Source organism: Gigantopelta aegis, chromosome 11 (assembly GCF_016097555.1).
Source record: "Gigantopelta aegis isolate Gae_Host chromosome 11, Gae_host_genome, whole genome shotgun sequence".
NCBI lineage: Eukaryota > Metazoa > Mollusca > Gastropoda > Neomphalida > Peltospiridae > Gigantopelta > Gigantopelta aegis.
The window spans coordinates 34,455,015-34,527,103 of record NC_054709.1 but is presented as its reverse complement, the minus strand read 5'-3'; the positions used below and the strand labels follow the sequence as shown (position 1 = coordinate 34,527,103).

Sequence of the window (72,089 nt, the reverse complement as noted above, 5' to 3'; positions counted from 1 at the left end):
TACAAGATCCAGAGGTCCACGAACAGGCCATCCATACAAAAGCTCAAATGGTGCAAACCCGGTCTCCTGATGTGGTACCTCTCTGTACGCAAATAATGTATATGGCAACAGAACATCCCAGTCATCACTACCACTCATGGATAACTTTTTCAGCATTGCTTTTAAAGTTCCATTAAAACGTTCAACAACACCATTCGCCTTGGGATTATACGGCGATGTTGTCACACCCTTGACTCCAAGAATCTCATATAACTGCTTCATCAATGTATTTGTGAAGTTCGAGCCTTGTCCGTCAAGATTACCTCAGGTACACCTGTCCTGCTAAACATTTCAATCAGTTAATCAGCAATCACCTCTGCTTCAATTGACTTCAGAGCAAATGCCTCTGGATAACGTGTAGGCTTCATCTACAATGGTTAAAATAAACTTGTTACCTTTCTTTGTTCTGACCAGTGGACCGACAATATCTGAAAGGTTCAGTGACTTTTGGTACTGTCCGCATTGGTGCGATTTCGCCTGGTTTCTTTTTGGCAAACTTCTGGCAGACGTCGCACGTTTTACAATGTTCAGCAACCTCTTTGAGTACTCCAGGCCAATAGAACCTTGCCATGATTCTCTGTTTGGTTTTTTCAACACTAGGATGTCCAGCTAGTGGTCTGTCATGAGCCAGTTCTAATATCTTCTTTCTCATAGACTGTGGAACAACTAATTGCTTTCCTTCTTTGGAATTATCTTTGGTTCTCCAGTGACGATAAAGAATTGAGTCTTCCCAGAAGAAAGCACTGGATTCAGATCTTGCTTCTTCTTCTGTGTTCAGAGCAGTTTCTCGATCCAGTCGGTGCACCACACATATTGAGAGAGGAAACCCGCTGTCGCCACTTCACGGGCTACTCTTTTCGATTAGCAGCAAGCGATCTTTTATATGCACCATCCCACAGACAGGGTGGTACATACCACGGCCTTTGATATACCAGTCGTGGTGCACTGACTGGATCGAGAAATAGCCCAATGGGCCCACCGACGGGGATCGATCCCACACCGAGCGCACGCGGTACCACTGGGTTACGTCTCGCCCCCACGTGTGTATATAAAAAAAAAAAAAAATAATATAAAAATGTTGTTTAACGAAACCACTAGAGCACATCGACTTTTCAATCATCGGCTACTGGAAGGAAGGAAATGTTTTATTAAACGACGCACTCAACACATTTTATTCCAAAAATAACAACCACCATACTTGTTTTAACATTTGCTTATCAAAAAAGGATAGAATGCTTGATGCTAAGCATGTATCAACCTGTGGATGTCTTTTACGTGTAAAAACGCGAACCACACGTTCAAATAAAAAAATAAGAAAGAAAGGCATTTAATACTCTACTTATTTTGTTTCGGCACGTTCTCGGAAACATTATTTATTTATTTTTTATTTATTTATTTATTTATTTATTTCTTATTATTTTAATATGAGGTGTAATATGTGAACAGTTATTACCCCGGAGATGTAGTTTAGAGCAGTATGATATTAAAATATAACAATCACGAGCTAAATGGTAAAATTAATGAGATAATCGTACATACGCGTGTGCACGATCGTGGGTTTTGGCGGTCGACCCCCCCCCCCCCCCCCCCCCCCCCACACACACACACACCCAGCTCTTGAAAACTGACTTAATAAAAATAGACTGTTATTTGCAGCCCACTGTTTGGAGCCCAGTTGTAAACACATTTGAATCTACATTACAAGTTTCTAAAGAGAGCCGGTTTATCCTAGCAGCACGTGTAGCACGTGCTACGGGTCCCTAGCTTCAGGGGCCCCGCGGTCATGTATACATTTATTCCCCCCAGCTCTTTTTTCCCCCTCTTCTTGAGGGTGTTGTAAAATATATATCCTGGGAAGGGGGTTCAGCTGTTATTTGTGCTATAGGCCCCGCGGATCCTTAAACCGGCTCTGCCAACCGGCGGGGACTATACATCTTGGTCGGTCTGTCTGTATTTCCGTCCGTCTGTCCCACATGTTTTTTTTTTTTTTTGGGGGGGGGGGGGGGGGGGAGGTGTCACAATGCTTCGAGATATTCAGCTGAAATTGTATGTATGTGACGTCATTAGAGATTGAGTCTGGACTAAAATGTTTTATAAGCACGGGCCCGTGGCAACGCCATTCAAATAGCATTACGTTAAAGTCTGGACTTTATTAAAAGTCTAGACTTTAAGTTTTATAAGAACGGACCCTGGTGTCATTACCTGCCAGTATTTAACATTTGCACGTGTCTACATACAGCAAAATAGCCTTTCAGCGTGTTTATTTGCTGCAAATGTCATTTTTGAAAGAATAGGCAGGCTCAAAATTGCTGTCAGTGGGTCGTTTTATCCATGGCAATTCTTTTAAAACTTGCCTTGGGAGACAAATTCTTAAGTTCGAGCCCTGGCCCCGTGCTTATAAACCTTAAAGTCTAGACTTTAATAAAGTCCTTCAAATAGCATTACGTTAAAGTCTGGAATTTATTAAAGTCTAGACTTTAAGTTTTATAAGCACGGGCCCTGATACTGTATTATCGATTACTTTAGGTGACACTGCATACCTTGGTTGTTCCAGTAGTTCGTCTTCACCCCCTATTAGAGTATTACAAATGAGCTTTGTTCTATACAGTTTAATGGTAATTTGTAAAGAGACTTATTTAATTCAATAAATGTTTCTTTTAAAAAATATTCTGAGAGTTGGTATGAGTTTAAAGAATAAACATTTGTTTTTATATGAAGAAGACGTTTGTTTTATTTAACGACATCACTAGAGCACATTGATGTATTAATCATAGGCTATTGGATGTCAAACATACCACTGTCTTCGATATACCAGTCGTGGTGCACTGACTGGAACGAAAAATAACCCAATGGGCCCACCGATGAGCGTCGATCAAGCGACCACCTTACCACTGCGCTACATCCCGCTCTGTTTTTGTTTGTTTGGGGTTTTTTTAATGAGTTTTAGCATTATCATGTAAGTTATATGTTTTCATCGGTTCCCTATTGCCGAAAACGGACTATAGGTGTATTTACAAATATGCATGAATGAGTTTCTACTTTTATTTCAGACTTTTTCAAAGACCATCGAACTTGAAAAAGGTGGGCTTCAGACTCACACTGAGTAGTGATGAGAGTGTTGCCACAGTGCGCATTCCAGGGCTGTTTGTTGAAAAACTTTGATAGAGACGGTAATTAAAGGTTTATTTTCGTGACAGCAGGCCTGGTGCTTATAAACTGTTTTAGAGTCTGGACTCGAGAATCTGAGTCTGGTGGCGGGGCGTAGCACAGTGGTAAAGCGGTCGGTCTAGGATCAATCCCCGTCGGTGAACCCATTGGGCTATTTCTCATTCCAGCCAATGCTCCACAACTGGTGTAACAAAGGCCATGGTATGTACGACCCTGTCTGCGGGAAGTTGCATATAAAAGAGCCCTTGCTGCTAATCGAAAAGAGTAGCCCATGAAGTGGCGACAGCGGGTTTCCTCTCTCAGTATCTGTGTGGTTATTAACCATATGTCTGACGCCATATAATGATTTCAGTTAATCAAAAATGGTGAAAAATATGCTATAGTGTCTGTAATTTTAGTTTCTTTTGTTTAACGACACCACTAGAGCACACTGTTTTATTAATCATCGTCTATTGGATGTCAAACGTTCGTTAATTCTCATATAGTCTTAGAGAGGAAACCCGCTACATTTGTTTTTCATTAATAGCAAGAGTTCTTTATATGCACCATCCCTCACGACATAATAGCACATACCACGACCTTTGATATACCAATCCTGGTGCACTGGCTAGAAGAAAACTATAGTCCAATAGGCTCAGCGACAGGAATCGACCCTTGACCGCCCGCCCATCAAGCGAGCGCTTTAGGCCCTACCACTCGTTCTTAACGTTAATTAAATCCATGAAAGAAGGATTGATCATAGATTTAAGAAAGTGTATTTATGACGTTAAATTAAAAACCGATTTGTAAAAAGTAAAAGAAGGTATGTAATAGATACAGAACCTCACATACTTCGTTTTCGCTTCCTATTTATTGCCAGTCGGCGCATTGTTACAATTCAGCAAGTCACTGAGCAATCACAATCCTCACAGCCTTTTATGTTAAACAAAAAAGTTTGTTTTGTTTAACGACACCACTGGAGCACATTGATTAATTAATCATCGGCTATTGGATGTTAAACGTTTGGTAATTCTGACTCGTAGTCAACAGAGGAAACCCGCTACATTTTTTTTAATAATGCAGCAAGGGATCTTTTATATGCACTTCCCACAGACAGGATAGCACATACCACGGCCTTTAATATACCAGTCGTGGTGCACTGGCTGGAACGAAAAATAGCCCAATGGGCCCGGCTACGGGGATAGATCCCAAACCGACCGCGTAGCAAGCGAACGCTTTACCACTGGGCTACGTCTCGCCCCTGTTAAACAAAAGTGCACGTGGAAGATCTTTACATACAAATTTAAGGGACATACCCAAGTTTTTAAACACTAAGGCATATTTTTGACTAATAAGAGCCGTTTTTGATAACCGAATATCCATTTCCGTACATTCGAAGTGGTTGCGGCCGTTCTAATATTACGTAACGCTATTTTTGTCAAAATTAGACACCTCCCACCCCCTTGTAACTACGATGACGTCATTAAAGTGACGTATTGCTGTACGATGGGGGAAAAAACGCGGGTTTTCACTTGCGAGTGCGAGTGCGAATATTTTTTACATGCTCATATACCACTAGAGTTTTGAGTATGTCCGTCCCGGGGCCTGTCTCTGGATAGCCATTTTAATTGATCACCATCATGGTTGACAAAGAAAAAATTTGGGTTTACATTTACCTCTAAAAACCTACATTATATATTGTTGTCATGGCATGGCACGTTTAAGAGAAAACAAAATTGTGTTATGTAACGCTGTTCAATACACCCCCACCTCTTGTAACACCACATAAGGCTTGGACTTACAACCCCCCCCCCCCATCCCCCTAAGCGTTGCGTAATATTTAAATGGACCCTTTTTGGTCATCCTGGTGTTTTTAATGTCACAAAATGCATTTCTCATATTTTTAAAAACGCACGTGCGTCTCAGAAGTTATAGAGTCGAGTTTTAGTTTATTTTTAGAGGGTATTTCACCATTTCAAAGTCACAGACGCATGTTTCACTCAATTATAACTTTATTCAAATGTCTTACAGGTTTGTAGATTAACTAAACTTAGTGTGCATTTGCATGGGTTGAAACTAGGGTCTGTTTATTTAAGATACCCGTGAAAACCCATTCCTACACCCTTTTGCATTCGAGTGCGAAGGAAGCAAACAATTGCTGAATTGAGACATCACATGTTAGTGATCGATAATGATTTGGCAATACTGTGTATACATTTTAATTAAATATCTTAAGTATCATAACTTTTAAATGTTAAAAATATTTCAGTATCCCCTACCTTTTGTGAGCAGTATATATACTGCTCACAAAAGGTATATATATATATATATATATATATATATATATATATATATAATATATATATATATATATATATACACACACACACACACACACACACACAGTAAAACCCCACCTAACGACCACCCTAGTTCTAAGACCACTCCGCTATAAAGACCAATATTTTAAAGACCGGAATATTTACGTCTTGTATTACAGTAAAACTACCCCGGTATTAAGACTACCCAGCCTTTATGAATTACGACCAGTAAAGTCAGACCAAATGGTAGTTTTCAGTGCATTTTGACTCCATAAATGCGACCATAGCATTTAGCTGGCATGACATATAACTTACACAACGTGGTAAAATAATTGCCTCGTTGTGCACGCCATGGCGTTAAAGTTAATTACATGACGTACATACGTTGCTCAATCGAGTAATTAAAATAGTCTGATGTTTATTTAGTTGGAATGACAAAGCAAACAATTGATCTACAAATGAGAAAAAAGTTAAAGTTTGTTTTTGTTTAACGATACTTCTAGAGCACATTAATTTATTAATCATCGGCTATTGGATGTAAAACATATGGTCATTTTGACACCGTTATAGAGAGGAAAGATTATATGTCAAAATTACCTAATGTGTGACATCCAATAGCCGATGATTAATAAATCAATGTGCTCTAGTAGTGTCGTTAAACAAAACGAACTTTAACTAACATATCAATATCAACTTTCTCTGTCTTGAATTATGTTGTGTTTTGCAGGTAATCCAGATGCCAAGAAGCTGATGGATATCGTTACTTATATGGGATATTTCGCATTTTTCAAACATCTCGACAAATCCGGCCATTCATTCTGCGATTTCTCAAAACTGTTGCGAGGTTCACTCTCATTCGTGGTGTCGTCGAGATAGAGAGAGCCATGTACGACGAAACGGTACCAAAAATGCCCCTCGAGGGTAAGCTCCAACTTGGTTATGTTGGGAAATCCTCTATAAATACCATCGGGACACTAATCGTGCCCTCTACCGGGCAGAAACTTTTACAAGCCATCATTCAGTTTGTTTGCGTCAACACTACCAGCAGACGACCTGTCCCACATCCCGATTGGTGCAGAGGAAAATACGCTAATGTCGCCGTTGGAAACGAATCACTGAAAGTTCAAAGAACTCCCAGACCAGCTGATACCCATGTGTTTAAGGTGTCTGTTTGTTGGTCAGATACGGATAACTATAATCACATCAACTGGACGACGTATGTTAGTTATTGTGTTAATTATGCTATACACGATGGCATAAGGAAGGCTTTCTTTAAGAACGTCAATAAAGATGTCGTGAAAAGAGGTTTACGGAAAATCAGTGTAGGGATTGGTGGAGAAAATCGTGAAGGGAATAAGTTGACAGTTCACAGCTGGGAGAGCGCAGAAGACAACACAACGGTTTGCTGCGAAATAGAAAATGCCGCTGGAAATGTTGTATCGGTGGCCAAGTTGCGTTATCCAAGTCCTCTAGCAAAAGATTAAAACACAGAGCGGTTATGGCCAGGCCTGGTGCTTCTAAAACCGCTAGCTCGACTCGAGACTCTTAATAGAGTCTGAGACACTAATGACATGACAACGCCATACAAATTGTATGTGTGTGACGTCATTAGAGACTGAGTCTGGACTCTAAACGTTTTATAAGCACGGGCACTGGGCCCTAGTAACATAACCTCGTGTACCTAGGTGTCCGATACGTGTGTGGTACGTGGACACAAATATCGTTTTTACTCCACGTGACCAGAAAAATGCGTAGAGCACACTGTGCACATGCGTAAAATGTTGACTTGTGTAATGGATAAAAACTTGTAAATATCACATCTAAAACAATTGCATTTATAGATATTCATTTGTTTGGGGGGTTTTGGGTTTGTTTTTTGTTTTTTTGTTTGTTTTTTTGTTTTTTAATTCGTTGTAGCGTGTTCATTTTTAGCAGTAATTCTTTGCTTTTTAGTTTGAAGATTTTGATGGTTTTCATTGTCGTCATCATAGTTGGCATGCATCATGCCATTCATTATAGTCCTTCGTGCTGGGGTGTCATTAAACATTCATTCATTCATTCATTCATTCAATCAATCATTCATAATATTCATGTTTAGAATTGGCATGTGACTCTATATAATAAATGGCCTTAAAATTCATATCAAAGCACATTGTTACGTTTTAAACGCATACCAACTCTCAAAACACTTTAGTAAGAAGAAAAAAAAATCTCTGTGTAAATTAAAGTTTCTTTACCAATTAGCATCAAATTGCAAAGACTAAATCTTCTTTTTTAATACATGGATAAAGTAACCGATTAAGGGACATTATCAAAATTGATAACATTTTTGGGGAAAACCCCCAGACCCCGAAACAAAAGAAAACTCCTTATATTTAGGCCTAATGTTTTGTTACAGTTACATACCAGTACTGGAGTGACAGAATCTAATAATTTGCAAGTTCGTGTTATGTTAAATTAAAAAAACTAAAAAAAAATATTACTTTCAATTTCTGTGGTGGTGCATTTAACAACTATGCTCAGGGCCGTAGCCAGGATTTTGAGAGGAGGGGGGTCTTTTACGCTTATGGTGTGGTCTCATCCGAGTTGCTTAGGCCTGGGCGTCCGGGGGCATATTGAAAAAAGTCACCGGTAGGGGAGGGTCGACCGACCCCGACCCCCCATTGGCTACGGGCCTGATGCTAATAGTAACTGTTTGAAGTTCATACCGTTATCATTTCAATTTTAAATATATTTTTGCAATATTGTACATAAGAGGCTTTCTGACATAATAAAAACACAACGGATCATAAGTGTTCCTACTAGGTTGTTACGGGTTTGAATTATTTTTAAATTGGACACTGCATTTTATATACTTTGACAAAATTTAAACAGCATTTCTCTTACTATAATCTTTCTAAATAAAATTATCCATTAATTTCCAAGACTTTAGAGTACGTAATTTGTAATACCCAAATTCAATAACAGTATGGACAGTCAAAACATGTATGCAAAAAAAAAATAATCTTACTTCTTATAAGATCTGCAGAGGCGGATCGGGGGGGGGGGCTAAATTTTGCGATAGTTATAATTTTATTATATATTAATTTTCAGTTTTTTACGATCCCCCTCCAAACCTCCCCCAAAGTTCCCTTGGCATTCCACCTCATGTCACTGCCCCCCCCCCATCACTGGGCCCCCCTAAATGGATTTTCTCGATCCGCCACTGATTTGTGTGATGTGGGCCAACGCATTGATATAATGCTTTATTCAAATGATAGAAACGGAAGTTGACAATCCCCTGTAGGAAGCACAACGATAGCAGGTTTAAGGAGAATCAATTATGAAAAGTTTAATATGCTGGTAACAGTATGGACACATAAGTAAGGGGCACACATATTTAATTCAAACTTCCTAAAATATAATTATAAAAAATATAGTTTAATAACATAGTGCGAGTACTTAACGTCTCGTGAATGCATTTCCACAGACGGGAGTTGAAGAATAACAGATTTTAAAACAAACATCGGGATATGAGATTTTGGCATAATTGTAAACATAAAATACTGGTTTTTGTTTAATATATTTTAAATATGTGTATTTTTCATGCATTTATTATTTTCTATACTTTTTGGGAGAAGAATTTTATATATATTAATGTGTATTGAATAATTGAGAAGTTTGTTTGTTTGTTGTTGTTGTTTGTTTTGTTTTTTGGTTGAGTTCATTTTTGTGTGTGTTTTAATTTTATTAAATTAGATTTGTTATGCGCATATGTGAAAATAAAAAAATGGGTCTTTTGGGTGAAACCAGGTTTGAAAATTAAGTGCTTCAAATCAGGCATGCTGTTATAAATGTGACCCCGAAAAATGCAGCAATGATTAAGATTGATGACTGTATCAAAATAAAATGTGTATTGAATATGTATCTGAGTGGGGTTTTTTTTTTACGTTGTTGTTGTTTGTTTTTTGTTTTTTGTTTTTTTGTGTTTTGTTGTGTTGTTTTTGTTGTGTTTTTTTTTGTATATGTGTTTTTATTAAATTAGATTTATGTGCATATGTAAAAATAGAAATGGGCCTTTTGTGTGAAACCAGGGTTGAAAATTAAAAGTGGTTTAAATAGCACATCAGGCATATATATAATAACTAATGACTAATCTCGGCGAGTTTGTGACTGCATGCATAGATATCATACAGTACTATTAGCTGAAAGTTTATTTATTATTATCATTATTCATATTGATGACTGTATCAAAATAAAATATGTATTGAATAACATCTGAGTGGTTTGTGCGTTGTTTATTATTATTATTATTATTATTATTATTATTATTATTATTATTATTATTTAATTCAATTAGATTTATGTGAATATATACTCTTCAAAAAAGTAGAGGAACTCTAATAAGAATTTACAATTGCCAAAATTGTAAGGTATATTAGCTGTGGGAAATGGTTATATGATAATAGTGAATTAATTGGGCAAACATAACAACCGGTAGTTCAGTATTACAGCAGGTTTTATGACCACCAAAGATCTTGAAGGACGATTGGGGTCACAACTGAAATTTGAAAGTTGACGAGTTTGTTTTATCAGTAATTCGCAAATTCAAACAATAAAAATGACTAAAAACAAAACAATAACAACTGTATGATCAACAGAATGAAAAAGATTGACAGAAATAATGTTCCACAGTGAGTAATGAACCTTCCTGGAAATTGTCAAAATCGAGAATGACACACCACGCACGTGTACGGACCAACTGCGTGATGCAACTGCAAACTATGGAATGTGAACGTTCTTTACTAGGATGTCTGTGGTCTAAACGTATGTTTAGTCTTATAGTTGATATTAACATTAATATTTTTTGAAGAGTATATATACTGCATCAAAAAGGTTAGAATATTACAGTATACACAAGTACACTCAAACTAAAAATCTCACTATATATTGAATTTAATGTTTATATTTTAATGATATGTAGAGGATATTTCATGTTTTTTGTCAAATGTGATTTATATCTCATCGAGTGAAGTTTGCAATCATATCTTGCGATGTTTGTTTGTTTGTGCGTACAGGTTGTAGGTCTATTTGGAGGGGTGGGGTGAGGAAAGGAAGGAAGAAAGGAAATGTTTTATTTAACGATGTACTCAACACATTTTTATTTATGGTTATATGGCGTCAGACATATTGTCAAGGACCACACAGATATTGAGAGAGGAAACCCGCTGTCGCCACTTCATGGGCTAATCTTTTCAATTAGCAGCAAGGGATCTTTTATATGCACCATCCCATAGACAGGATAGCACATACCACGGCCTTTGATGTACCAGTCTTTGTGCACTGGTTGGAGCGAGAAATAGCCCAATGCCCACCAATAAACACATACCGCTACATGGCAACGCACATTTAATTTACTAGCCCGAGTACTCTGACTGTAAGAGAGCTAGACGGACATTTGGACATAAACACGCTCTCAATACAGTCAAAGACCAAGCTATGTATTTTTTTGGCAATTGCCGACAACCAAAAGGTGGTCAAAGATTTCCGCTCTAATACCACAACAATCCTATGTTTGATGTCAAATACATTTATATCGACCATTTTCGAGTTACTTGATTTAAAAAAAATTCAGATATTAATCATTAATACACACACTACAGAAAGAAACCCGACAGCACCCACATTCAGTCCAAATGTCCGTCTAGCTCTCTATGGAAACGTGTGAGTACGAACGCTTTCAGGTTATAAGGGGAATATCGCTAAATGGGTCACTCGGTCACCTTATATAATATGGTGTCTGGTCACATGTTGAATATCATCTATAGGTTGTACTATACCAACTAAACTCCCATAAGCGACGATGTTAACCGGCCTTGGTGGTGTCATGGTTAAAATAGTCTGTTTGTTTTGTTTAACGACACCACTAGTGTACATTGATTAATTAATCATCGGCTATTGGATGTTAAACATTTGGTAATTCTGACTCTTAGTTATCAGTGGAAACCCGCTACATTTTTTCATTAGGGATCTTATTATTTCTGCTCTGTTGTATAACCTTGATGTGATTGATGTGACTTTAAATATTTTAATACTGTATTATACCAATATTCTTTAGACAGTGTCTTCGGTCATCTGACGAAGTAAATCGTAGTCTTACTGTTCTATATTTATACGAGTATTTGGTAATATAAAGCTTAGCCAGTCATCCTAGAGGACCTAGGTAAACTGTAGGTTATTGTCTTTATTGTGATAGGTACCAGTATTAATTCTGTATTACAAGGTTACTGAATGAGTAGTTAGGGTTAATTAAAAATTAACCAGTTAGGAATAGTGTTGTAATTCCTTTATTAATTAAGTTCCCCTGGAAGCGTTTCTCCATTATCGCACGTGTGTGTGTTAGCGTTTCTCAATTATCACACGTGTGGGTGTTGTGTCACGGTGAAGTGATTAGCATATTGTGTAAACTAGACACCTAGAGATTAACTAATTAAGTGATCAGTTCTGGGTTGTTATTATTGTTGTTATTAATTAACTACTGCGGCAGTACATTTGTCAGCGTAGGTTAATACAGATTCCAAAGTGTATTGTGTTTTTGTTGTGTTTTCTAGTGAACTAAACGTGCTATATAATATATACTTTATATAAGATCTTATCTCTGATCATACCTAGACGAGCCAAAGCGGGTATATACCGCCTGTTACAGAGAGATCTAATAGATATACAGTTAGGAGAGATATTTGGATAATCGTGTTTTATTCAGTTACGGGTATTATAGAATCCCCGTGACATACCTTGTATGACGTTATACAGCAAATGCCTTGCTAGGTTGACGATACTCTATTTGGGTACACAAAAATGGAATATATAATGATTTTCCTACTATTCCCGTAGGATTGCAGGATAAAATAAATAACTGGTTACTGTCTTAAGATATCGGCTTTATCCTGCTCAGGTCGAATGGCGAATGCAGCCGAGAAGAGCCTCGCTGCATTCGCCATTCTAACCTTCGCAGGATAAAGCCGATATCTCAAGACAGTATCCAGTTATTCCCTATAGGCCTATATATAGTTTGGGTGACATTGTCCGTACGTGACACACATTAACATCAGATCGGTTAAATCTTAAGTTATTTGCCAACAACATGTATTTGTTTCCACGTTTATTGCCTCGGTGTAAGGACTATGAGTTTCACTAGATCTATACACAGCGGTCGTGTGTATAGGTTAGCCTCAGCTGTTGATGCCATACAGGTTCTAATAGACCAAATCAATTCCTATTGCCGATAATGTTAACCATTACTAATAAAACTGATATAAGAAGCGTATCAACGAGTGGCTGATCGGCGGGGGGGGGGGGGGGGGGGGGGGGGGGGGGGTCCCTAAATTTTGCGACAGTTATAATTTTATTATATATTAATTTTTATTATTTTACGATCCCCTCCAAACCTCCCCCAAAATTCCATTGGCATTCCGCCTCATGTCATTGACCCCCCCCCCCCCCCCCCCCCCCCCCAATTAATTTTCTGGATCAAAACACACCCAGGAAGTACAGCAACAAAAAGTATAGCACCTCACATCTAATCTACCTGCAAGAAATGGGGGTCACATACTGTGACGGAACATGCTCTTATCTTTTCCTGTGGCGATGTTAATTGTTTTAGAGGGCCGTGTGCAGCTTGGTTACGTAATACCCACACGCGACGGTGGTAGAGTTGCGTCCCAATATGCACTTAGACCAGATGTGGAGGCCATGTGGCCAGTAGTTACGTAATAACTCCGGTAGTGCGGTTTACGACCGGGGTATTTCTAGCGAACTGGCGACAGTAAGTCTGGCCATCTAAGAAAAAATACCGTCCCTGGGAGATGTGGAAATATCACATGATAGGTGAGGTACCGCGTTGTGCCCCCAGGCGATATTCGCTGTCTCTCAGATTTTTGAATAAATAGATAGGATTTTAGATATATCGGGGAGAAACATTGGAAGTATCCAGGGGAACGGACGTGGTCCAACTGAACGACTTACATTAGTTCAGACCGGACTTGGTAAATATATATATTTCTGTTTTGTTGTATAACCTTGATGTGATTGATGTGACTTTAAATATTTTAATACTGTATTATACCAATATTCTTTAGACAGTGTCTCCGGTAATCTGACGAAGTAAATTGTAGGCTTCACTGTTCTAATATTTTTATACGAGTATTTGGTAAGATAAAGCTTAGCCGGTCATCCTAGAGGACCGAGGTAAACTGTAGGTTATTATCTTTATTGTGATATGTACCAGTATTAATTCTGTATTACAAGGTTACTGAATGAGTATTTAAGGGTTAATTAAAAATTAACCAGTTAGGAATAGAGTTGTAATTCCTTTTTTAATTAAGTTCCCCTGGCAGCGTTTCTCAATTTATCACTTGTGTGTGTTGTATCACGGTGAAGTGATTAGAATAGTGTGTAAACTAGACACCTAGTGATTAACTAATTAAGTGATTAGTTCTGGGTTGTTATTATATTGTTGTTGTTAATTAACTACTGCAGCAAGTACATTTGTCAGCGTAGTGTTAATACAGATTCCAAAGTGTATTGTGTTTTGTTGTGTTTTCTAGTGAACTAAACGTGCTATATATATATATATATATATATATATATATATATATATATATATATATATATTTATATAAGATCTTATCTCTGATTATACCTAGAGCCGAGCCACTCGGGGTATTAGACTGCCCGATACAGAGCGATCTAATAGATATACAATTAGGAGAGATATTTGGATAATCGTATTTTATTCAGTTACGGGTATTATAGAATCCCCGTGACACATACCATTTAAAAGATTTAATTAATGTTTTTAACATCAACTGTCATTTTTGCTGAAAAGTGCAGTTTCATTTTTGGGGGTACCCCGCATTAGTTTCAACCTCTGGTATAAACTGCATAACAACTGTATAACGAATAAAAGTGTATTTATTTATTGTTAATGGATATAATAGTATTTATGTAGTAGCATCATCGTTTTGGAATAAATGACAACTGCATTGTTTTGGGTTAAAGGCTCTTTAATGGCTGATAGTAATTTCCATTATTTTACCCTGTAACAATATAATTAAAATACAATATAACAATACATTCATTATGTATACATAAATCTCAGGACACACAATACATAATATTTCATCATTTAAATTACAGTATTTAACATGACATGACATATAAAAGTAATTAATGCATAATACAAAATATGTCTTATGATTACAACAGACATAGTCATAATACATACATATATAATATACATTATCACTCACATGTCCAAATGATTTAACATATGTCTCCATTATAACAAATCACAATACACAAGATATTCTCAATCATGTGAAATACATAGATATGCCAATACACAAGATATTCTCAATCATGTGAAAGACATACATATGCCAATATACAAGATATTCTCAGTCATGTGAAAGACATACATATGCCAATACACAAGATATTCTCAATCATGTGAAAGACATACATATGCCAATACACAAGATATTCTCAATCATGTGAAATACATACATATGCCTGAAATAAGAATTATATTATAAAATACAATACAAATATATTACATACCAAGTATGTGACACCAGGGCAAATGGAACTGGTCACACTTAAAAGGATTGACGTATCTGCATAAAAGAATTACAATAATAAATAACCACGCAGACACGTTATGTTTCATAAAATATATAATAAAATACAACAATCTCTAAAGTGTTCATCACCACAAACATACACATTGCATTCATACTAAATTATATTTATCACATATTTAGATTAATCAAATTACTGAATTAAAGCGGCTATGTCTAGAATATTTTTATTATTTAAGCATTTAGAACAGAAAATCCCATTACGTTTGATGCATATAAGACGCCGCACTCCGAATTGGTTTCACTACACTGGCTTTTCCAAGTTAAAAATAAACCCACTATTTTGAAAATGGGACACTTTTGCCGGGCTCCCTCTGGGCTAAAAATAGTACGGTTCGGCTATTGTTGCAATACAAAAAGCGAGCGGATTCTTGCAGCCAATTACAGCAGACCCTCATGGCGACGATCTAAACACCGGACTCATACGCCTTTCGATTGTTACCTGTATTTCACACACTTTTATACACACTGTTATGCTAATTTTTAATTATTCACTACAACTTAAGAATTTTAGAGTTTTAAAGAGTATCTTTATATAATAACAACACAAAAACAAAATAACAACCAAGACTAATTTTCACAGTCTTACTGTTACTAATATCCGTATAAATACAACTTAACCGTTTTATTAAGCACTTTTATAATATCTGAAGTATCACTTAAAAATCCGTCTGTGCTACGGTAATATAGGATGTGCAACTAGTATCGTATAGCCCACACCACAACACACATTATAAAAGGCGTAATGGTCCGGTGTTTAGAACGTCGCCATGCGTGTCTGCTGAAATTGGCTGCTAGCGTAATTGGCTGCTAGGAAGTGGCTGCTAGAATGCGCTCGGTATTACAAAATGGCGAGAATTGTTCTAACTGGCTAGTAAGCATTTGACGATATGCGTTAATGACGACAACTTGCGAGTGAATTAAAAGTGCAGTTATGCTTGTATTTGAACTTAGAACTTGACTGTATACGATTGAAACCAGACATTGCACCTTTAACAAGAATTAATATTACACTGTACAGTTTATAAAATTATACAGAAAGATATAATAATTACTTATTATAAAGCATCATTTAGTCAATTACATTTACATTAAAGTAGATGTTATTATAGTGTAGCCAAACAATAAATAACCTAACTATAACTAACCGTAAATCTTCTCTGTGGATATCTTCAATAAATTAAGCAAACATGAAGTACTAACTCTAGGAAAGCAATGTATGATGTGGACCACAATACCAGACGTACATCAGTATTTAAGGAAACAGTGAACTATAGAAAGTTATCACTTCAGACTAGAACACTAAAATCACATCAAAAGATTCACCGAATCAAGGGAAACAACCGCATTTGTAACTATCCTAACAGGACAGACAGAGTTATACCCCTTGAACTATTTATCGGTTTTTTCGTCTACTGTTAAATCAGTGAACATTAAAAACAAAAATGGCAGAAAATGAGAATGGAGAAGTTGCTGAACAAGTGTTGAGACACCAATTTCGATCAAATATTCCTGTTCCAAGTAAATTAGAGGTACATGCACGAAATATTAAGGTAGCATGGAGAAAGTTCAAAAAGCAATTACGAAATTGTAACAAGATAGAGACTGAGTCACCTAAATACCGTACTTCTGTCTTCTTGGCATGTGTAGGTGAAGAAGCCTTCGACATATTTGATGGGTTTTCTTTTGGACAAGATGAAGATGCAAATGACATTGACGATGTGCTAAGAAAATTTTAGCAGTTTTGCATAGGCGAAGCCAATGAAATATACGAAACATTTCTCTTCAACAAAAGGAACCACGAAGAGGGCGAGACAATCACTTCACTTATATCAGCTGCAAATTTAAGTAGAATACCAACGGGCCCACTAAAAGCTACATGACAAAATCGCTCATTTGACCTCTAGGACATCGTACAATGTGGTTGAAATAACATAAATAATAGCTTTCCCTTAATTTTTATGGTCTGCAGGATAAAGATAATAACTAGTTAATGACGTCGAATATCTGCTTTATCTTGTTCAGGCCGAATGAGAAATTCCGCTCGGCAGAGCCTCGTCGAATTTCCCATTCTTACCTTCACAGGATAAAGCAGATATCCGACGCCATTAACTAGTTATTCTCTATTTAATCTAGGCCTTGGTTGATCGTCAACGTCCCTAACTGCGTTATGCTTCAAATTCCGTTCATTTTGTTTTCTTGTGAACAGTTCGCGCAATCAACATACGATTTGTTGTCATCGGCATGTCGTTCATTTATGAGGTTTTTCTTCACAGTTCAGGAACATTTTCATAAACAATAAAGTTCAGAAAAGTAAATACAAAACTTTACAAACCTCTAAAACCATTAATTTTACTAAGACGTTTTTGCTTATTCCTTAAAATTACCGATATCGGGTCCACATGACTCGTAGAAATTGACTAAAAATGGAGAAAGATGAATTAACATTCGGTGCATGTCACATGCTGTCACGGGGATTCTATAATACCCGTAACTGAATAAAACACGATTGTCCAAACATCTCTCCTAACTGTATATCTATTAGATCTCTCTGTAACGGGCAGTTCAAAACCGCTTTGGCTCGTCTAGGTATGATCAGAGATAAGATCTTATATAAAGTATATATTATTATAGCACGTTTAGTTCACTAGAAAACACAACAAAAACACAATACACTTTGGAATCTGTATTAACCTACGCTGACAAATGTACTGCCGCAGTAGTTAATTAATAACAACAATAATAACAACCCAGAACTGATCACTTAATTAGTTAATCTCTAGGTGTCTAGTTTACACAATATGCTAATCACATCACCGTGACACAACACCCACACGTGTGATAATTGAGAAACGCTGCCAGGGGAACTTAATTAATAAAGGAATTACAGCTCTATTCCTAACTGGTTAATTTTTAATTAACCTTTACTACTCGTTCAGTAACCTTGTAATACAGAATTAATACTGGTACCTATCACAATAAAGACAATAACCTACAGTTTACCAAGGTCTTCTAGGATGACTGGCTAAGCTTTATATTACCAAATACTCGTATAATGTTAGAACAAAAAGTCTACGATTTACTTCGTCAGATGACCGAAGACACTGTTTAAAGAATATTGGTATAATACAGTATTAAAATATTTAAAGTCACATCAATCACATCAAGGTTATACAACAGAGCAGAAATAATATATATTTACCAAAGTCCAAACGGACAACGTTCCCCCGGGATACCTTCCTATGGTTCTTTTCCGATATCTAAAAAAACAACTAGCTATTTATTATAAAAATCAGAATATCGCCTGGGGGTACATCGCGGCACCGAATCTTATCATGTGAGTTTCCACCACGACCAAAGTCGGTATATTTTTCTCTGATCGTCAGACTGGCTGACGCCGATCGTCGCCAAATTACGGTTGTAAAAACCGCACTCGCGGAGGTATTACGTAACTACTCGCCACATGGCCTCCGCACGTGCTCTGGGTGTGTATTAGGCGTACAGCCCGACGACCGTCGCGCAAAGGTATTACGTATCAAGTTGCCCACCTGGCTAAGTGCAATTTGGAACTGCACACGGCCTTCTAAAACAATTAATATCGCCACAGGCGAAAAGAAATTAAGAGCATGTACCGTCACACACCCCCACCTCAAAAAGGATATTTCCTCTACTCTAGGAATAGGGAAATATACTACATTTAAACAAAATGTGCGTTAAACGACGCATCCGGGCATTTATAACACATGTAATAATCCCTGGTATACAAATAAAATATATCAAAACAAAACAGAAATCAAGAGTGTCAACACATTATCATAACGTTCAACTTCGGGACAGGGCATCAGCGATTACATTGGATGTGCCCTTGATATGTTCAATGGTAATTGGGTATTCTTGCCGAAGAAGACTCCACCTCAAAACTCTCTGGTTGGTGGCTTTCATTCTGTGAATGAAGGTAAGCGGATTATGATCAGTAAAGACCACGACTTGGTGCACTGCCGATTTCACGTAGATCTGAAAATGCTTCAGAGCTTGTACCATGGCCAAAGCTTCCTTCTCTATAGTGGAATAGTTCACCTGGTGTTTGTCAAACTTTTTCGAGAAGAAACTTACAGGATGGTCCAGTCCATTTTCATCTTCTTGGAACAGCACAGCACCAGCTCCCACGTCACTGGCATCCACAGCTAGCTTGAACGGCATTCGGTAGTCTGGTGCTGCCATCACGGGGGACGAGGAGAGCATCTGCTTGAGACGGTTGAATGACTTCTCGCATTCATCTGACCACTGGAACTTCGTTTCCTTCTTTCTCAGTGTCGCACGTTTTCCAGGTTTTCTCCGATAGGCATGCTGTCGAATCGGTGTAGCGTTGGGTTCCAAGCGCACATCTTGGCTTAAGGTATTGGTAACCGTTGGAAGGTCCTGACAAATGGAAACATTGTCTTGTTTCAACGTAGTCAACTTTGCTCGCTGGGGGCTCAAGTCTGCTAGAATCTGGCTGTTGGCCAACTTGACCTCTTCAGTCTTGACGTCATCACAGGAAATTGAGTGACTCTCAATTTGGACAGGTAGTACTGGAACTATCGGCAGTCTGTCAAAATAACCTTTTAGCAAATTGATGTGACAATACCTACTTTTCCTAACCCTATCAGGAGTGTTTATCACATACCCTGTCTCATTAACCCGTTTGTGCACAACATAGGGCCCGAAATACCTGTTCTGCAATGAACCCCGTTTAATGGGAAGGTACAGCAGCACCTTATCCCCTGGTTTAAATTCCCGACTCCTAGCTTTCCTATCAAACACTGATTTTATTTTGCTCTGAGCATGGCTCAGTTGCTTCCTAGCCTTCCTATCAAACACTGATTTTATTTTGCTCTGAGCATGGCTCAGTTGCTTCCTAGCCTTCCTATCTCTAACTCTCTTATTCATTAATACTCCCTTGTCCATATCATAACCTGACATCTGATCCTCCTTCTCACCCTCCGTTAACAATGTAATGCGAGCTGCCAACAAATTTGGATCAGCCCCCTGCTCTAGAACTAACTCTTGTCTATTACAAGGTAAGTCCCCCCTATCAAATACAACTGGTTCATTTCCCCTCTGCGGGAGATCAACAGGTTCCACCACATTTAATTCCTCAGTTGACTTATCTACCATTTTACTGATAACCTCATCCACTCCAATTTCATGGCTCACACACGTATCAGACAAATCACAAATATCCTCTGGGTCTCGTGCTACCCCAATGGCCATAGCCCTAGTCATTACACACGCAGGATATCTAATCTCATCAACCTCACTCTTTTCTATTGGTAAAGTGCTGTCTTTAATTAACAATTGGTCACATTTCGGCTGACAACACTGACTAGTCAAATCATTTCCCCACAAAACTCCTATGTTTTTAACGGGAAAGTCCTTCACAACACCCATAATGACTGGTCCCATCACAAACTTCGAACACAAGAAAACCTTATGTAACCGGACAACCATATTTTCTCCAGTAACCGAGGTTAAAGCCAAACTATGTCCTGTATCTGAATTCTCAATACCAGCTAAAAACTCTTGCGTGATCAGACTCTGATTACACCCGGTATCTCTATAGATTGATATCGCCTTAGGACTCAATTCTTGTTTCACATCACAAACCATACCAGTGGACACATACGGGTTTACTTTCTCTGCCATGGGACTAACCATTAACTCTCTCGCTAACGGAGCTGACCTCACTAAACCGACCACGTGCGCATTATCGCGTTTCCTTTTAAAACAGTCCCCGACAAGATGGTTATCCTTTTTACAGTAACTGCAATGTGGACGAAAAGTTCGTGCATTGGCTGATAATGCCGGTTTATCCTTACTTTGCCCACCAGGTGCATTCCTTGCCTGACTAGCTGACCAACTAGAAGACTCTCCCCGATAGTTACTTTCCCGGGAAAAACCTGGCTGAAATTTCTTATCACCCTGTTGTATAGAGCTACCCTGTACTGCCTGAGCTTTGTGTATTAACACGTAGTCATCTGCCACTATGCCTGCCTCCTCTATCTTTTTGACATCACGATCCTCTAAATGAATACGTAAGCTAACTGGTAATCCATTTTTAATGTCCTGTAAGATCAACAACTCCCGTAACTCGGTATATGACTCTACCTGATGAGAAACAACCCATTTATCAAACATCCCTGCCTTCTTAGCCACAAACTCACTATAAGACTGACCCTGCGTTTTTCTCAACTCGCTATACCGTAAACGATAATCCTCAGGTCGTAATTCATAAGCCCTCAACACTGCAGCCTTAACTAGGTCGTACTGACTTGCTCGCTCATCACTCATTGAATTATAAGCTACACTAGCCTTCCCCTTAAACTTAGACACGGCTAACAAAGTCCACTTAGACTGCGGCCAATTTAGCTGCTTAGCGGCCCGTTCAAAAAGTTGGAAGAACATATCTACCTCCTGGTCATCAAATACCGGCACTGATCTATAAGCCTCCGACATGTTAAACCCATTTCCGGCTTCCCGTCTAACTTCTTCAGTATTCAACTTTAACTCATGTTCCACTTTTAATTTTTCTAACTGGAATTCTCTATCCCTCTCTTCTTTCTCTCTATCCCTGTCTTCTCTTTCTCTCTCTCTCTCTCTCTCTCTCTCTCTCTCTCTCTCTCTCTCTCTCTCTCTCTCTCTCTCTCTCTCTCTCTCTCTCTCTCTCTCTCTCCCTCTCTTCTCTCTCTCTCTCTCTCTCTCTCTCTCTCTCTCTCTCTCTCTCTCTCTCTACCCCTCTCTCTATCTTCCCTATCTCTATCTCTATCTTCTCTATCTCTAGCTCTATCTTCTCTATCCTTTTTTTTTTCTCTCTCTCTCTTTCTCTATCTAATGCACGTTCTTCTCTTTCGTTCTCAAGCTTTTTAAAAGCTAATTGTTGTTCCACACTTAACTCATTTATCTCTATCTCTGGAACAATATCACTGTCTTCCATAACAAGACTATCACCAAAAACTTCCTGGATAATAATTGTCCTTATATCTCCTAAGGTTTTAGCTGATGTTAAATCAATTTCTCGCTCACCCGCGATTTCAACTAACTCGGCCTTACGTGCTCGCTTAATCTCCACTACACTGAGCGTAGGCCTATCCAGCAAATTCTTATCCATGTTTAGATATGACGCACTTATTATTAATTAATTTTCTAGTGAACAACGTTGCTACTTCTGGTAATTTGTAAAAATAATTTATAAAGCCCCCATTTACAAACAATACTTTTTTAAATATGCATGTCCCGTTTCAGATCCGGGACGAGCGCCCCAATTTTCTACTCCTGTCACGGGGATTCTATAATACCCGTAACTGAATAAAACACGATTGTCCAAACATCTCTCCTAACTGTATATCTATTAGATCTCTCTGTAACGGGCAGTTCAAAACCGCTTTGGCTCGTCTAGGTATGATCAGAGATAAGATCTTATATAAAGTATATATTATTATAGCACGTTTAGTTCACTAGAAAACACAACAAAAACACAATACACTTTGGAATCTGTATTAACCTACGCTGACAAATGTACTGCCGCAGTAGTTAATTAATAACAACAATAATAACAACCCAGAACTGATCACTTAATTAGTTAATCTCTAGGTGTCTAGTTTACACAATATGCTAATCACATCACCGTGACACAACACCCACACGTGTGATAATTGAGAAACGCTGCCAGGGGAACTTAATTAATAAAGGAATTACAGCTCTATTCCTAACTGGTTAATTTTTAATTAACCCTTACTACTCGTTCAGTAACCTTGTAATACAGAATTAATACTGGTACCTATCACAATAAAGACAATAACCTACAGTTTTACCAAGGTCTTCTAGGATGACTGGCTAAGCTTTATATTACCAAATACTCGTATAATGTTAGAACAAAAAGTCTACGATTTACTTCGTCAGATGACCGAAGACACTGTTTAAAGAATATTGGTATAATACAGTATTAAAATATTTAAAGTCACATCAATCACATCAAGGTTATACAACAGAGCAGAAATAATATATATTTACCAAAGTCCAAACGGACAACGTTCCCCCGGGATACCTTCCTATGGTTCTTTTCCGATATCTAAAAAAACAACTAGCTATTTATTATAAAAATCAGAATATCGCCTGGGGGTACATCGCGGCACCGAATCTTATCATGTGAGTTTCCACCACGACCAAAGTCGGTATATTTTTCTCTGATCGTCAGACTGACTGACGCCGATCGTCGCCAAATCACGGTTGTAAAAACCGCAAACGCGGAGGTATTACGTAACTACTCGCCACATGGCCTCCGCACGTTCTCTGGGTGTGTATTAGGCGTACAGCCCGACGACCGTCGCGCAAAGGTATTACGTAACAAGTTGCCCACCTGGCTAAGTGCAATTTGGAACTGCACACGGCCTTCTAAAACAATTAATATCGCCACAGGCGAAAAGAAATTAAGAGCATGTACCGTCACACATGCCCTCACACGTACCAGATCAACAAGGCCAACGCATTTAATTTTTACGATTTTTAAGACCCCTGTAAGAATTGTTTTCAATTATTGCATTCGATCTGCAAAACTTATGCTACATTTTTGTGCCTCTGTTGTAGTGAATAGTATTCATAATCCATTCATAATAATTGTAAATAATTTTGAGTGTATTAATTGTGTTAATTATGAATCAATTCATTAAAAAAAAAATATTTTACAAACTATTCACTGGTATAAACGTAATGCCTATCAGTATCGACATCAAGTTTTAGCGATGTGTGTTGATAAAACGCGGAGCGGACCAGAACGCTTGACAAATTGAATTTTTCCTTTTAAAAAAATATTAAACTAAGTGTTCGTCAACTGTGCATATTTAAGAAATATATATTTTTTCATGTAGTGGCCTTAAAAATTAAAAATGACGAACCGCACATGCGTGTTACGATACTTTTTGCTAACGCATGCGCCTGAACGCAGTTAGAAACGTCGCACTCTTTCCTGTTTACCGGAGGTTGTTACACTTTTGTTTACTAGAATGAATTTGTTTTACATCCACATTGTTGAATTTTTTACGTTAATTGATTGCAATCTATTTTGTTTCAGGTATCGTAGCTGGAAAATGTAGAATAATATTTCCGTAAATATCGTATTCGTGTTTTTGTCGTTAGGTGAACGCAGTTTGGGACGTTAATGGTATATATAGTTTGTGTGACATTGTCCGTACGTGACACATATTAACATCAGATCTGTTAAATCTTAAATTATTTGCCGACAACATCTGTTTGTTTTCACGTTTATTGCCTCGGTAAGAGCTATGAGTTTCACTAGATCTATACACAGCGGTCGTGTATATAGGTTGGCCTCAGTTATTAATACGATCTTGACGGCTGCCGTTCGTATAGCCACTTTGAAATTATCTCCCTTTACAAGGAAACAAAACTTCATCGTCTGCCTTTTTAACTTGTGGGTATTTTGTTTTGTATTTAAGGCAATGGTTGGTTGTAAAAGTACACTGCATTTTGTTTCAAACATTTTTCGTTCTCTACAAAGGCACAGACTACCGTGTAGACCATATCCAGAATATTCTTCAAGCGTTACAACTTCAGTGGCACGTGAAATGTCGGACTCGGAGGTGACTTTGCAAAATGATGAAAATCCCCCTGAACGCCAAGGTGTTATATCCAGGTAAAACTACATTACACATAACGTCCTTATTTAGGTATAATATCCGCCCGGTCCCCTCCATTATTATTTTTAGTTAGGGTTGAGGGTTAGGGTTAGGGTTAGGGTTAAGTTGGGGTTGGGGTTATGGCTGGGGTTAGGACTTGGGTTGGGGTTATGGCTGGGGTTAGGACTTGGGTTGGGGTTAGGGTTGGAGTTAGGGTTAGGGTTAGGGGAAGGGGGGACCGGGCGGATATTTTTCCGTTTAAATCTTTTCAGTTAATTTTTTTAATCTTGGCAATAGGGGCCTATAGCTTTTCAAAAATGTAAAAATAGAAGATATTAAATACCACCCCCCCCCCCCCCCCCCCCCCCTCCCAGCATGCCTTTAAAGTTTAAGGTTTAGTGCCTGATCTATGTCTCTGGTTCCCCAACACTTCTCTGAGATTAGTTCAAAGAGAGTAATTGTTTGCTCCTCATATGTGTGTATAGAAGGGGGGGGGGGGGGGGGGGGGGGGATTAGGCTAATCACTTCAAGATTGTTTTCATGGCAGTGATTTATTCTGTTCCAGTTGAATCTTCTTCAGGGCCGTAGCTAGCGAGGAGGGGAGGTGTTTGTGTGTGCCCTCTAAATAAATGTGGCAAAAATAATCGAAACTTAGAGAAAATCCTCTTCTTAATGGTTTGAGGAGTTGTAGGTATCGACCCTTGCAATTGCCCGCAGCAATCGGCAATGCCACGGAGTTTTCGTTCACCGCAGCATTTTTGTTGCCGTGTACCATATTGGACTTTTTTTTTCAAGATATATTTTTTCTTATTGTTAAAAATAAAATATACTTTGTGAACTGAAAATAGATTAAAAGTAAATATTAAAACAGTAACTGCACCGTTATTACTAAGTATCTGAATCTCAGCGTCATCGGGCATGTTGGTATACATGTAAATTGCCAGCATTAAGCGAGTATCAGCAAATTGCCAGCATTAAGCGAGTATCAGCTAGGTCATTGAACTTTGTTGGCTGTTCATAGCATGTGCATTGCAGAGACCACTGGATTGAAAAGGGGGGGTGTGTGTGTGTGTGTGTGTGTGTGACAGCTTATAAATACATTGTTGAACTGTGGCTATATGGTGCATTACGGGTGTTTCATTTTCAGTAAAATGTTTAACATACTGTCCTACAAGACATTTGATGATGAGATATATGTAGAAATAAATATATTGTCCGTTGCCTTCTTTCGGTGAGGTTCCTGTTTCACTAGAGCACATTTTTATTGATTTATTAATCATTGGCTAACTTGGCTATTAGATGTCAAACATTTGGTAATTATGACATATAGTCTTAGAGAGGAAACCCACTACATTTTTCCTTTAGTATCAAGGGATCTTTTTATATGCACCATCCCATAGACAGGATAGCACATACCACAGCCATTGTTACACCAGTTGTGGAGCACTGGCTGAAACAAGAAATAGCCCAATGGGTCCACCGACGGGAATCGATCCTAGACCAACTGCACATCAAGTGAAAGAAAACTGGTTGTGTTTTAGTAATAATAATAAAATAATGTTGCTGATTCACTTTGCCAATTTTTATCAAACATCTCCGCTTTCCTTTATGAAATAAAAATGTGAGATATAGATATAGCCTCTCTGGAGGCAGCATTATAGTTTCGTTTACATTTTATGTGTTTAGATAAATTTTTCACACTGTAAGTCCTAGGTCAATGAAACTATTTATTTTTTGCAGTTTTGAATGTTCGTCACAGTGCAGTAAAAAAGTTTATAGTAGGATTCCACAGAATTTTTGTTTAAACCTAAACTGCAAAAAATGGTGAGTCAAAATAGAGCCGGGCAAGTCAAAACCTTATCACGTATAGATTGCTGTCGACTTAGTTTAAAAAAAAAAATTCCTCATCATCTGGCTATAAAAGCACCTTATTCATTCCAAGACCGAGCCTTAAGGGTAAAACATTCCAGATATTTGATTGTATGGGTCCTGTGACAGCATAATAATTATAATTTAATTACAACAGTTTGTAATATAAGTAAAACAAGTTCTGTTTCCTTCTTTTGTGTTGATATTATTGTTTGTATGATATGAGAACATGTTTTTAAAGTGTAATTTAAGTAAGTTCCTTTTTTTTTTTAAATTCAGTCGCGGGCCATTCAAAACTTGTACGGGCGAGTCAGAGTTGCTGTGAGCGGCCCAATTGGCAAGCAAAAAAAATCCCAAGTGCATACCCTGCATATCACAGCCTTTGTTAAACCAGTTGTGGAGCACTGGCTAGAACGAGAAATAGCCCAGTGGGTCCACCGACAGGAATCGATCCTTGACCGACCACACATCAAGCAAATGCTTTACCACTGGGCTATGTCCCACCCCAAACCTAGATTAGTGCCTGGTACATAATTAAAGCCAGTTCTGTGCCATTATCAAGTGACTATATTTAAAATACATTATCAAGTGACTATATTTTAAAATACATTATCAAGTGACTATATTTTATAATACATTATCAAGTGACTATATTTTAAATACATTATCAAGTGACTATATTTTAAATACATTATCAAGTGACTATATTTTAAATACATCAAGTGACTATATTTTATAATACATTATCAAGTGACTATATTTTAAATACATTATCAAGTGACTATATTTTAAATACATTATCAAGTGACTATATTTTAAAATACATTATCAAGTGACTATATTTTAAATACATTATCAAGTGACTATATTTTAAAATACATTATCAAGTGACTATATTTTAAATACATTATCAAGTGACTATAATTTAAATACATTATCAAGTGACTATATTTTAAATACATTATCAAGTGACTATATTTTAAAATACATTATCAAGTGACTATATTTTAAATACATTATCAAGTGACTATATTTTAAATACATTATCAAGTGACTATATTTTAAAATACATTATCAAGTTACTATATTTTATAATACATTATCAAGTTACTATATTTTATAATACATTATCAAGTTACTATATTTTATAATACATTATCAAGTGACTGTATTTTAAAATACATTCATGTATATACTGGTATGTCTTGCCTTTTATTTCAGAACGTTTCTAGGATCAAGTAACTTGGAGAAGATGGGTTACAAACTTACACTGAACACTGAGGAGACTGTTGCCACGGTGACCATGCCAGGATTGTCTGTTGAAGACTTTGATAGAGATGGTAATTAAAAGGATATTCATTTCAGGCTTTCTGCCAGAAAATAATTTGAGGCTATGTAATAAAAAGAAACCAGATCACACGTGCCCCTACTTTGTGATTATGGGTTTTTAATCTTTTGAAATTGGACAATAATTTTATGTACTTTGATAAATTTTAACCAGGAATTTTCTTACTGTACTCTTTCTAAAAATCATAAAAATGTACCCATTAATATCCATTTCATGTACTTTGATAAATTTTAAACATCTGTTCGCTTGTTAAAATCTTTCTAAAAATTATTAAAATGTATCTATTAATTTCCTGGATTTTAGGGTACCTTCTGGCAGAAACCCTACACATGTTGAATTTGTTTCATTGTAAGATGTTTTCGACGAATAAAATTTACATAGCATTACATATTAAATATATTTTCTTGTTTAGAATATCAGTGTCTGTATATTCAGTGTGTTTCTCATTGTCCTAATATTTGTAGTGCACTAATCGATAAGAAACACGATTTATTTTTAGGGGTGGTTCTGATATTCAACTACTTAATACAGAACACAAATAGTGCGTACTCGTATGGCGGTTATTGCGTCATATACTGACTTCCAGAAAGGGTTCTGATATTTATAGAGTGGGAGAGACCCTGGGTGAGTGGTCCCTGTCAATTATGTACCAAAACCTTTCTCTATTCGACTACTTAATATACACCATTCAGCAAAAATAAATTTTGGAAAATTCGGTCCCAAAATTTATTTTTGGCCTTATTCAACAATTATTTGGCCCAAAGACTAAAATAAATGTTCCTATAATTCGCCCAGGCAGGGCGTACATACGATACATACATTTGCCTTTACATTTACACATTTTATTTTTAGGGGTGGGTTGAACTAGAAGTCAGCACACATACAGCATTGCTTTGTTCACTATAGTGCGTACATGTATGGCGGTCATTGCCTCGAATACTGACTTTCAGAAGGGGTTCTCATATTTATAGAGTGGGAGAGACCCTGTGTGACTGGTTTATATCCATTATGTACCAAAACCTTTGTTTATTCGACTACTTAATACACACCATTCGGCAAAAATCAATTTTGGAAAATTCGGCCCCAAAATTAATTTTTAGCCTTATTCACCAAATATTTGGGCCAAAGACTAAAATAAAGGTTCCTATAATTCGCCCATGCAGGGCGTACATACGATATATACTTTTGCCTTTACATTTACACACTTTATTTTTAAGGGTGGGGTGAACTAGATGTCAGCACACATATAGCAATGTTTTCAGCACTATAGTGCGTACTTGTATGGCGGTCATTGCCTCATATAGAGACTTCCACAAATGGTTCTGATATTTATAGAGTGGGGGAGACCCTGTGTGACTGGTTCCTATCCATTATGTACCAAAAACTTTGTTTATTCGACTAATTAATACACACCATTTGGCAAAAATAAATTTTGGAAAATTTGGTCCCAAAATTAATTTTTGCCCTTATTCACCAAATATTTCGGCCAAGGACTAAAATAAATGTTCCTATAATTTGCCTACGCAGGGCATACATATGATACATACATTTGCCTTTACATGTACACATTTTATTTTTAGGGGTGTGGTGAACTAGATGTCATAACGCATACAGCAATGCTTTCAGCACTATATTGCGTACTTGTATAGCGATATTTACTTCATATACTGACTTCCAGAAAGAGTTCTGGTATTTATAGAGTGGGGGAGACCGTCTATGAGTGGTCCCTATGCATTATGTACCAAACACTTTGTTTATTCGACTATTTAATACACACCATTCGGCAAAAATCAGTTTTGGAAAATTCAGCCCCAAAATTAATGTTTGCCCTTATTCGCCAAATATTTGGGCCAAGGACTAAAATAAATGTTCCTATAATTCGCCCACACAGGGCGTACATATGATACATACATTTGCCTTTACATTTACACATTTTATTTTTAGGGGTGGGGTGAAATAGATGTCAGAACACAAATAGCAATCCTTTAACCACCATAGTGCGTACTTGTATGGCAGTTATTGCCTCATATCACCAGTTTTATAGAATTATGCGATCAACTTTTTGTTTTGTTATTTAATATCTTTTACTGAAAAGTACAAATTAAATTTTTTGCCTAAAAAGTTTTAATATCTTTTACTGAAAAATACAACTTACATTTTTTGCCTAAAAAGTTTAAATGTTTTCTGATTGGTTTGGATGTGACCAATCCATTTAGGTGTTGGGCATGAGTCCATTTTATTCAATAGCCGATGACTAATAAATCAGTGTGCTCTAGAGGTGTCGGTAAACAAATAAAACAAAAAAATTCTCTGGGTGGGAGCAGGTACCAGGGTGTCAACACAGTACCTCAGGGAATACTTTTCTCTTAATTTTTTTAAACTGGTGACATTTAATAACAAACTGATGATTGATTAGTTACTACTGTTTAAATGTTTTAGCATTGTGTAGCGGTTACATCTCCTATTTTCAACAGCACTACCGAGTACCGACTGCTTTTTGAACTTACTGGTACCCAATCAAACAAATAGTGTATTGTACCACAGCTCATCTAGACCTTTCCCTGGTAACCATGGGTAACATCTAGTACATAATATAATATTAAATAAGTAACAAAGAGACACTAAGATGGGGAACATGTTCTTTAGTATCATGTCACGATTCACTAAGCAAGTTTCAGAGATCACTACACAATTTCAAAACATTAAACAGTAATCGATTTTTAACTGGCTAGAAATGTCGCTAATCAAGATGTTGAAAACATAATGTTCCCTTCTAGATACCATTATAAACGTTTTCTCGTGAATTGTGTTTTGCAGGTAATCCAAGAATTACAAGCCTGATGCATGTTGTTGTTTGTATGCGATTCTTTGCAAATCACAAACCTCTCGACAAGTCAGGTCGTACATTTTGTGATTATGCCAAACTGACAAATGATTCATACTCGTTCATGGCATCAGTGGCAATAGAGACCGACCAAGGTATGTACGATAGAACTGTATCAAAATGGCCCCTTAGTTTCCAATTCCAAATTGGCTATGTTGGAAAGTCATCTCTGAGTAGCATTGGCACACTAACTGCGCCCTCTACTGGGCAGAAACTTATGCACATCATCACTCAAGTTGTTTACATCAACAAAGCCACCAGGCGACCAATGCCTCTTCCTGATTGGTGGAGAGGAAAATATGCTAATGTCGCCATTTCAAATGAACCTTTGATAGTACAGAGAACTGCCAGACCAGCTGATACCCATGTCTTCAAGGTGACGGTCATGTGGACAGACACGGACAATTACAATCACACAACCTGGACGTCGTACGTTCAGTTCTGTATCAACGCTATGCATGATGGGATAAAAAAGGGTTTTTACAAGAACGTCAGTAAAGAGGTCGTCCAAATGGGACTGCGGAAAATCAGGATGGGGTTTACAGGAGAAAATCTTGAAGGCGATGAGTTGATCGTTCACAGCTGGGAAAGCGCGGAAGACAACACAGCGGTTTGCTTTGAAATAGAAAATACGGATGGAGAAGTTGTATTTCACACCATGCTCGGCTATCCCAGCATTCTAGCAAGAATATAAGATGACCAGTTTGAATATGGACAGACCTCGCCATGAACAGAATTGAGGGAAGTAATTCATTGTTGAGCTAACTTAGATTATGGTTAGCTATATAAGATATTGTCATAGTGATACAAGATAAATTTGCATGCTGAGGGGAGCTAAAAATTGCCCTCTATGAACTAGTCTCCGTGAAAGTGATAGCTTCAAACGACGAGGTCTGAATATATTTTTTATATTCGTATATAAACATTATTTATTCCAGTTTTATCCTGAAAACTCAGAAAGTTCTGAATATATTATATACACACAGTGCGTTAGTCTGAACAAAGCTTGAACCAAAGGTGTTCTGACTATATTGAAATGCAGCGAGTGTCTCAAGAATCTATTTATCTTTTGAAAGATGTCTTCCTGGGAGGGGGGCTGAATGTAGCCCAGTGGTAAAGCTTTAACCTCGCCGGTGAGCCCATTGGAAAACTAGTATTTTCCGTTTGAATCTGTGCTCCATAACTGGTGTAACAAAGGCCATGGTGTGTGATATCCTGTCTGTACGATGATGCCCATAGAAGATTCCTTGCTGCTGGTAGTCAAAAAGAGCAGCCCATGTAATGGTGGCAACTACTGCTCACCTACCCGTGTTGCGGTCTTTAACCATGTGTGACACACTTGACACTGACACCATATAGTCGTAATTAAAATGTGTCGAGTGTGTTGTTCAATAATAAAAAAATGTGTTGTCTTCTTGGAAGTTTGGAAAGGACTTTTTTTTATTAAAGGGACAGACCTTAGTTTTTAAACACTAAGACATATTTTTCACATAGACCCTAGTTTCAACCAGTAAAAATGGACACTAAGTTTGGTTAATTTACAAACCTTTAACAAATTTGGATACAAGAGAGTGAACCAAAAGTCTGTGATGTTGAAATGCCCTTCAAAATGGACTAAACCAAATAACTTCCGGCTGGGTCAAAGTTTGAGGTGCACCCAACTCTTGATAGAGAAGTGAACACCACAAGACCTGTGATTGGTGATAAATGTGAGTTTGTTAGTTGTAAAAAAACATTTCGTTTCATCTGGGCAAAACATTTATGCAATTTTATTTCATCTAATACCACTGTGTTAAGTAGCCTTGTGCTTGAAACATGTATAGGGTACCTATAAAAAAAATTTGTGCTGAACTAGGGTAGTCATAGATGCTACCTGTTATCTCAGAAATGAGCAGCTTGACCCCCAATGTTTTCTGATTCACTTTAAGGGTGAGGGGTGGTAGTATTTATGTCCATGGTGTTTATGTCGATTGATACGTTGCAGGTAGGAATTTTAGTCACATGTTACTATTGTCGTCTGGAATTTCATTTGGAAGTATACACCCTATAACGAGACTCCATAACTGTTACTTCTCAGACGCACATCACGCATTATCAATAAGTTGGTGCATTAAAGATATATAAAAACACAAATATTTATTCCTTCAAATTGCTTTATTGATATTAAAACTTGAAATACACAAATACTAAGCGGTTTGAACATCATTGGAATGGTTATTTTTCTATATTTGATCGAAATATACATCTACTGACAGTTTTTATCGCACATGAAATGTCCGTTATATTGATATAACACTCGAGTGTGCTTCAGATGTAGCAAATATATTGGCTCATTACTCATATATGGCTTATTTGATATCATAAAGATGTTCCTCAAATCATTCAATGTCAATTAATCGCATAAATTACAATTTTTCAATGATTTCACGTGCAAATTCATTCAGCAATAACCGGCCTCGGTGGAGTTGTGGTTAGGCCATTGGTCTACAGGCTGGTAGGTACTTGGTTCGGATCCCAGTCGAGGCATGGGATTTTTAATTGAGTGCTCCGCAAGGCTCAATGGTAGGTTTGTGCTGTCCTGCCTGTGGGAAGCGCAAATAAAAGATCCCTTGCTGCTAATCGGAAAGAGTAGCCCATGTAGTTGCGACAGCAGGTTTCCTCTCAAAATCTGTGTGGTCCTTGATCATATGTCTGACACCATATAACCGTAAATAAAAATGTGTTGAGTGCATCGTTAAATAAAACATTTCTTTCTTTCTTTCTTTTTCAATAGGTTTCCGCCTAGTAGGTTCTGCAGAATTTTCTTCCGTCTTGATTGGCGCTTTATGTGCTGATAATTTTATCTCATCAGATATTACATTTGTGAAAACAAGCTCTTTTTGCACACTGGTACCTTGTTTAGGAGTGAGGTTCATATCTTGCATCTGTCTCGCAACTTTTGATTTAGGCGTAGTAGGGCTTGTACATGCTTTCCTTTTCCCTCTTTGCATTGTATGTAATGTACTTCAGTACTTGCATTGCAGACTTTCATATTAATTGTCAATGCCTTATTATTCAGCATAGCTTTCTTGAGCTCTTTTGAGATTCGCATTCTTGGTCCATTTGCTCTGTGGGAAGTTCATTCTAACCAGCATTCTCTTCTGGTTGTCTGAAGGGGCACTCTCGTGACCACTAGTGTTTGGAAGCTCTGTTTGGTTATCATCTGAGTTAAGTTCATTGATTAGCAAGGCTGCTGCTTCCTTCTTCTTCTGGCGATATCGTTTCAAATAATCTCTTGTTTTTCTTGTTACGCTCATCTCTTTCACGCTTTGGAAGCTGATTATTGGCAACATATGTTTCTCTCCGCCTTTCCCTTTATTTAGTCAGATACAGTTCATTATTCTTCTCCTTCAACCTTTTCCTGTACGCCTTTTGGATCTCAGCTTTGGATTTAACCATGTGTACAAAGAAACATGAGTTAAAACATTATATAATATACATTTATCTCTTTGACATGTTCGTTACCTTTAAATAAAATGTCCGTTACCACACCTTCGTCACAAATTTTATCAATGGTTGGTACGGCGTACAAGTCAAATAGCTATACTTAAGACGTCTGATATGTTTTGATAAGAGTATAAATTGTTTAGGGACATTTTATTAACCAGATCAATACATATGTTAACGATAAAATGTGGATCAATCATTTTATTTTATGTAGAAATACTAAGACTCTGTTAACAAAACATACACTACTGTAGTTTTATTATATCATATCGAAATAATTTATTTCTGATAAGTAATATGCATATGAATATATTTTACTGAAGTTTATAGAGTACGATTAATTATACTTGCTTTACACAAAGTGGTTTTAGTATGACATGTTCGTTACATTTTCGTAACGAACATGTCTCACCAATATTGCTACCACACATCGTGTACATATATACATTTCGAATATATATATATATATATATATATATATATATATATATATATATATATATATATATATATATATATATATATATATCAATGTGATAGGGTTTATTGGTATATTATTCATCAGTGAGTACATTCCAAATACAATTTGCAACAATACATAGCTGAAAAACAATGTGATAGTATAATCTATTTACCTCTGCTTTCGTGAACGCTCAGATTTCTTTCAAAACAAGGTCAACCCTGTGAAGCCACCATACTGCTACGTCATATCACCAAGCTGAATGACGTCAACATAATTTAGGTAAAGCTAGCACACATGAGCGTTAGTTACGAATACTTGGTAACGAATCTGTTGGTAACGGAATCTGACACTTTGGGTGTCTCGTGTTGATATTTTACATATATGCATTACTTTAAACAATATTTTTTGTACTTTCTTGCTGTTTACATAGACGTCATGTATTTATAACACCATACAACCCATACAAGTGCACATAATATATATATATATATATATATATATATATATATATATATATATTGCAGGTCACGAACGTGTCATTATGAAGTCATTTAACTAAGTGGTGTGTGTTCTGTTATAAATAACATTTAAACTATACAATTTATGTTGACCAGTTTAAGTTTTATACAGTTAGCAATGGCAGTGGTATATGAAATTAGACTTTATAATGCCTTTGCACTGTGTTTTCTAGTCATCTGTATAATGGGTAACAGACATGTAATCAAAAGTTACGAGTTACTTTTCGAAGAAAACAGTCTTGTTGTGAATAGATACAGTTTAAAATTAATGAAATATACGCCGCATTTTATTGGTTTCACCTCACTAAGAAATAATATGTAGAAATTTATGGAATATACTTATGCTCTTACAACAGCCAAATGTTGGACGTTTAGTGTTTTCGTTTGGCGACAGTAACGAACATGTCAAAATTACACTTTGAATGCGAATTTATCGAAACAGTCGAAATACTGTATTTAAACTGATTTTAAAGTGGTCTAAATAGGACACGTGCTGTAGTAGAGTATTTTGTTAGTAAAACATACCACCCAAATGATATATATTCACAGTAAATCGGCGGCGACATCAATGCACCTACTTATTGATAATGCGTGACGTGCGTTTAAAAAAAATATATATAAAAAAAAATATATATCTATACATTTTGTGGTATTAAAAAGACCAGGGTGACCAGAAACACTTCGGATGTACGGAAGTTGAAAATCTAAACAACACAATGTAAGTAATGTATGCGAAAAATATGTCTTAGTATTTAGAAACTAGGGTCTGTCCCTTTAAAGTATTGGTCCTAGTTATTATAGATAGGGTTAAATATTTGTTATTGTCATAGGACTTTTACCGTTTTATTGCACATGATGTACTACTACTGCTTGCTTATGCAGTCTTTTGGTCGTACTGACGTTTTTATTTATTTATTATGATTATTTTTTTTAAACATAAAATATTCTAATACAGAAACCAGGACCGTGATTTTTCGTTGGAAGGGTGTGTGTGGGGTGGGGGGGGGGGGGGGGGGGTGGGGGGGGGGGGGGGGGGGGGGGGGGAGACAACTCAGTAAGTGATAGTCTAAAACTCCTTAAACGGTTAAGAAGATAATTTTCTTTAAAGCTGCAGTGTCTGGAATGTTTTTATTGTTTAAGCATTTAGAATAGATGATCCAGTTCTGTTTGGTACATAAAAGGCCCACCACATCCTATAATTTCGCAATGCTCGCTTATCTACATTATCTAGGTCAACTGCAAACCCAATGGCCAGCTTGTTTTTCTTCAATTAGCGGGACGCCAGTAGAACTGGGAATTTACACGATTTCCGCAGGCGCTGAGCTTCTCACGTCATTTTGAACAAATTTAACTGTCTTGATTAAGGGGTCGTCTCTTACCTCCAAAATATATTTATATCCATAGAGGTATGGTACAATACCTTTCCTGGGGTCGGTGGGGGATTTGCCTTGAAATTTTGACAGTGACCAGCGGTTGGCATACACGTTACATGTAAGGGGGTGTTAATAATTATGTAACGCTCTAGGGGTAGAGGAAGAGGGCGGTATGTTCGATATACGTAACATTTATGAAGACTATATCGTCGGCGAAATGACAAAACCTCGTAACTACACTTTTCAAAATTTTAGAGGGGAGCAAAACAACTGAATATTTTTCGAAAAATACGTTATTTTGTTATAGTCGTTGTTATGCGAACATATTAACAGTTAATAGTGATAACTACTTAATAGTGGGTGTACCATAGTTACGGCTACGTCCGAAATTAGGACGTTTTACCCTATGTGTCGGGTCTACAAATGTACTTACGACATTTTTACACCTGAAATGTCGTTGAAAATGTCAATTACGACATTCTGATCTAGAATTTAACACAGGTTGAAGGAATAAGGCAAGATCTATACATGGATTAAATACACATACAATCAGGTGTAATTAACTGGTTTTATTTACATGTAATCCATGTAATGTGTGAACATAATGCAATGCTGAGCGTCATGTCCACACTCTAGCTTCCCGCTTTGTAGATAGAACGTTTTGTCATTTTGTTTCTTGGACCAGTTATAATACGACTATTTGTCATGTGACAGTCAGCCACTTTCTAATAGGCCGATAGTTACGATCTTTTGATAAAAGCAGAATATGAATTTTCTAACTGGAAATTCCAAAAAGTGATTTCTCGCCAAAAGCGTAGTTACGACCTTTTGTCATTTCGCCGACGATATGTAATTTCTATTCATTACTTCGACCTAAAAATGTGGGTTTTTTTTTTTTAATGCGCGGTCGGTCTAGGATCGATCCCCATCGGCGGGATTGTTCCAGCCAGTGCGCCATGACTGGTATATAAAAGGCCATGGTATGTGATATCCTGTCTGTGGGATGGTACATATAAATGATTTCTTGCTAAAAAAAAATAATAAAAAGATATTTTAAAAATGTAGCGGGTTTCCAAGGCGCGTGTGCAGGGATTTCCGCGGGGTTGGGGGTTATAGACTGCGTTGAGCGAAGTTTATATGGGGCCATGTTCCCCCAGAAAATATATTTCAAATTTTTTTTTTTCTTGGTCAGGGAAGGGTTTCGACTCCCAATACTCTCCCCCCTGCACATGCGTCCGTTTCCTCTCTTAGATTATATGTCAAAATTACCAAACGTTTGACATCCAAAATCTGGTGATTATTAAATCAATATGCTCTAACACTGATGTCGTTAAACAAAACAAACTAACTTTACCCTTTCCAAACGAAATAATATTTATTTGAATTTGTCGATTTTACCATACGTAAAATTAAAAAGTGAAAACGGTCATTTTCTACTTTAGTATATTTTATTAAAAATATATACATAATGAATGTGTTATACAAACTAAACTTTGAAAGTTTTACTAACACTTTATAAAATATTAATTCTTAAATAGGAAGGTACGATTGTCGATAGTACGTTGTCAAGATCAAAACCGGTTTTAAAAGGACATTCCTGAGTTTGCTGCATTGTAAAATGTTTCCGATTAATAAAATATTTCTGCGATTAAACTTACATATTAAATATATTTTTTTGTTTAGAATATCAGTGTCTGTATATTCAATGTGTTTCTGGTCGTCTTGTTATTTGTAAGAAGCCCAAACTTGATTTTGTGTTCAAATAATTTCGTACGTACGTAAAAACAATATTTTAGGAAATAAGATGAAATTTAACCTAATACAAATATTAGAACGATCAGAAACACGTTTAATGTACAGCCACTAATATTTTATGCAAAAAAATATATTTGATATGTAATTACAATCGTTAAAAAGTCTCTGTTAGTCGATAACATCTTTAAAATTGCAGCAAACCCAGGAATGTCCCTTTAACGAAAGAATAATACGTATCCACAACCGAACGTTCTTTGTACAGCGCAAGAATTCTCATTTTATTTTTTGAGACGAACCCTACAATTTCAAATCCGCAAACGCACCTGTTAACTGAAATTGACAACAGGCTGTCGTTTGTGGTTTGCCGAGCAATGGCCGCACAGGCGACGAATCGAGCGTATACTTTTGACGTTCTCCGTTCATAGCGAACACACACGGATTTTTTAAAAGTGTAGTTGACCTTGTATTTCATATTTGTGCATGATATTATTATATGGTAACCAGACACTGTAACTTTTAAGTTTCTATAATGCTTCCCGGTTGTCCCCCCCCCCCCCCCCCCCCCCCTAGCTACGGCCCTGGAAACTAGCGCCGTTGACTTTCAGATGCTGAATTTTTAATGTATTTATTATCCTAGTCTTTCACTGAACATGAATACAGTTAAAATTTTATTTTGTTTTACAAGAGATGACTTCGGAGTTCCGAACTGCGTATGCGCGACATTGCGGAAACCGACCCGGTCAAAGGTCAATACTGCCTCGAAATGGCTAATTTACGTTGAAAGTACATTGCCGGTGACTTTAAAATAGGTTGTTCTGTAAATAAGATATGTATTTTGGTGAAATACTTGCCTGGTGTTATTTGAATTTTTTGTAAACTTATATGAATAAAATGTGAAAATGTTTACATATTTATAAATTTATTGATTTGTGAATCGAGGTTGGACGTTTGATTTCGTTTGCCATCTGATGTTGATCATGTACTAAGTGCCCTTACATGCTCAAGCATATTTTCTTTTTATCAATATATTTTCCAAGGGAGCATGTCTCGACCCCCTCTATAAACTTTGCTTGCCGCAGTATAGAACCCCTGCTAAACATGTCTCGACCCCCTCTATAAACTTTGCTTGCCACAGTATAGAACCCCTGCTAAAAATGTCTCGACCCCCTCTATAAACTTTGCTTGCCGCAGTATAGAACCCCTGCTAAACATGTCTCGACCCCCTCTATAAACTTTGCTTGCCGCAGTATAGAACCCCTGCTAAACATGTCTCGACCCCCTCTATAAACTTTGCTTGCCGCAGTATAGAATCCCTGCTAAAAATGTCTCGACCCCCTCTATAAACTTTGCTTGCCGCAGTATAGAACCCCTGCTAAACATGTCTCGACCCCCTCTATAAACTTTGCTTGCCACAGTATAGAACCCCTGCTAAAAATGTCTCGACCCCCTCTATAAACTTTGCTTGCCACAGTATAGAACCCCTGCTAAAAATGTCTCGACCCCCTCTATAAACTTTGCTTGCCGCAGTATAGAACCCCTGCTAAACATGTCTCGACCCCCTCTATAAACTTGGCTTGCCACAGTATAGAACCCCTGCTAAAAATGTCTCGACCCCCTCTATAAACTTTGCTTGCCGCAGTATAGAACCCCTGCTAAACATGTCTCGACCCCCTCTATAAACTTTGCTTGCCACAGTATAGAACCCCTGCTAAAAATGTCTCGACCCCCCTCTATAAACTTTGCTTGCCGCAGTATAGAACCCCTGCTAAAAATGTCTCGACCCCCTCTATAAACTTTGCTTGCCGCAGTATAGAACCCCTGCTAAAAATGTCTCGACCCCCTCTATAAACTTTGCTTGCCGCAGTATAGAACCCCTGCTAAACATGTCTCGACCCCCTCTATAAACTTTGCTTGCCGCAGTATAGAACCCCTGCTAAACATGTCTCGACCCCCTCTATAAACTTTGCTTGCCGCAGTATAGAACCCCTGCTAAAAATGTCTCGATCCCCTCTATAAACTTTGCTTGCCACAGTATAGAACCCCTGCTAAAAATGAAGACAAAAGGGCTCGCTAGGTTCCTATTCTTCACCAGCTCCCGATCCAGACCACGATACGCCCCTGTTGGCACTGGCGAAGTCGGTGTGTATGTGTGTGTGTGTGTGTGTGTGTGTGTATGTTTGTGTGTGTGTGGTGCCAATAAAATCCAGGTTTTGCTAATGTATGGCAGTAAATTACTTAAGAATACCCTGATATTCGCATTAACAATAATGCGCGCGCACACGCACACACACACAGAGAGAGAGAGAGAGAGAGAGAGAGAGAGAGAGAGAGAGAGAGAGAGAGAGAGAGAGAGAGAGAGAGAGAGAGAGAGAGAGAGAGCGAGAGCGAGCTTTTACCTTCGATAGTCGAGTTTGAATTGCACACCACTGCAACCATATTCCACTGAATAACAGCTGCAACATGATTACAGTAAGGGCTCCCATTTTCCATTCTTGGGGGGTGGGGGGAGGGGAGCGCTGACTGGTTTTTGCCCGAATTAGACAAAAATGCCCGAATCTGGATAACAACTCTTATTCATATTACATTAAAGATACTGGTATATGCTGGTAATATGAGATGCAGATAGCACATTATTTTTAGTTCTGCTAGGATTTCCTTGGTAGATGTTTTCTTGTACAGTTGTCTAGTGTCCGTCCGTTGTCCGTCATCTTTTTTTGGACAATATGCACAAACTAGTACGGTAGGGCATATCTCTAACTTTTGAGTTTGTATTGAATGTTAAAAAATCTACAGTTACATTTAACATGTATTTTCTCCTAGCGTTTTGATTGAGTATTTTTTGAAAGTTGACAAAGACTCTCTGGGACAGTCTACACAAAATAACAGTGTTGTAGAGTTTTGGTTGAACATATCTGAAACTCGAGATAGGGATTCTCTGACACACACACACACACACACACACACACACACAGACACACACACACACACACACACACACACACACACACACACACACACACACACACGAGACCGGATTTAGACCTTGGGGGGGCCCCGGAGCACTTCATGTCCGGGGGTCCATCAACATAGAAATTAAATTACATGACAAATAATTACTTTTTTTTATAACTATTACATATATATATATATATATATATATATATATAATATATATATATATAAATATGTATATATAAAATTATAATATATATACATGATATATATATATTACTATATATATATATTATATATATATATATATTATATATATATATATATATATATATATATATATATATATATATATATATATATATATATATATATATATATATAAAGGAAGTCTTTAGTCTGGGAGGCCCCTCTTCACGACAACATATACGTTAATAAAAGGTCCATATAGATGGGTAGTTGTTTTATGAACGATTGTCGGCAATCGAGATAACAAATTTAACACTTCGGCGTACAGATCTGTAAAGTAATCGCCCGCCATGTTTAAGTCTCACTACACAGATGTCATCTGCTATTGAAACCCATGTTAAATTGCCCAACTTCAAACGAAGATTGCCAATAGAACGGGTTCTCACTACACAGATGTCATCTGCCATTGAAACCCATGTTAAATTGCCCAACTTCAAACGAAGATTGCCAATAGAACGGGTTCTCACTACACAGATGTCATCTGCCATTGAAACCCATGTTAAATTGCCCAACTTCAAACGAAAATTGCCAATAGAACGGGTCTCACTACACAGATGTCATCTGCCATTGAAACCCATGTTAAATTGCCCAACTTCAAACGAAGATTGCCAATAGAACGGGTTCTCATTGGCATTAACAACATACACCATTGCGAACATACATTATATAAGCATTTATTTTCACTCTAAAATTGAGAACATTTCCATCTCAGTTTTTTGCTATCTAACTGTAATACCTGTCCGAACAGGTGGTTCATTAACTGATTCACTCATGTCCCAAAAGGTCAATGCACAATAATACAAAATAGCATGGGCAAAATACAGCTGGTGAGACCTTACATCTCGGACTGTATCCGGTACATGTGGCGCTAAGGATGTTGGGATATTATGATGATGGTCAGCTCAAAACGCCGGACTTGGACGTATAAAGACCCAGATCAAGATCGGCAGTATCAACAATAATTTCCAAATCCAACAAAACATTTGACATTTTATTAAACTACAAAAGTCGTACGTAAGTGACACATGCACCCCACCCCCCACCCCGTCGTACGCTTTGGACGACCGTGAAAATGTTGAAAACTTTGAATGACCCCTAACAAAATTAGTCTAAGGCATAATTTTGTTTGTATTTCATTCCATACTACTTTAACCACAATGACATTAACTGTTAAACATTTCAACTTTATTTATAGCACTTTCATTTAAATGTTTTGAAACAAATTGAAAATAATTCCACAAACTTGAAATTAAGATGAACTAGAATACCTGGGCCCTGTTTTACGAAGCAATCTTAGCGCTAAGATCACCTTAAATGCATATGGTAGCAATGCGCTCAAGGTGATCTTAACGCTAAGATCGCTTCATACCACGGCCTTTGATGTACCAGTCGTGATGCACTGGCTGGAACAAGAAATAGCGAAATGGGCCTACTGACTGGGATCGATCCCAGACCGACCGCGCATCAAGCGAACGCTTTGCCACTGGGCTACATCTCGCCCCTTTCCAGAGACGGGACCCGGGACAGACATGCTCGAAACCTTAGTGGTATATGATCATGGGGAAATAGTTCAGCTCGGATGAATCTTGAATCATTCTGAATTTGGAAACGCACATTACAACATTCCTCTGTAGCATGCAGATGGTGTTGATTCTGATGTTCTGACCAGGACCATCGTGTGATTTGTTGCTGGATATTTTGTTTTAGAGATTTTTCTCTAGAAACAGAACACTTCCCTGTACCTTCAGAGACTTTTCTTAGAAGAAGTTTCCGAGAATTGATGATGCATCATGAAAAAAAAAAAGTATCAGAAAAAAGATCTCCAAAACAATTAGCTACGGCTCGGGGGCCTAATTTACTAAACTCTCGCAACTTTGCGATCTCGCAATGCAATGCTAAAAGACTTGCAAAGAGGATATTTTGTTGTCTAGCAGAGCCTAAGAGACCTTTCTGAATGAGGTCCCTGATCTTTACCACTAATTATTCATTTTATAGTATTGTTCCTGAAGACCGTACACACTTATTGACAATTTGATATCAGATGTATAATAAAATTGATAAAAATAATGTTTTTTTTTATGCCCATGTTGTTTTGTTTGTGACGACATCCATAAGAATGCATGGATTCGCCACTGATTTAGAGAGCAAAAGAAACGAAAGTCACAACCACGTGCAGAGCCTATTAGATGAATGCGACACTTTGATGGGTAAATACAAAAAAGGAAGGAAGGAAATGTTTTATTTAACGACGCACTCAACACATTTTATTTACGGTTATATGGCGTCGGACATATGGTTAAGGACCATGCCGATATTGAGAGAGGTTACCCGCTGTCGCAACTTCGTGGGCTACTCTTTTCGATTAGCAGCAAGGGATCTTTTATATGCACCATCCCATAGACAGGATAGCACCTAGCACGACCTTTGATGCACTGGCTGGAGCGAGAAATAACCCAATGGACCCACTGACGGGGAACGATCCCAACCCGACCGCGCATCAAGCGAACGCTTTACCACCGGGTTACGTCCCGCCCCCAATACAAACGTGTACAGAGCAGAGCCGGACGTACAGTAACACACTTACTTTTGAATTAAAATGTTTTGAGAAAGTTGGTATGGGAACTCTTTTTCACGTGCCCATATCCAAAAGAGGTTCAGGCACGCCCGTCCCGGACTTAACCTCTGACATCGCCAGGGGTGAATTTCGGGCCAGGAGGGAGAGTTGGTATGGATATAAAACTCGGTAACATAATGATTTTGTAAATTTTAGAAATATTCGTTACAAGAGTTGCATACCAATTCATCGATTTTCCTTGGACGCAAATGAACTGTGCTGATAGGTGAAAAAAGTGACCCTCCCGCTTCCCACCACTGTGTTTAACTGATACGGCATACTAATACAGGGTACGTGGTGATGACCTACCGTGAAATTCCATTAGCGTCCCCTACACTCGGCAACGTTGCAATCTCAACAGTACATTCTCAAAACTTAAAGCATTGAGGTTACATGTGACACGATAAGAGCACAGCGCAAATTTAATTTGCCTTGCATTATATAGTCGTTGAAAGTGGCAGTCGCACAAACGATGTAGGAAGCTAGAACGTATAATTCTGGTCCCTGTTCCACATAGCTATCTCAAACTTAACGTCACCTAATGCTAGGTTCAAACTACCAACTGTCAGCACAAAGTTGGCCAACTTCCTGTTGTGACGACTTCTACGACTGTCCAGTTGCTAGTCTGTTCGCTCTTACAACTCAGTTCTCGTCGTATAACTCATTAGTTGTTAATCTGAGCGCACCCGTTATAAGTCGGGAGTTGGGGAAAATTACAACGCAACCGTCGAGTTTACTAACTTTCTGCTGACAGTTGATAGTCTAACTTTAGCATTAAGTGTACTACTACCTTATGCACTTAATTCAGGTGATCTTAGCGCTAAGATCGCTTCGTGAAACTGCGCTCTGGAGTGAAAGATATATAGTGGCAGTCCCACGGATGATGTGGTTTGGTGTATATAAAAGATTCCTTGCTACCAATGGAAAAATAATATAGCGGATTTCCTCTCTCAGACTTTATTTAAAAATTATAAAATGTTTGACATCTAATGGCCAGGAGCGGGATGTAGCTGAGTGGTACAGCGCTCGCCTGATGCGCGATCGATCTAGGATCAATTCCCGTCGATGGGCCCATTGGGCTATTTCTCGTTCCAGCCACTGCACCACAACTGGTTTAACAAAGACCGTAGTATGTACTATCCTGTCTGTGGGATGGTGCATATAAAAGATCCCTTGCTGCTAATCGAAAAGAGTAGCCCATGAAGTGGCGACAGCGGGTTTCCCTCCTCAATATCTGTGTGGTCCTTAACCATATGTCCGATGCCATATAACCGTAAATAAAATGTGTTGAGTGAGCCATTTCCTTCCTTCTAATGGCCAATGCACTATAACTTTTCTTACAGACGAAGTAAAAGGGATGTATCATTCTGAAGAGTGGCAGTCGTTCTAGATCTGTGGACAAATTAGGATCGTCCTGGATAGTTCCGGTCCCCCTGCAAACGACGAAGGACAGACGTCATGTAGTAGAGTTAGTCCTACAGATGAAGTAGGTAGAGTGTATTTTCCTGGGGAAGGAAATGCTTTATTTAACGACGGACTCAACACATTTTATTTACGGTTATATGGCGTCAGACATATGGTTAAGGACCACACATATATTGAGAGAGGAAACCCGCTGTCGCCAATTCATGGGCTACTCTTTTCGATTAGGGGATCTTTTAGAGATTGAGCTCGTATTCATTGCTTTTTATCCTTCAGTTTTAAAGAGTTTGCTTTATTTAACGACTATCGGATGTAAAAATTTGGTAATTTTAACACGTAGACTTAGAAAGGAAACCCACTACATTTGCCAGCAAGGGATCTTTTATATGCAGTCTTAAGAGAGGAAACCAGCTAAATTTTTCCGTTAGTAGCAAGAGATCTTTTATAATATGCACCACCCCACTGACAGGATAGCACATACCACGGCTTGTGATATAACAGTCGTGGTGTACTGGCTGGAACGAAAATAGCTCAATGGGCATACCGACGGGGATCGATCCTAGACTGACTGCGCAACAAGCGAGCGCTTTACCACTGGGCAACTTCCGCTCCCCTACGAAAGTGTCAAAACATTCTTTGGACTTTGTCTTGGGGCGAGATTGAGCTCGTATGCGTTAACGGTTTTGTTATTCAGGTTTAAATGCACAGGAACTTTTTTTATTTAACGACGCACTCAACACATTTTTATTACGGTTATATGGCGTCAGACATGGTTAAGGACCACACAGATATCGAGAGAAGAAACCCGCTGTCGCCACTTCATTGGCTATATTTTTCGATTAGCAGCAAGGGATATTTTATATGCACCATTTCATAGACAGGATAGTACATACCACAGCCTTTTGTATACCAGTTGTGGTGCACTGGCTGAAACTAGAAATAGTCCAATGGGCCCACCGACGGGGATCGATCCTAGACCGACCGCGCAACAAGCGAGCGCTTTACCACTGGGCTACGTCGCGCTCCCCTGTTCTTCAGGTTTAAATGTACAGGATGATGATAACCTACGTTATCTCCATGACCTTTGTGTACAAGTGACAGTATCTGATGTTTTATTTCGTTATCACGATCCCGAACCTGCACTACAGGTCTCGTCAAATCATAAACACACGGGTGGATACTTCGCGAGGAAAACATGCCATGGCCGATAGCTTTGCTGGTCTACTTTCACTGTTTTCTACCGCACGATTTGACAAGAGGTAAGACAAAATAATAGGCTTATTATAGAAATCACATTATTAACCCCTTTGCTGATCTATTTTGCACCACATGACACGCACACATACGTGTGTGTATATATATACACACACACACACATACACACACACACACACACACAGATATATATATATATATATATATACATATATATACATATATTGAGACGGACAGATAGACAGACGTCCAGACATACATATGCGCATTGGAAAGCTGTCTTTAATGACACCTAGGTGCACCACCACAGGAATATCAAAGTTTCTTAGCCTTGGTCAGACCGAGCTACGACGTTGTGCAATGGGGTGAGATTCTAGACATCTACGATTGAATGAATGGATGTTTAACGACACCCCAGCACGAAAAATACATCGGCTATTCGGTGTCAAACTATGGTAATGCAAACAAATAAGGTGATGATCAACATCAATATAAAAATTCAAGATTTAAATAAAAACAGTGTAAAGAACTGTACAAAAATACAAATATCACAGATAGATACTGACTTTTACTCAAAATTTCAATGTGTGCTGTATTGGCCATTCTCAAAGAGAATGTTACACCCCTGCACCACGGTGAGGTTACAGCACGCGCAGGGGAGACATCTACGATGGTTCCCGACACGGCTACGATATTACAATCTTAGTTGTGTGGTCACACTGGAAACGATGGGTTTGCGACGCATCTGAAACAATCTGGTCACGTAGATAAAAATTTATGGAATAAATCTCAAGATGAACGCACGACCATCGCACGACCATCGCACAACATCGTGGGTAGGTCATGCGACGTCTTTAATTAATATTTCCAGGTGCGAACATGTAAAAATGTCATACGAATAGCCGCGACGTCGTACGATACCCTACAATCCCGGGAATCGCAGCCAGGTTTTTGAACATGACCAAAAACCGCGAGGACCCCCGATGGCTGCGACGTCGTGGAACTTCGCACGATTACGCATGATTCACTGCCACCCACCCCCCGATGGTCCGCGATCACCCGAAATTCACCCATCGCAGGTGGTCGTACGACGTGTTAAGGTCGGTGTGACCGTAGCTTTAAGAACACCCTAGCACTTTGATTAATCAGCACAGGCGCGTGTGTTGGGTTAGGTGATTTGGGGTAGGGTGGTGGGAGTGGTGGTTTGTAGAATGTTCTTTTTAATATATTTAATATATTTCCCGTTCGAGCATGACTCGATCCCCCTATGAACGTCGGTCCCTGTCATTAGATCACCATCCTGCATAAATCCCTGCACACGCGCCTGCAGCTGCTGTTAGGGAAGGAAAGGAATGTAATGTTGACACCTCAGCCCATTGTTTAATCTGACAATGGAAGCAACATCTCAGCCTTAGTCTGGAAGGAAGGAAATGGTTTATTTAACGACGCACTGCAGGTAGTACTAAACCAAATAACTTCCGGCTGGGTCAAAGTTCGAGGTGCATCCAACTTTTGATAGAGAAGTGAACACCACAAGTCCTGTGATTGGTTATAAATGTGAGTGTGTTGGTTGTAAAAAATAATAGTTTCATCTGGGTAAAAAAAATATGCAATTTTATTTCATCTAGTACCAATGTGTCAAGTAGCCTTGTGCTTGAAACATGTATGGGGTACCTGTAAAAAAAAGTACTCGAATTGTGTGCGAAACTAGGGTAGACATACACGCTTCCCGTTATCTCAGAAACAAGCAGCTTGACCCCTAATTTTTTCTGATTCACTTTAAGTGTGAGGGGTGGTAGTATTTATATCCGTGGCGTTTATGTTGATTGATACGCTGCAGGTAGGAGTTTTAGTCACATATGTTACTATTATCGTCTATGGGATTTGATTTGGTAGTGTAACGCCGCATAGAGCTCCTAACGCATAGAGCTCCTAACGCATAGAGCTCCCCGAGGACGATTCAACACGACATTTTTGAACATTTCAAAATAGTCGGCGTGCCTTCCCGACTCACCAGGACTTAGGATGACTTACCAAGACTCAAGCCGATACCAGTACGATCCACCAGGACTCACCAATTTTTTTCAAGTCGTAGCGATCGTGACAGTGTGACCAGGGCTTAATGTAAGTGATGCTCAACTAAGTCTAAATGTTACGTACTGTAAGATATTGATAACGCAGTGTACAATTTGGTAGTAGCGCCACCAATACTAGACTTCGTAGCGAAACGCCCTTTCGTTTTTCCTAGTTGGACTCACGTGACATTGATCAAGAGGCTTCTGGAAGAAGCTATTCATCAATAATTTGATATCGTTGAAATACGTCAGTACACAACGCAAGAATAGCCATGATGATTATTTAGACACCGCATATGATGTTAAGGGTTGTACTGATTACAGTGAGTCATTGTCGGAAGTTGGGAGCTGTATGCGTTGTGGCTTGACGCATAGAGCTCACAGAAATCTTTATGCGTTAGACCACAACGCATAGAGCTCACAGGAATCTTTATGCGTTAGACCACAACGCATAGAGCTCACAGGAATCTTTATGCGTTAGACCACAACGCATAGAGCTCACAGGAATCTTTATGCGTTAGACCACAACGCATAGAGCTCACAGGAATCTTTATGCGTTAGACCACAACGCATAGAGCTCACAGGAATCTTTATGCGTTAGACCACAACGCATAGAGCTCACAGGAATCTTTATGCGTTAGACCACAACGCATAGAGCTCCTCAAGGAGCTCTATGCGGTCTAACAACATTTTATTTACAGTTATATGGTTAAGGACCACACATATATTAGAGAGGAAACCCGTTGTCACCACTTCATGGGGTACTCTTTTCGATAAACAGCAAGGGATCTTTTATATGCACCATCCCATAGACAGGATAGCACATACCACGACCTTTGATGTACCAGTCGTGGTGTACTGTCTGGAGTAAGAAATAACCCAATGGGCCCACTGACGGGGATCGATCTGAAACCGACAGCGCATCAAGCGAGCGCTTTACCACTGGGCTACGTCCCGCCCCTCAGCCTTAGTCAGTGACTATTGGGAGAAAGATAGTCACCTCAGCACTGTTTAATTAACAGATATTAAAAAAGGAAAGGAATGTTTGTCTGACACGCAAACAAACCCAGAGCATTGTTTAATCAGTGGCTATTAGGAAAGGGATGTTTGTCTGACACGCAAACAAACCCAGAGCATTGTTTAATCAGTGGCTATTAGGAAAGGAATGTTTGTCTGACACGCAAACAAACCCAGAGCATTGTTTAATCAGTGGCTATTAGGAAAGGGATGTTTGTCTGACACGCAAACAAACCCAGAGCATTGTTTAATCAGTGGCTATTAGGAAAGGGATGTTTGTCTGACACGCAAACAAACCCAGAGCATTGTTTAATCAGTGGCTATTAGGAAAGGGATGTTTGTCTGACACGCAAACAAACCCAGAGCATTGTTTAATCAGTGGCTATTAGGAAAGGAATGTTTGTCTGACACGCAAACAAACCCAGAGCATTGTTTAATCAGTGGCTATTAGGAAAGGGATGTTTGTCTGACACGCAAACAAACCCAGAGCATTGTTTAATCAGTGGCTATTAGGAAAGGAATGTTTGTCTGACACGCAAACAAACCCAGAGCATTGTTTAATCAGTGGCTATTAGGAAAGGGATGTTTGTCTGACACGCAAACAAACCCAGAGCATTGTTTAATCAGTGGCTATTAGGAAAGGAATGTTTGTCTGACACGCAAACAAACCCAGAGCATTGTTTAATCAGTGGCTATTAGGAAAGGGATGTTTGTCTGACACGCAAACAAACCCAGAGCATTGTTTAATCAGTGGCTATTATTAAAGGAATGTTTGTCTGACACGCAAACAAACCCAGAGCATTGTTTAATCAGTGGCTATTAGGAAAGGAATGTTTGTCTGACACGCAAACAAACCCAGAGCATGGTTTAATCAGTGGCTATTAGGAAAGGGATGTTTGTCTGACACGCAAACAAACCCAGAGCATTGTTTAATCAGTGGCTATTAGGAAAGGGATGTTTGTCTGACACGCAAACAAACCCAGAGCATTGTTTAATCAGTGGCTATTAGGAAAGGGATGTTTGTCTGACACACAAACAAACCCAGAGCATTGTTTAATCAGTGGCTATTAGGAAAGGGATGTTTGTCTGACACACAAACAAACCCAGAGCATTGTTTAATCAGTGGCTATTAGGAAAGGGATGTTTGTCTGACACCCAAACAAACCCAGAGCATTGTTTAATCAGTGGCTATTAGGAAAGGGATGTTTGTCTGACACGCAAACAAACCCAGAGCATTGTTTAATCAGTGGCTATTAGGAAAGGGATGTTTGTCTGACACGCAAACAAACCCAGAGCATTGTTTAATCAGTGGCTATTAGGAAAGGGATGTTTGTCTGACACGCAAACAAACCCAGAGCATTGTTTAATCAGTGGCTATTAGGAAAGGGATGTTTGTCTGACACGCAAACAAACCCAGAGCATTGTTTAATCAGTGGCTATTAGGAAAGGGATGTTTGTCTGACACGCAAACAAACCCAGAGCATTGTTTAATCAGTGGCTATTAGGAAAGGGATGTTTGTCTGACACGCAAACAAACCCAGAGCATTGTTTAATCAGTGGCTATTAGGAAAGGGATGTTTGTCTGACACGCAAACAAACCCAGAGCATTGTTTAATCAGTGGCTATTAGGAAAGGGATGTTTGTCTGACACGCAAACAAACCCAGAGCATTGTTTAATCAGTGGCTATTAGGAAAGGGATGTTTGTCTGACACGCAAACAAACCCAGAGCATTGTTTAATCAGTGGCTATTAGGAAAGGGATGTTTGTCTGACACGCAAACAAACCCAGAGCATTGTTTAATCAGTGGCTATTAGGAAAGGGATGTTTGTCTGACACGCAAACAAACCCAGAGCATTGTTTAATCAGTGGCTATTAGGAAAGGGATGTTTGTCTGACACGCAAACAAACCCAGAGCATTGTTTAATCAGTGGCTATTAGGAAAGGGATGTTTGTCTGACACGCAAATAAACCCAGAGCATTGTTTAATCAGTGGCTATTAGGAAAGGGATGTTTGTCTGACACACAAACAAACCCAGAGCATTGTTTAATCAGTGGCTATTAGGAAAGGGATGTTTGACACACAAACAAACCCAGAGCATTGTTTAATCAGTGGCTATTAGGAAAGGGATGTCTGACACACAAACAAACCCAGAGCATTGTTTAATCAGTGGCTATTAGGAAAGGGATGTTTGTCTGACACACAAACAAACCCAGCGCATTGTTTAATCAGTGGCTATTAGGAAAGGGGTGTTTGTCTGACACACAAACAAACCCAGAGCATTGTTTAACCTTTAGACTACTGGATTAATTTTTAACAAAAACCACGTTGAGTGGGTACAAGTTTATAATTTTTACTCACATATATTCACTTAAATGTTTCATAAATACATGAAATAAAGTTCATATATGAATCGGTAAGTATTATTTTCGTGTCTTTTTTTGTAATTTTTATTATTTTAGATCGGCTAATGGTGATTAAAATTAGGCAAAAAATCGAAAATGTTGCGTTTACTTACGGGCATTTGTGGCCAGCTGTCCAGTATTTATGCCCATTATTCCCGATAACAGTGGTTTTCTGACCAGAATTTTTAAAAAAAACCGAACTACGATTCATATTGCAATATTTGGTAATTTTCCTTGTTGGTAAAACGATCAAATTTATTATCAAATAAGCTGTTACAATCAGCTATCGATCCCTGAAAATTACCGCGACGTGCCGCCATTGTTGTCAAGCGAAAATACTTGCCGAAAACCACTTTTTGAACTCAAAATTTCAATGTATTTTCAATTGAAAAAATCAAAACAAAAACCACCATTTTGAAAAAAAATCTTTTTTATTTAATTATATTTCCGTTTCCGGTGAGTGTCGTGTGCAAAACGGCGGGAAATATGAATTGGGGAATGCACTGTGTACAGTGTACAGTATATCGACTGACGTGACGTCGGGCGAGATATCTCGCCTGCAGTAGTCAGAAGGTTAATCAGTGGCTATTAGGAAAGGGATGTTTGTCTGACACACAAACAAACCCAGAGCATTATTTAATCAGTGGCTATTAGGAAAGGGATGTTTGTCTGACAAACAAACAAACCCAGAGCATTGTTTAATCAGTGGCTATTAGGAAAGGGATGTTTGTCTGACAAACAAACAAACCCAGAGCATTGTTTAATCAGTGGCTATTAGGAAAGGGATGTTTGTCTGACACACAAACAAACCCAGAGCATTGTTTAATCAGTGGCTATTAGGAAAGGGATGTTTGTCTGACACCCAAACAAACCCAGAGCATTGTTTAATCAGTGGCTATTAGGAAAGGGATGTTTGTCTGACAAACAAACAAACCCAGAGCATTGTTTAATCAGTGGCTATTAGGAAAGGGATGTTTGTCTGACAAACAAACAAACCCAGAGCATTGTTTAATCAGTGGCTATTAGGAAAGGGATGTTTGTCTGACACACAAACAAACCCAGAGCATTGTTTAATCAGTGGCTATTAGGAAAGGAATGTTTTTATTGACACCCCAGCACATTGTGATCAGTGACTATTATTTATTTATTTATGTATTTAATGAAAACATTTTTTTTTAAAGGCCAGACACATGTAACAGTTAAAACAGTTTGTTTTGTTTTACGACACCACTAGAGCACATTGATTTACTAATCATGAATGTCAAACATTTGGTAATTCTGACATATATAGTCTTACAGTTTTCCATTAGCAGCAAGATATATTTTATACGCAATTTTCCACATAAAGGAAAGTAAATACCGCGGGTTTCCATATACCAGTTGTGGTGCACTGGTTGGGATGGGAAAAAATCATGTTATATTTTAAAACACAAAGTGTCAGTTGATATGAAATTAAAGTGACAGACCCCAGTTTCACCCCGTGAAAATGAACACTAAGTTTATTTACTCTACAAACCTGTAACACATTTGGATAAAGTTACAATTGAGAGAAACATGAGTCTGTAACTTTGAAATGGTGAAATACCCTCTAAAAATAAACTAACACTCGACTCCATAACTGTTACTTCTCAGACGCACGTGCATTTTTTAAAATATGAGAAATGCATTTTGTGATATTAAAAACACCAAGATGACCAAAAACACTTCGAATGTACGGAAACTGATAATCTAAACCATAAAATCTAAGTAAAGTATGATTTCAGTTATCAAAAAACGGCTATAATAGTCAAAAAATATGCCTTTGTGTTTAAAAACTAGGATATGTCCGTTTAATTCGCATGACATTTTACAGCGGACTAAATCAAATTACCAAACGTTTGACATCAAGTAGCCGATGATTAATAAATGAATATTTAGTCTATATGAGCTATTAAAGAGATAGAACGGCATTTGTCTTACGACATCGCAAACATGGAGATGGTGATAATGAAATGCCGAGGACGCAGTAGTTTCCTTTCAGTAAGAGAGTGTTTGACAGGGCCGTGCTCCACACTTGCTATCAGTTGATTCATCTCGCTATCACCCGAGTCCGGAGTACACAGAACGTGCATGTCGTCTGCCAGTAAATAAACCACCTTTTGGGGTCATCCACTCAGAAGGAAATGTTTTATTTAAAGACGCACTCAACATATTTTATTCACAGTCATATGGTGTCGGACATATGGTTAAGGACCACACAGATATTGAAAAAGGAAACCCGCTGTAACCACGCAATGGGCTACTCTTTCCGATTAGCAGCAAGGGATTTTTTATATGCACCATCCCATAGACAGGATAGCACATACCACGGCCTTTGATGTAACAGTCGTGGTGCCATGGTTGGAGCCACTCGAGCACATTGATTTATTAATCATCAACACATTGATTTAATATCACCAGCTGTTGGATGTCAATCATTTGGTCACCACTCGAGCACATTGATTTATTAATCATCAACACATTGATTTAATATCACCAGCTGTTGGATGTCAATCATTTGGTCACCACTCGAGCACATTGATTTATTAATCATCAACACATTGATTTAATATCACCAGCTGTTGGATGTCAATCATTTGGTCACCACTCGAGCACATTGATTTATTAATCATCAACACATTGATTTAATATCACCAGCTGTTGGATGTCAATCATTTGGTCACCACTCGAGCACATTGATTTATTAATCATCAACACATTGATTTAATATCACCAGCTGTTGGATGTCAATCATTTGGTCACCACTCGAGCACATTGATTTATTAATCATCAACACATTGATTTAATATCACCAGCTGTTGGATGTCAATCAGTTGGTCACCACTCGAGCACATTGATTTATTAATCATCAACACATTGATTTAATATCACCAGCTGTTGGATGTCAATCAGTTGGTCACCACTCGAGCACATTGATTTATTAATCATCAACACATTGATTTAATATCACCAGCTGTTGGATGTCAATCATTTGGTCACCACTCGAGCACATTGATTTATTAATCATCAACACATTGATTTAATATCACCAGCTGTTGGATGTCAATCATTTGGTCACCACTCGAGCACATTGATTTATTAATCATCAACACATTGATTTAATATCACCAGCTGTTGGATGTCAATCATTTGGTCACCACTCGAGCACATTGATTTATTAATCATCAACACATTGATTTAATATCACCAGCTGTTGGATGTCAATCAGTTGGTCACCACTCGAGCACATTGATTTATTAATCATCAACACATTGATTTAATATCACCAGCTGTTGGATGTCAATCATTTGGTCACCACTCGAGCACATTGATTTATTAATCATCAACACATTGATTTAATATCACCAGCTGTTGGATGTCAATCATTTGGTCACCACTCGAGCACATTGATTTATTAATCATCAACACATTGATTTAATATCACCAGCTGTTGGATGTCAAACATTTGGTCACCACTCGAGCACATTGGTTTATTAATCATCAACACATTGATTTAATATCACCAGCTGTTGGATGTCAATCATTTGGTCATTTTAACACAGCATGTGACACGTAGTCTTCGGAAGAAACCCTCTACATTTTTTTTCCATTATCAGCAAGGGATCGTTTATATGCACTTTCCTACAGACAGGACAGCACATACCACGTGGAACCAATCTAATTAAAAGTAGTTCCACTGGTTAGACCAGTATAGCTATAAAACAACAGTAAATAATTAGTTTTATAACATACTGGCATGCAGCAATAACGAGAAGTATAGTATCTCCACAAAATAAGTTTACATTGCATCAGTTTACTATTAGTATAATATATTTAGTAGATCATTTTAAGCTACAAATTTTGGAAAGTGATAGACATTTTTATCTTACAGTATTATTGTGTGATGGTGCTTTTAGACCATAACTCATTTTTTGTCTTGAACAGTTATTTTGTTCATCCTTAGACAGGTATGCGTTTTCTTCTAAATACATCCAACAGCCGATGATTAAATAATCAATGTGCTCTAGTGGTGTCGTTAAAGAAAAAAAACTTTAATCTTCTGAATACATGATCACTACGACAACAACAACAACAACAACAACAACAACAACAACAATAAGAGTAAATCACCACAACCAACAAGAAAAAGAATCAAATTTAATTGAATTATTATCATTAAAATTCTGTTCCTGTTTATTTTCATTTTCCAGTATCAAATTGTCAACATTCAGTATTAAAATGGACGGAAATAAAAACTACAACAGCAACCATCTTGGTGACCTTGACCGTGACCTTGACATTGACCCACATTACAGTTCAGCCAGTATCGGCTAAACGTGACCTAACTTTGCCAGGCGCGGGAAAGAAGGTTTCGTATTTCAAACTCAAAGAAGCCACGTGGGAGACTGCAGACGATGATTGCCTAGGAAAGGGAGATAACCTAATGATGGCGAAAACCCCAAAATTGGACCCGAGTTACCGGACGTTGTTCGGGAGTGGGAGTAATTCATCAAACTCTTTGTTCTGGATTGGAGGATATGTCACATTTTCATCGTGGAAGTGGGCGGGTAAGAAGTCACATATAGTTTTAAACCAAACCTAGGGTCGGAGTTAGGGGGGAGGTCAAACCAGCCTTGACACAGCGACCACACTGATGTGAGAATAATAAATGTGTACATTTACCCCTCCCCATCCCCCAACCTCCCCTCACCAGATTATTAAACAAAACAAAACAAAACAAACAAACAACAACCCTCCCCCCCAACACCCCCAAAAAACAAACCCAATACCAAACAAACCCCAACCCCCAACCAAACCCCCCACCCCAAAACAAAAACAAAAAAACCTACCCACAAACAAAAACAACAATATTAAATGAAAAAGAAGAATGCATAGACTTTTTAAACGTATGGCATGGACGGATTTAGGGGGAATAAAACTTCTATATGGAGTTTATTTTAAGCATCGTGAGAACAATATTGCGCACAGCCAACATTCCTTTTTTATTACAGATGGGTTAAAATTCTACTCAGAAAAGGGTTGCTTCCATGAAGGCGAAACCGGAAGTACGAAAGGCGGACGCTACATGGGAAAGGCAAATGGTCCGGAACTGTGTTTCCATGTGTGTGAGAATTACACAACAATATCACTAGGGGTGAGTCTTCTTCTTCTTCTTCTTCTTGGGAGCGAGACATAGCCCAGTATTAAAGAGCTCGCTTGATGCGCTGTCGGTTTGTGATCGATCCCCGTCAGTGTAACCATTGGACTATTTCTCGCTCCAGCAAGTGTACCACGACTGTCTATGAGATGGTGCATATAAAAGATCCCTTGCTGCTAATCGAAAAGAGTAGCCCATGGAATGGCGACAGGGGTTTCCTCCCTCAATATCTGTGTCGTCCTTAACCATATGTCCGACGCCATATAACCGTACATAAAATGTGTTGAGTGCGTCGTTAAATAAAACATTTCCTTCCTTCTTCTTCTTCTTCTCCTCCTCATCCTCCAGCCAAAGCACCACGACTGGTATACCAACGGCCGTGGTATGTGCTATCTTGCTACTAATGAAAACAATTAGCGGGTGTCCTCTAAAACTATGTGTCAGAATTACCAAATGTTTGACATCCAGTGGCCGATCATTGATAAATCAATGTGCTCTATTGGTAACGTTAAACAAACAAACTTAAGGACATACCTTTCTATGCCTGGTTCGGTGATTATCTGCAGCGAGTTGCAGATTTTCTTGCAACCACGCTTGAAGCCATATATGACCCTACCTATCACAAATGAATAAATGAATGTTTAACGACACCCCAGCACAAAAATAAACATCGGCTATTTGGGTGTCATTAAAGATACTCGTTCCAGCAAATGTTCCACAACTGGTGTAACAAAGGCCTCCTTTCTTCTTCTTCTTCTTCTCCTCCGTCTCCTCCTCCTCTAGCCAGTGCCCTACGACTGGTATACCAAAGGCCGTGGTATGTACTATCCTGTCTGTGGGATGTTACATATAAAAGATCCCTTGCTGCGAATCGAAAAGAGTAGTCCATGAAGTGGCGACCGCGGGTTTCCTCTGTCTATATTTGTGTGGTCCTTACCCATATGTCTGACGCCATATAACCGTAAATAAAATGTGTTGAGTGCGTCGTTAAATAAAACATTTCCTTCCTTCCTACCTTCATTAAAGGTAAGTATATGGAAACATTATACACATAAACTATATTTTTACATTTTTACTGTGCCCCTGCGCGTGCTGTATCCTCATCGTGGTGCATGGCCATGATAATGGCCAATACAGCACAAATCCCCTTGTTTTATTCGAGATACAATTGAAATTTTAAGTAAAAGTCATTATCTATCTGTGATATTTGTATTTTTGCACAGTTCTTTACACTGTTTTTATTTAAATCTTGAATTTTTATATTGATGTTGATCATCACTTTATTTGTTTGCATTACCATAGTTTGACAGCCAATAGCCGATGTATTTTTCGTGCTGGGGTGTCGTTAAACATTCATTCATTCATTCATTCATTCATTTTACTGTGTTTGTGTAGGATGAAATCTGTTTCTGTGTGGACGATCTGTCGGAAGTGATATCAGTGCCCTCAAGACAATGTAACAAGCCATGTTGGAAAATCAGAGATCAAATGTGCGGCGGAGAAGAAGCTAATTCAATGTACGAGAGAGGTCAGTGTTCAAGGTGAAGGTCGAACACATAGCGTAGCCAAGATTTTATATTGGGGGGGGGGGGGGCACAATTCACACTATGTATGTATGATTTTATCAAATTTAATACAGTAAAAAAAAAAGAGGCTTGGTGGGGAGGCATGGTCCCCCTTACCCTGATTCCTTCCCCTCCCCACCCCCTCACCTCCCTGCTGCCTTGATTGGAAGTAATATGTGGCATTCTCTATTTGTTTCAATACCATTATCTATTCCCACTAAGTTAACATACAGAGAAACCCCCCTGTAAACTGGAATCCCCCCAAACCACACGTTTTTCCACGGTCCCTTTCTAAAGATTAGTACAGAACGTAACCTTTCTAAACCCTCAAAACCAGAGTTTGTTCTTGGTCTCGAGGATGTCTGGTTTAGAAGGATTTCACAGTACATGCAGGCGCGGATTCAGGCGGGGACCAAAGGGGCCCCCCTTTTTTTTTGTCAAACAATATATGAATGTATCTAGTTATAGGTTGAACATTTTTTTTTTTTTTTTTTTTTCAAATTCAATCTCAAATTAGATCCGCATGTTCCGCATTTTGCCTTGTGGGAGTCTGCGCATCCGGAAGTGTGTGCCAGCCTCGTTGTGGAGTCTGACGGAAGTCAGTATTTGAAGTCTGAGAATTGCAGCGAGAAGCATGGATTCATATGCACACTTGGTGGGTTATTTAAATATTGTGGGTGTGGTTTAAATATGGAGAGGGAGAACTTCAATATCGACAATTATTTAAATAAGAAAGGCTATGTTTAAACGTGGAAGGTTATTAAAATCAGAAAAAGCTATTTATATATGGAGAGATATTTATAGGGAATTTCCTGAGTTTGCTGCATTTTTTAGGATGTTATCGACCGACAGAGACTTTTTAATGATTGTAATTACATAATTACATAAAATATTAGTGGCTGTATATTAAACGTATTTTTTGATCGTTCAAATATTTGTACTAGGTTAACTTTCATTTTACTTCCTAAAATAAAAAATTTCGTACGTACGAAATTATTTGAAGACAAAATCCAGTTTGGGCTTCTTACAAATATTAAGACGACCAAAAACACATTGAATATACAGACACTGATATTTTAAACAAGAAAATATATTTAATACGTAAATTTAATCGTAGAAATATATTATTAGTTGGAAACATCTTACAATGCAGCAAACCCAGGAATGTCTCTTTAACTGTGGAAGGTTAAAGGGACATTCCTGAGTTTGTTGAAATTTTTAACATGTTATCGACTAACAGAGACGTTTTACCGATTGTAATTACATATCAAATATATTTTTCTGCATAAGATATTAGTGGCTGTATATTAAACGTGTTTCTGGTCGTTCTAATATTTGTACAAGATTAAATTTAATTTTATTTCCTAAAATATATTTTATTCGTACGTACGAAATTATTTGATGACAAAATCCAGTTTGGGCTTCTTACACATATTAAACGACCAGAAACACATTGAATATACAGACACTGATATTCTAAACAAGAAAATATATTTAATATGTAAGTTTAATCGTAGAAATGTTTTATTAGTCGGAAACATCTTACAATTCAGCAAACTCAGGAACGTCCCTTTAACTTTATATCAATATGGAAAGCTATTTTTCTTATTATATTCTCGTTCGTTCATTCGCTTGCTATTTGTAATTAAGAATTTGCATATAGCATAAATATATATATTTATTATTATGCATAAGAATAATTCATCTTATCACATAATATTGTTGTGATTAATAAAAATGATACCTCATGAATCGTGTAAAACGGCCATCTTCAGTGGTCCAGTATAACTGCCCCTCCATCCACCGCCACTTCCCTACAACAACCAGAACCCCTCGACTGGTATGTATTAAACAGCATCACATTTAATGTGTTACCTTATCTGCAGGAACATACATATCAAAGATTGGTGCTATAAAAGACAAAAAAAAAAAAAAAAAAAGAAAGTAAAAAGACTGTCAGAATTATCAGATATTTGACCTCCAATAAAAAGATCAATGTGCTTTAGTAGAGTCATTAAACTGTACCTGTATCTTTGGAGATGACACGTAAAGTCATTGACACTATATTGTTTAGACCCTAAGTTGTTTGCAAATGTTACGTTTAATTTCTATTAAATCCTAGTTTTCTTTATATTTGCATGAAAACAAACCTAAACCCAGACCGGTTTTATATACAATTCATCATCTAAAATGCACGCAGTTGACTTAGTTCCATTTTACAAAAGTCTATGTATGTTGTGAATGCACAATTTTAATTAGATTGAACATTTGGTAATAATCTACTCTTAGTCTCAGAGGAACTACGAAATATTGTTTTCATTAGCAGAAAGGGATCTTTTATATGAATTAATTTTACCTCAAATAAAACAGATATAAAGTTTGTGTATTTTGTTTAACGACACCACTCGAGCATTCATATTAATTAATCATTGGCTGTTGGATGTCAAACATTAGGTAATTCTTACACAGTCATCATTTTTCCTAATGCAGCAAGGGATCTTTTATATGCACTTTCCCACAGACAGAAAAACACATACCACGGCCTTTTACCAGTCGTGGTGCACTGGTTGGAAGGAGATAAAACCCAGTCAGTTGAATGGCAACTTTATCGACTTTTAATCTTAATTGGAAATAAGCATGAATATATATTAGATATGAAATGAAAAAACAAAGGTTTTTGTTTATTTTCTTGACCAGAGCAGATATCAGACCACACCAATAACAGCATCCACGTTTGTCACATGTTACACGTCAACGACGTGCTGAAAATGTCGTGGCCGGAAGCACGTGACCGGTGCGAGAAAAATGGTGGACAGATATTGCCTGAGTTCCTGCCGGATTACGGAATGTGCCCGTTGAATTCTGGGACATACTGGATCGGGCTTACGAGGACGATGAATTGGACGTGGATTGATAGTGAGTGTTAAAATGACAGACCCTAGGTTTTTTTTAAACACTAAAGTATATTTTTGTTTTACTATTAGAGTCGATTTTTGATAACCAAAATCAGTCATTACTAAGTTTATTGGTTAGATCATCCATGTCCATACATCCGAAGTGTTTCTGGTCATCCTGGTGTTTTTAAGATCAAAATATGCATGTTTCATATTTTGAAAAACGTACGTGCGTCTGAGAAGTAACGGTTTAGTCTATTTTTAACGGTATTTAACATTACAAATACAAATGTGTTACATGTGTGTATATTAACTAAACTGAGTGTCCGTTTTTACGGACTGAAACTAGTGTCTGTGCGTTTAAACGGACTCTGTCCTAAGTTTGCTACCACTGTAACACATTTGCGACAAATACAGCCTTTCTAATGATTTAAATTACATATTAAATCACATTTTCTTATTTACAATACTGTCTGTATATATCCAAGGTGCTTCTTAATGTATTTTAGTAGCACAAACTTCATCTACTTCCTAAGATATATAAGGGCGGGACGTAGCCCAGTGGTAAAGAGCTCGCTTGATGTGCGGTTCGTTTGGGATCGATCCCCGTCGATGGACCCATTGGGCTAGTGTACCACGACCGGTATATCAAAGGCCGTGGTATGTACTACCCTGTCTGTGAGATGGTGCATATAAAAGATCCTTTGCTGCTAATCGAAAAGAGTAGCCCATGAAGTGGCGACAGCGGGTTTCCTCCCTCAGTATCTATGTGGTCCTTAACCATATGTCTGACGCCATATAACCGTAAATATACACAGATTGGTGATCTAAATCAGACAAGTTTAGTCGCTAAAAATGCTCTATTTGTCGGAAACATGTTACCATGACAACAAAGTTAGGATAATCTCTTTAAATGCATTTTCTTGTTCAGAATATCAGTAGCTCTAGATCTAATGTTTCTTTTAGTCGTCCTAATTTTGCCTGTAAAAGTACCTGAACCGGCCTGGGTGGCGCAGTGGTAAGCCATCGGACTACAGGCTGGTTAGGTACAGGGTTCGCAGCTCGGTACCGGTTCCAACCCAGAGCGAGTTCGTAAGGGCTCAATGGGTAGGTGTAAGGCCACTACACCCTCTTCTCTCTCACTAAACAACTAACCCACTGCCCAGATAGCTGAGGCGTGTGCCCAGGACAGCGTGCTTGAACCTTAATTGCTTAATTGGATATAAGCACCAAAATAAGCTACAATGAAATGAAAACAGATAGTGACAGAAGTTTGTGCATTTTGTTAAAAAATAATTTACTTTTTTTTAAATTATAGGAACTGTTATCTCAAGTGACATAAAATACAATTTTGCTGGACGTTGCCTAGCAGCCGAATTATCGGAGGATTCCAGTCTAAAGTTTTATGCCAGGAACTGTTCCGAACGGCTTCCCTATATCTGCGGAAATGGTAATGTACAATAATTTTTTTCAATTGTCCAAGTACATCTAAAAAAAGTACTTATTCGCTACTTAATAATAAATTGGCAATATCCCCGTAATTCCGTTTAATGATTTAAAGAAAACACTTTATTGTTCATTAAGGGCTATAAATTAATGTAGTTTTCATAAGTGTAGGCCTTTTTTTCACAGTATATTGCTCATGATAAAAATAATGTAGTATGCTCGCCAGAGGCTCTCACAAATACAATTGTTATTCCTAATATATGATATTGACGATACCGGAAACCACTCTGGTAATAACCTCTATTTATTATATAATATCTTACATTTTCAGTGCAATCAAAGATGTGATATTTTTCAGATCACATATTTTAAGAATTTGATAACTTTGCAAATTAGATATAAATTAATGGAGGTCACGGCATTAGATTTATTGACATTTAAACAAACGTACTAGGGTGACACTCCATGATTGACGTATGCATTCATAGTCATCAAATAAAAAAAATCAATAGCAATTTTACACTGAAAGCTGTCTAGCGTTTAGAAAAACAAAACAAAAAACGATAAGCACCTGTTTATTTTGATGTAAGGACACCAAAACGACGTCATTCTAGTTTGACGTCATTTCCATTCAAAAAGACGCTGCACCACATATTCTTACGTCATTTGAATATCTAGTAATGGCAGACTGGAATTAAAGTTGCGTGTACAGTTTACAAAAACGCGTTGTATCAAGCTTGAAATTATAATTATGATTAAGAGATTATTACCCTTGTGTGTTTCGGTATCGTCAATATCATATATTAGGAATAAAAATAATATATTATGCTCGCCAGAGTCTCGCATAGTAAACTCTATATATTAACCAGGTTAATAATGGCATGCAAATTTGCAAGGTCTCTAGGTAATTTGTTGCTGTGGATGGGTCATTTGCTTACAAGCCAACAAGACATGTATACCTAAGCGTACCGTTTTCAAATATTTAGTTGGAATGCGTGATGTCAAACTAATTTGTACTTTATATTACCAATGGCGGCAGCTTTAATACTGTGATTTAAAAAATTTTTAATTATAATTTTATTTTAAAAATGTTACAGGATAAATAGAATTCGCTACTCGTGTTTTTTAACATGTAAAATATTAACCTCGTCTAGTTAATCCTTTAGTATTGACTCTGTTGATATTTTACACAATAAAAAATTCTCGTGACGATAGCTTTGGTTGTTGATGGTTTTGAGACACAGACTTCCCTTGAATTATGTTTTTTTTTCTTCTGTTTTGATTCTTTCAATATGTTATTTGTTTGCAGATTACCAACATGTTTTCACTCCGACTCGTGTTTCAAGTGTGGGTATGTATGTACGTTTTAGTCCACAATAATGTGAAAAAAGGTATATGAAATAAGTAGTAAAGCGTGTAATTAATGTATCGGCTGTTTATGATCCATGGTTGAGACAAAAAGAAAAACGCTCAAATAAGTCGTCAAATAAGCTACTCCTACCAGTAAAACAACAAGAAATATTTTTGTCTGACTGTCTGTCTCTGTCTACTTGTCTGTTGTCTGTCTCTGTCTACTTGTCTGTCTGTCTGTATCTGTCTGGCTGTCTATCTGTGTATCTCTATCTGTCTCTCTGCGTCTCTGCCTCTCTGTTTCTCTCTGTCTGTCTGTCTGTGTGTGTTTCTCTCTCTCATTCTGCCTCTCTCTCATTCTGCCTCTCTCTCTCTCTCTCTTTCTGTTTCTCTCTCTCTCTCTCTCTCTCTCTCTCTCTCTCTCTCTCTCTCTCTCTCTCTCTCTCTCTCTCTCTCTCTCTCTCTCTCTCTCTCTCTCTCTCTCTCAACAACAGCAAAAACACAATAATGTTATGACATACTAGTTTTAAAAATAAAATATCAAAATTAACAAACTCCACAATCAATCTCTATTCCCTATTTGCCTAATTTTATTGTTCTATTTTTAGCAACAACCGCCATTTACATGTCGTCTGTTGGCAACGACACAGACGTGGTCGGAACGACTCTCTCTCAGCTGTACGACAGCACCAATGGTACATTTTAATCACCATCTCAGTTGTTAAACAATATTTTACAAAAAACATTCTAAAATGTCTAAGACTACCAAATGTCACAAGGGAGTTGGCCAAATCGCCGATCTCACGATTTCTATACTACGACTGTTCAGTTGCTAGTCTGAGCGCTCCTACAACTCGATTTTCTTCGTATACAATTTCTACGATCAATTAGTTGTTAATCACTTGCCTCGGTGGTGTCGTGCTTAAGCCATCGGATATAAGGCTGATAGGTACAGGGTTCGCAGCCCGGTACCGGCCTCCACCCAGAGCGAGTTTTAACTAACAACTAACCCACTGTCCTGGACAGACAGTCCAGATAGCTGAGGTGTGTGCCCAGGACATCGTGCTTGAACCTTAATTGGATATAAGCACGAAAATAAGTTGAAATGAAATAAATCACCGGCCTCGGTGGTGTTGTGGTTAAGCTATCGGGCATAAGGCTGGTAAGTACAGAGTTCGCAGTTCGGTACTGGCTCCCACCCAGAGCAAGTTTTAACAACTCAGTGGGTAGATGTAAGACTACTACAGCCTCTTCTCTCTCACTAACCACAAACGACTAACCCACTGTCCTGGACAGACAGCCCACATAGCTGAGGTGTGTGCCCAGGACAGCGTGCTTGAACCTTAATTGGATATTAAAACGAAAATAAGTATAACTGAATGAAAGTTGTTAATCTGAGTGCACCTGTCGTAAGTTGGGAGTTGGGGAAACGCAACTATCGAGTTGGTCAACACCGTCGTGACAGTTGATAGTCTGATACTAGCTTTATAAAAACACAAATATACTAAACACTAATAAAAACGCACAACCCAATTTCCAATTGTTATTGCTGTTGCTTCTGTGATATTTCTATAAAACAAACACAAATATACTAAACACCAATAAAAACGCACAACCCAATTTCCAATTGTTATTGCTGTTGCTTCTGTGATATTTCTATAAAACAAACAGCACAAGATAGTTTTTTAAGACCGCTGTTAGATATTTTATATAAACTATACAATAACCCTAACCCTTTTATACAGGATCGGGACGTAGCCCAGTGGTAAAGCAAATAGCTCGGTGCGCGGTCGGTTTGGGATCGATCCTTGTTGGTGGGCCTATTGGGCTATCTCTCGTTCCAGCCAGTGCACCACGACTGGTTTATCAAAGACCGTGGTCCTATCTGTGGGATGGTGCATATAAAATATCCCTTGCTACTAATGGAAAAATGTAGCAGGTTTCCTCTAATGACTACAAGTCAGAATTACCAAATGTTTGCCATCCAATAGCCGATGATTAATTAATCAATGTGCTCTAGTGGTGTCGTTAAACAAAACGAACTCTAAAACTATGTAAAAATTATCAAATGTTTGACATCCAATAGCCGATGATTAATAAATCAATGTGCTCTAGTGGTGTTGTTATTTTTTTTTTTAAACTGACTGATGCGTTTTTAATGGAATTGGGTATAGTAAATTAATGTCTACACATCTACTTACACAACATATTATATTACTACAATTTGTTTCTGTCTGGGAGGTTTCTGGTCGCAAAAATAGATTATACCAAATATTCGATCTTGAAACAAATTACTCCGTATTTATTTTTATGACCGGATGATTTAACAGGTGCTTCCAGTGGCGGATCCAGAAAATCCATTGGGGGGGGGGGGGTGGGGGAGAGCAGTAACATGAGGTGGAATGTCAAGGGAACTTTGTGGGAGGTTTGGAGGGGGATCGTGAATAAAATGTGAAAATTAATATATAATAAAATTATATCTATCGCAAAATTTAGGGGGGGGGGGGCAGGTCCCTGGGTCCCCCTCTAGATCCGCCTCTGGGTTGGGTGGGAGGGGAAGCAAAACAAACTTCACTTTATTGTCCTGTACAGCTATAGACAGCTTTAATGCAATAATAATAATAATAATATCAGAGTTTTTATTTTTTATTTTTTTTAAATATCAGATGACGTGTTTGTTACGATCGGTGTAGCTGTTGCTATCTGCGTGTTGTTTATGGGAGCAGTCATCGTCGTCGGTTGTCTAAGAAAAAGGTAGGATACACTTGGTATCTAATGTTAGGTTCAGACTACCAACTGTCACAAAGGAGTTGGCTTACTCGCTGATCTCACGACTTCTGCGACTGTCCATTTGCTAGTCTTAGCACTGTTACAACTCGATTCTCGTCGTAAACAACTCCTACGTCCGATTAGTTGTTAATCTGAGCGAACCCATCATAAGTAGGGCGTGTGTGTGGGGGTAGGGTGGGGGAGGTGGGGGAGGTGGGGGATTATAACGCAACCGTCTAGTTGACCAACTCCGTTGTGACAGTTGATAGCCTGAGACTATCATAACGTTCTATTTTGATATAGACAGTTCTGTCACTAGATTCAAGCCATGTATAATGTATGCACTTGAAGCCATTTGGCCAAAGAGAAACAAAACGTATAATTTAAACAAGAAGATTTAATGTTAAAAAGTTTGAATAACCAACATACTTTACAAAGTTTACATTGTCTAACAGCTACGGTCAAACAGTATATGTTTCTCGTTCCAACCAGTGCACCACGACTGGTATATCAAAGACCATGGTATGTGCTATCCTGTCTGTGGGATGGTGCATATAAAAGATCCCTCGCTACTAATGAAATGTTTTTTTAGCAAGTTTCCTCAGATAACTACGAGTCAGAATTACCAAATGTTTGACATCCAACAGTCGATGATTAATTGACCAATGTGCTCTAGTGGTGTCGTTAAACAAAACGAACTTTAACTTTAACTTTAAATTAAAAAATTATAAATATTATGGAGACTCAATCTTTAAACAGATTTAAAACAATACTCGATGTTGCCACTTTAATTCTTATGTTTCGAACGTTTTATCCGAGTTACACCCTGTTATTGTTTTTTAACTATTCAGAAAAAAGTTGAAGAAGAGTACCGAAGCTGGATATAACGCAGAGGTGAATGGAATTGAAGATTTGGAAGGGCACATCTATAACGTGGAGGACAGAAAACCCAAACATGGCGTCAAAGTCCATGTGAACACTCACCACCAGAAACCAGTGTATCAAAATATACACACAGACACTGGTATCACTACCATATAGACTCAATCTTATCGAAATCACATGTTATTCAAACAAACGTGTGAGATATATGTATCTGAGAGAGAGAGAGAGAGAGAGGGAGAGGGAGAGGGAGAGAGGAGAGAGAGAGAGAGAGAGAGAGAGAGAGAGAGAGAGAGAGAGAGAGAGAGAGAGAGAGAGAGAGAGAGAGAGAGAGAGAGAGAGAGAGAGAGAGAGAGAGATTAGACTTCATTTGATCATGGACATCATTTTAAACTTTATACGATTTTAATATTTCAGGTTGTGAATTGTGGGACAAATTTTGTTAGTTCCAGGAACATTAGGTCAAAATTAGTGTTGAACCCGGAAATAAATAGTACACAGCTGAATTTTACAGAATAGTTGCAAAGTATCTATAGTAATAACATATTAAAAGTTCTCAAGTTTCCGAGATGTGCTAACTTTACTACAAACGTAAATGTATATTTATAATCCCGTAACATGATTACGTCAGTAACCTATTTTCGTCTTCATCCTTTGAGTGGCCGTAATATACTATCGGACCCCTATCGAACGCACATTTTAAACATTTGGAATCGTAATTTAAAACAAAAATAAGAATGAAAGTTTTCATTAGTATACAGTTTAAAAATAATAAGATTAAGAACAAAAATGTTTTTGTAAAGATGTCCGTTTTTGCTGTTTGTTATGTTGAATTACGACGATAATTTAAATTACTTATACATTTATACATTTTATTTAAATAAATAATGTGTATTTGATTATTAAGATAAATCACTTAGCAATATTTTTACAGACTGTGACGGAACATGCTCTTAATTTTGTTTTCGCCTGTGGCGATATTAATTGTTTTAGAGGGCCGTGTGCAGTTCCAATATGCACTTAAGCCCAGGTGGGCACTTTGTTACGTAATACCTCTGCGCGACGGTGGTCGTGCTGTTTTCAATACACACCCAGTACAGATGCGGAGGCCATGCGGCCAGTAGTTACGTAATACCTCCGCTAGTTCGGTACATCGGGGTATTGCCGGCGAACTAGGCGACGACCAGTCTAGGCTTCTAAGAAAAATATGCCGGCTTGGTCTCTGTGGAAATATCACTTATAGGTATTCGGTACCGCGATGTGCTCCCAGGCGATATTCGGATTTGTAATAAATAGCTAAGATTTAGATTTATCGGGGAGAACCATAGGAAGGCTTCCAGGGGGAACGTTGTCCGTCCGGACTGGTAAATATATTATTTCTGCTCTGTTGTATAACCTTGATGTGATTGATGTGACTTTAAATATTTTAATACTGTATTATACCAATATTATTTAGACGGTGCTGCCGGTAATCTGACGCAGTAAACTGTAGGCTCACTGTTCTAATATATATAAAGCTTAACCAGTCATCCTAGAGGACCTAGGTAAACTGTAGGTTATTGTCTTTATTGTGATAGGTACCAGTATTAATTCTGTATTACAAGGTTACTGAATGAGTAGATAAGGGTTAATTAAAAATTAACCAATTAGGAATAGAAGTGTAATTCCCTTATTAATTAAGTTGCCCTGGAAGCGTTTCTCAATTATCACACGTGTGGGTGTTGTGTCACGGTGAAATGATTAGAATATTGTATAAACTAGACACCTAGTGATTAACTAATTAAGTGATCAATTCTGGGTTGTTACTATTTGTTGTTGTTAATTAACTACTGCGGCAGTACATTTGTCTGCGTAGATTAATACAGATTCCAAAGTGTATTGTGTTTTTGTTGTGTTTCCTAGTGAACTAAACGTGCTATATTATATATACTTTATATAAGATCTTATCTCTGTTCATACCTAGAGACGAGCCACGCGGGTATATACTGCCCGATACAGAGAGATCTAACAGATATACAGTTAGGAGAGATATTTGGGTAATCGTGTTTCATTCAGTTACGGGTATTATAGGATCCCCGTGACAGGAGTGAAAATTGGGGGCGCTCGTCCCGGATCTGAAACGGGACATGCATATTTAAAAAAGTATTGTTTGTAAATGGGGGCTTTATGAATTATTTTTACAAATAACTAGAAGTAGCAACGTTGTTCACTAGAAAATTAATTAATAATAAGTGCGTCATATCTAAACATGAATAAGAATTTGCTGGATAGGCCTACGCTCAGTGTAGTGGAGATTAAGCGAGCACGTAAGGCCGAATTAGTTGAAATCGCGGGTGAGCGAGAAATTGATTTAACATCAGCTAAAACCTTAGGTGATATAAAGACAATTATTATCCAGGAAGTTTTTGGTGATAGGCCTGTTATGGAAGACAGTGAGATTGTTTCAGAGATAGAGATAAATGAGTTAAGTGTGGAACAACAATTAGCTTTTAAAAAACTTGAATACGAAAGAGAAGAACGTGCATTAGATAGAGAGAGAGAAAGAGAAAAAGAAGATAGCGATAGAGAGAGAGAGAGAGAGAGAGAGAGAGAGAGAGAGAGAGAGAGAGAGAGAGAGAGAGAGAGAGAGAGAGAGAGAGAGAGAGAGAGAGAGAGAGGGATAGAGAAGAGAGATAGAGAAGATAGAGAGAGGGATAGAGAGAGAGAGAGAGAAGAGAAGAGAGGGATAGAGAATTCCAGTTAGCAAAATTAAAAGTGGAACATGAGTTAAAATTGAATACTGAAGAAGTTAGACGAGAAGCAGGAAATGGGTTTAACATGTCGGAGGCTTATAAATCAGTACCTGTATTTGATGACCAGGAGGTAGATATGTTCTTCCAACTTTTTGAACGGGCCGCTAAGCAGCTAAATTGGCCGCAGTCTAAGTGGACATTGTTAGCCGTGTCTAAGTTTAAGGGGAAGGCTAGTGTAGCTTATAATTCAATGAGTGATGAGCGAGCAAGTCAGTACGACCTAGTTAAGGCTGCAGTGTTGAGGGCGTATGAATTACGACCTGAGGATTATCGTTTACGGTATAGCGAGTTGAGAAAAACGCAGGGTCAGTCTTATAGTGAGTTTGTTGCTAAGAAGGCAGGGATGTTTGATAAATGGGTGGTGTCTCATCAGGTAGAGTCATATACCGAGTTACGGGAGTTGTTGATCTTACAGGACATTAAGAATGGATTACCAGTTAGCTTACGTATTCATTTAGAGGATCGTGATGTCAAAAAGATAGAGGAGGCAGGCATAGTGGCAGATGACTACGTGTTAATACACAAAGCTCAGGCAGTACAGGGTAGCTCTTTACAACAGGGTGATAAGAAGAAATTTCAGCCAGGTTTTACCCAGGAAAGTAACTATCGGGGAGAGTCATGTAGTTGGTGAGCTAGTCAGGCTAGGAATGCACCTAGTGGGCAAAGTAAGGATACGCCTGCATTATCAGCCAATTTCGTCCACATTGCAGTAA

The 72,089-nt window shown here is 38.0% G+C and overlaps 3 protein-coding genes across 5 annotated transcripts; all 3 read left to right on the top strand.

Annotated features, from left to right (window-relative positions):
* The first annotated feature begins 2,059 nt into the window (after positions 1-2,059).
* LOC121385150 lies at positions 2,060-7,028 on the top strand. Its single transcript, XM_041515688.1, has 3 exons — positions 2,060-2,085; positions 3,090-3,182; positions 6,244-7,028. The coding sequence occupies exons 1-3, from the start codon at positions 2,060-2,062 to the stop codon at positions 6,989-6,991; spliced, it is 867 nt and encodes a 288-aa protein (XP_041371622.1). The 3' UTR covers positions 6,992-7,028.
* Positions 7,029-24,631: 17,603 nt separating this feature from the next.
* LOC121384985 lies at positions 24,632-32,512 on the top strand. 3 transcript variants are annotated; one of them, XM_041515497.1, is made up of 4 exons: positions 24,632-24,822; positions 26,599-26,682; positions 27,949-28,067; positions 30,893-32,512. In XM_041515497.1, the coding sequence occupies exons 3-4, from the start codon at positions 27,980-27,982 to the stop codon at positions 31,651-31,653; spliced, it is 849 nt and encodes a 282-aa protein (XP_041371431.1). In that variant the 5' UTR covers positions 24,632-24,822; positions 26,599-26,682; positions 27,949-27,979; the 3' UTR covers positions 31,654-32,512. The 3 variants fall into 3 exon arrangements, with proteins under 3 accessions (XP_041371431.1, XP_041371430.1, XP_041371429.1); XM_041515496.1 differs by having other exon boundaries at positions 24,632-24,875; XM_041515495.1 differs by lacking the exon at positions 26,599-26,682 and having other exon boundaries at positions 24,632-24,875.
* Positions 32,513-47,989: 15,477 nt separating this feature from the next.
* On the top strand, positions 47,990-68,815 carry LOC121385149. Its single transcript, XM_041515687.1, has 11 exons — positions 47,990-48,110; positions 56,732-57,088; positions 57,533-57,675; positions 59,074-59,206; positions 59,761-59,898; positions 61,941-62,159; positions 63,456-63,587; positions 64,893-64,934; positions 65,542-65,628; positions 67,600-67,687; positions 68,554-68,815. Exons 1-11 carry the CDS (start codon positions 47,990-47,992, stop codon positions 68,741-68,743), a joined length of 1,650 nt encoding a protein of 549 aa, XP_041371621.1. The 3' UTR covers positions 68,744-68,815.
* Positions 68,816-72,089: the final 3,274 nt, after the last annotated feature.

Excerpts from the sequence above, each read along its gene's own strand:
- LOC121385150 (XM_041515688.1), top strand. The coding sequence starts at position 2,060 with ATGCTTCGAGATATTCAGCTGAAATT. Across the intron at positions 2,086-3,089 it reads CGAGATATTCAGCTGAAATT|ACTTTTTCAAAGACCATCGA; the intron begins GTATGTATGTGA and ends CTTTTATTTCAG. Across the intron at positions 3,183-6,243 it reads ACAGTGCGCATTCCAGGGCT|ATGCCAAGAAGCTGATGGAT; the intron begins GTTTGTTGAAAA and ends CAGGTAATCCAG.
- LOC121385149 (XM_041515687.1), top strand. The coding sequence starts at position 47,990 with ATGGCTGCGACGTCGTGGAACTTCGCACGATTACGCATGATTCACTGC. Across the intron at positions 48,111-56,731 it reads CGTACGACGTGTTAAGGTCG|TATCAAATTGTCAACATTCA; the intron begins GTGTGACCGTAG and ends TTCATTTTCCAG. Across the intron at positions 62,160-63,455 it reads GAATTGGACGTGGATTGATA|GAACTGTTATCTCAAGTGAC; the intron begins GTGAGTGTTAAA and ends TTTAAATTATAG.
- LOC121384985 (XM_041515495.1), top strand. The coding sequence starts at position 24,682 with ATGGTTGGTTGTAAAAGTACACTGCATTTTGTTTCAAACATTTTTCGT. Across the intron at positions 24,876-27,948 it reads CGCCAAGGTGTTATATCCAG|AACGTTTCTAGGATCAAGTA; the intron begins GTAAAACTACAT and ends CTTTTATTTCAG. Across the intron at positions 28,068-30,892 it reads TGAAGACTTTGATAGAGATG|GTAATCCAAGAATTACAAGC; the intron begins GTAATTAAAAGG and ends TGTGTTTTGCAG.